This window comes from Cupressus sempervirens, chromosome 6 (assembly GCF_028749045.1).
Source record: "Cupressus sempervirens isolate cs-2001-9-10 chromosome 6, ASM2874904v1, whole genome shotgun sequence".
NCBI classification, from domain to species: domain Eukaryota; kingdom Viridiplantae; phylum Streptophyta; class Pinopsida; order Cupressales; family Cupressaceae; genus Cupressus; species Cupressus sempervirens.
Window position 1 is genome coordinate 20,430,159 of NC_143123.1, and position 72,089 is coordinate 20,502,247.

A 72,089-nucleotide genomic window follows, 5' to 3' on the forward strand; every position below is an offset into this window, starting at 1 on the left:
GGACACCTTGGTTTTAATGGAGCCCAAACCACATCCTTTAGGATAACTATTAGCCTCAAGGGGTTGTTTGATTCTATCTTCTTTAGGCCCAAGGCTAGTACCATGATATCCCTTGTTTTTAATGATTGGAGGAGCCTTAACATATTTATCTTTAGGGAATTCCACAAGTTCATCTTTTCCATCAAAATATAGCCAATCTTGGATATTAGATTCCATATGTTCATCACTAAGTGAACCCCAATGTTCAAATGTTGTCTTGTTAACATGCATAGTATCCTTATTTGTAGAAGGTGGTATTTGGGAAGGTTTTCCAAAGGAGTGGGGGGAGAGTGGTAGTTGTCCAACACACAAAGCATTTTCAAACCTATACTCTCCCATTCCTAGGTCAGTAAAAGTAACCTTCTTCCCTGTAGTATTGACCTTAATATCTTCGGCCTTCTCTTTTCCTTTATGGGAACTGGAATCATTATTGGATAACTCTGGCATTATGGTGGAAGGTGATTCCATTATGGTGAGATATTTAGGTATACCCTTACCAAACTCACTAATTGGACAAAAATTTGTTGGTGCACCTTCCAATCTCTTACAAAAAGAAAAAGGCAAAGGATCGCTTGGAATTGTGACCTCTCTTCCTTGGTAGGGAAATTTCAAGCATTGATGATATGTAGATGGGACTGCCTTGAGAGTGTGTATCTGAGGTCGACAAAGCAAGATGTTATATGGCAAATCCAAATCTAGGACATGGCATTCAGTGTTTATGATAGGTGGCCCAACCTTTAGCGATAGCATGATAACTCCTTTTGATTCTTTTTCTCTTTCATCATATTCTTTGATTGTTATCCTTTTATTGATATCTAGGAAGTCTTCTAGAAGCCCCAAGAAATGGATCATCTTCAATGTACAAAGGTTCAAACTAGATCCATTATCTATAAGGACTCTTTTTATCTTATGTCGTTGTATAAGGACTTCAATTTGGAGCGACAAATTGTGTTGTTGGTTAGGACCTTGGAAATCTTTGTCTATGAAGACAAGGTGTTGTTGTGCAGCAAGATTTCCAATCATGGTGGTAAATTGGGATGCATTAATGTTTTCAAGAACACAAGACTCTAAAAGAGTAGTCTCCAAAATCTCTGTGTGGATAGGTGAGGTGATGAGGAGCTCTAGAATGGATATTTGTGCAGGAGTCTTCCCTAAATAGGATAATACATCATAGCAAGAAGCGGGTCTTTGTGAAATGGATGGTGCAGCAGGTGCATGTGGAACTGATGGATTAGTGGGGTTGGGAGTGGTGGCTTGCAAAGTGATTCTTCCATGTCGAGTGGTTGCATCACAATCAGCTGCTTGTAGGACATGGGTATTCACATGAGTGTCTACCTCTTCAATGTGACCACACATGGATTTAAAACCACATATATCATTTGTTTATATTTTACCATACAAGCAGTCAAATCCTAATATGTGGTTAGTAGAATAGTCATAGTGCAATGCATTTGATGTGGAAGCTTGATTTACGTTGTTCATATTTTTGTTTCCATTGTTGTTATTATCATTGTTGTGGTCAGGAAATGGCTTTTGAAATATCTTCAGTTTAGCATTTTTAGAGGGTGGTCCCCCTTCTACCTCAATTTCTCCATCGTCAACAAGATTTTGAATGAAGACCTTGAGTTTTATACACTTGTTTGTTTCATGTCCTTTGATGCAATGGTATTTGCAATATTCATTTTCCCTATACCACTTTAATTTGGGTTGATTTTCATCAAAGGGTCGTGTGATCAAATTGTGATCCACTAGTTTTTGGAATATGGCATCCAAGGGTTCACGAAAGTTAGTGAACTTCCTATTTCGATCATAGTCACAGTTATAATTGTTGTTGGTATTGTTGTTGTTGCGAGGAAAAAATTGTGTTTGATTACGAGATTGTTGATTGTTTTGATTCTGATTGTCATGGTTTGAATTGTTGTTGTTCTGGTTACAATAGTTGTTGTTGTTGTTCCCACCTTGGAGGTTTTGTACACTTTTAACATCAGTGACACCATCATGGGTAACACCTTTGTTTTTGGACCAAAATAAGGGTGTGCTTGTTGTTTGTGTTATTGTTCGAGGATGAAGAGCTATAATGTTTAATGGAACCCTTGTCTAGGAATCCATTTTCAATGTTCTTTCCTTTCTTGTCCAAGGTGGAAATGTCTTCAAGACCAGCCATCTTCATGTGGAAAGACATCTCTGGTATCAATTTTTTGATAAATATATCCACAAGGCGGGAATCTTTTGTTGTTTGTGTTATTGTTCAAGGATGAAGAGCTATAATGTTTAATGGAACCCTTGTCTAGGAATCCATTTTCAATGTTCTTTCCTTTCTTGTCCAAGGTGGAAAAGTCTTCAAGACCAGCCATCTTCATGTGGAAAGACATCTCTGGTATCAAGTTTTTGATAAATATATCCACAAGGCGGGAATCCTCAATTTTGTATGGCATGCAATTAGCAAGATGCCTCCACTATTGTAGAAAGTTGGCAAACGTTTCACCGTTTCATTGTTTTGTGTTGCACAAATCACTTAATGAGGCATGATGTTCAATGTTGTAAGAGGATTTGCTACAAACTCCCCTGTTAAATCATTGAACGAAGTAATGGAACCCTTGGGTAAGTTCATTAGTGACTCTAGTGTGAAGCCTCCAAGACTTTGTGTGAAGAGCCTCTTAAGATAATCCTCACTGTAGGCTACTTCCTGACATAAAATGGAAAATTCCTTGAGATGTGTGATAGGACATGTTTCTCCTGTGTATTTTTCAAATTTAGGAATGTCAAAGTTTGGTGGAAATGGTATCATGTTAATGGATCTGTCAAATAGAAAGGGGCAAATTTCTTCAAAAGAAAAATCATTTACCCCTTTGTTGCTCATGGTATGGACCAAATTTTGAAGTTCATGCAACTATTGGGCTAGATCTTGGTTTGGTTGCATCTGTGCTTGTTGGGAATTGATAAACCCACCTCCCAAGTTGTATGGAGTACCAAATGCATTATGAAGCAATGGAAGTGCTCCACTTTGGCCAATGTATTGATATGCAATTGTTGGAATTGGCACAGATGTTTTCACCATACTTGTTTGCATTTGTAAATAAGAGGAATATATTGGTTGTGTTGGAATTGCCATTTGTTGTGTAGGTACTTGCCCAATATTTAAGCATCCTACAGTTGGACCTGTCAAGGTTGACTGCGGAATACTAGCATTAGCAGTGTTGGGCATAGCACTAATGATTTGTTGGATATGTTTCACACTTAATAGAACTAGTTCTCGCTACAAGTTCTTCTCTTTACCAGATGTTTGGGCTATGTTTGAAGTTGGTAATACAGGAGAACCACCCTTGGTAATCTATCTAAACAAAGTGCTCTTATCAAAACTCGTAGGGACATTAACACCATCTTTAACCAAGTTTAGGAAGATCTCGGTCTTGTTTTCCCTAATAGACTTTTCCATCATTTCCAAGTTGTATGGATTTGCAAGAAATGTTTGGACATCACTAGGGATATTGTTGTTGTCAATAGGATCTTCATCTTGGTATACTTTTTAGTCATCATGTGAATTACTTCTCATAGTTGCATTGTGTAAAGGATCCCTTGGTTCTTGTGTGGGTGTTGAGCTAGGCATGCCAAAGTTTGTACTTGGGGAAATGTGCTCCACAATGAGGCTGATTGTGGAGGAAAAGGATCCTCCATCTCTTGTTTCCTTAATGATTCCAACAAAGGAGACATGGGATTAAATATGAATTTGTTAGATCGTGTATGTACCATACAATAGTGACCAAACCGATGGGTGGAAGGTTGTGGAAGAAAGAGAAGAACGTGCAGGAGAGCAATTGAACCTTATGTGATAAAAAGGGCCAACAACCTAAATGTAAACAAATGACCTTGCTGATTTAGCAAACCAAGTGTGATATAGGATAAAAGTATCTTTCTCCTACCAAAGATGGACAAGTGATCTTTAGGCAAGATAGGACACCGAATTGATTACCCGCTATTTGGAGATGGACTTGTGATCCCAAATGAGTGAGTGTAACTATGATAAATGTTTGCTTATGGATAAAGGTCTAGTGTTGTAATCTTGAAAGTTTTGTAACTAAGATGTCCTTATGCCCAAAAGATTAAGGTTCAAATGATCAAGCTCTCTAGAGGAAATTTTGCAAGTGGAAGACTAGAAATTTGGAAATGGAGTTGATGTCAAAAATGAAGTTGTTATGGTCACTATGCGGTTAACTCAATCTTCTCTCACTGGGAACAAAAACCTTGGGTTCACTCTAGGGAAAGCAAACCAATTTTGAAGTTTAGCATTGTATTTGATTCTATCATAACAGTCATGTTCAGCCTCTTCTTTCTTGATGTCTTTGATAGCGTATTGGAATTGTTTATCACTGTGTGCTAGGTTTTTCCTTTCCTTGTAAGCAAATGGTTTGGACAATTTCACCTTCTTATTTTTGACTTTATCAGTCATGGTAGGAACAAAATATACCCAAGTTCAAAAAAAATTACAAATAAACTTGTGACTAAAAGATCTAATGACTTCCAAATGGTAGACCAAATATAAGAACTCCTAAAAAATAACCATAGGTCAAGAGGACCCACCTACAACTATTTCACTCACTGAAAATTTAGCTCACCATTTTACTCATTTTTTAACGTGTTTGATGTTTGGTATTGGTTGTGGATGTTTAAACAATCAAGCAAGCTGAACACATCAACAATCCTAATAAGGTTGCCACTAAGATGTACAAAGATTACCTAAAGGGAGTCATCAATAAATGCAAGGTACATGAGGCCCAAATCTGTAGATGAAAAAAAATAGTGCCACACAGCTGGGGGAGACGGTAACCCAAATCTCTACCTTCAATTCCCAAAGGTATAAAGTTCTTTGGGGCTTAGCCAAGAGTGACAAAAAATTTCTTCCAAGAGAGGTGTATTTCGATTCACCTCCCGATTCTTATACTCCTCCAGAACACTAGAGTTGAGGTCATCCAAAGGAGTGATGAAATCCCCAAGCAAGCCTCCTAAAAAAATATAAACAAGACCACTTATTTCTTGTGCACTCAAGATCACCCGAAGGTGCAAGAGGAGAGAATACATAAGTGGCCTCGGCATTAAAAGGCACTTGTTCTTTCTCAATGGAGCTTTAGGTTTTGTAATCTACTCTTAAAGACACTCGTGTTTAAGCATGCATTGTTCTTTCCAACTTGACAATGTCGTCAACATAATAAAAAGCAAGGATTCATTAACATAAAGTAAATCAATCATCTTCAACATAAGAAAAATGCTGAAAATAAACCAATTCCCTTAAGTCATTCAAGATTGAGTGAGTTCATTTTAAGCACCAAATCCAAATATTTCATAGCGAACTTCATTGACCTTAGGCATTCAAGAGTGTATTTACTATCTAAACATTCATTCCAATGAAAGCATGTCAATTTCCTTAAGGCACTCAAGATTGGGTTTGGCTAGTCTACACATGCATTCCAGTGGAAAACTTATTCATTTACCATTTGCATCCCACAAGTGATTAAAATCACTACAAATTCCCAAGTGGTTAAAACCACTATAAAGTCCCTAAGTGATAAAAATCACTACAAATTTTTAAGTGATTAAAATCAGTAAAAGGAAGTTTTCTGAAGCTTGTCTCCTGCAACAAAAATTGATTAGAAATCTATGTCAATTAATCAATGAGTTAAGTGTTAAAAAAAATGATTCAATCTACCAAAACCCAGAGATGACAGACACCAGGCACAGATGACAGAACTGCACAGACGCTAAAAAATGCAAATGAAAAAGTACTAGGATGTACGATAAACTTTTCACTAATAAATTGTTAGTCGCAAACAATAGAACAAGGTCACAAACACTGAAACTCAGAGACTCAAGAATACGTAGACGAAAAAGCACTGACAATACAAATTTTTGTGGCACACAACACAGACGACAGTCTAGGGATCAGAGATGACAAAACTTAGTAAAAAATCATAGATGAGAACATAGTTAGATAGCTAGTTTTAATGGTCACCTGCAATGCAAATGACAAGATAAATTTGCAGAGATGACTAAAAAAAATTTTGAGACGCTAAAACTCAAATGGAGGTGACAAAAATCAGATTTAATGCAATATCAAGTTGAGTTGAAAAAGTAGCAGTGGTGGAGACGCCAATCTATAGAGACACTGATCTACGAAGACGATAGAGTGTCTTTGTAGATGACACTGTACAGGTTTCAACAACAAGTTAATGGTTTTTTTATGATTCTTAAAGGTGGAATAGGGATGTGGGTCACACCGGGCATGCCAAAATGTATATGTGAAAACCTAACTTGTCGGGAGCACATATAAACAAGTAAACATTAGTAGCATGTGCATTCAAGATAACAAATAAGATTGAAAAACCACTAATTCTACTTTATTTTTTAACAACTATGCAACCAACATATTAAATTCCTCACACAACCTCAAAGTAGCTAAACAAGGGCACCCATAAGAGGCCTTGTTGGTGTGCTTAAGTGTGAGTGATGTAGATGTGCTCTCCCAAAACACAACTATTGAATCCCTTGATGATGAAAATGCAATATGAAATGAATCTATGCTAAGAATGTGTGTGAAATACCTTCAAGCAATGGCTATGAGTAAGCCACCCTCAAAGGATTCCATGGACATGGAGGTGAATGGAATGCAATGAAGAAAGAAACCTACAATATCATACTACCATGAAACTAATGCAAAATCTAGAAATCTAAGTAATGCCAACAAGTACCAAAGGTTAGTTCTAAGCATAAAATCTCTAAAAAGCTCTAGAACTATACTAGCATGATAACAATGCATATGGAGGAGATGGAGAAATGCTTGAGACAAGTGCTCTGTTTATTGGTTTGAGAGAGGCCTTGGGGAGGTGGCATCTATGTGGCATCCACATAGGTGCCACAAGGGAGACACATGGGCTAAAGGACAAGTCATGCAAAAGTCAAAAAGAGTCTTTATGGTTGAGAGGCTCAAGGTGTGCTCACACATGTGTGAGCAACCTTGGGGAAAGGAGTGGGGCGAAAAAGGTGTAAGAAGTGTAAGAGGTATAAATGAAGTGGAAGGTTTATTAGATCAAGAGCTTCTCACACATGTGTGAGAAAACACTTAGGAGCTAAAAGGTGTTTTAAAAAAGTGTTTTTAAGGTAAATAAATGAGATTAAGTAGTGGGTAGGCTTAGAAGGATGAAAGTGATGGATATAAAATAGGTTTTAGGATAGGGTTAGGATTAAATTAAATAAGATTTGACTTAATTATAAGAGTAAAGAATTTAGTAAAGTGAAGGGACTTAAATAAATTAGAATTTATTTAAAAGGGGATTTATGGAGCACTATGTATTAAATAAATTTAATACATTAGAGGGGTTGTATTCAGATTAAATTTAAATACATCAGAGAAATGGACCTATTTAATTAAATAAGTAGAAGAATATGACAAAATATAATTAATTATAATGTCACAAGAAATATTAAATTAATTAATATAGCGTTTGGGAAAATTTTAAGTGTCTGCAAGGTGATCTTAGGCATCATGTCTTCTTTGTCTTTTTTCGTATTCATTCTCTTTGAATTCTTGCTTGCACTAACATCTACCATCCTAAACACTTATTTATGCCCCTTCATTCTAAATGATATGGACTACACTTATCAATCTCCAATCTTCTTTCTATCAATGGAATCTAGCTTATTTCTATCTTGCCAAGTCTTATCTGTACACTTATCAATCTCCAACCTTCAACCTAAGGGTGGGACTACCACTTATTTCTACCTCTTCATTACCTTAGGATGGACTACACTTATATCTCCCAACTTCAACCTAGGGTGGTCTAGCTTATTTATGCCTCGCCAAGTGTCCTATCATGAAATCTACACTTATCTCTCCAAACTTCGACCTATCAATGGAATGATGAAGTGGTGGATGATGAATGCAAGAAGAATGTAAGGTAAATGAACCAAGCAAGAACAAGGAATAGAATATGCCTTTAAGCCAATCTTCACCTCTAAAATGAATAGAATTTTACTTTAAATTTGTCTTTACCAATAACTAGGTCTTCTTCAAATTCGGATCAGGTTTCAAAAATTTCAAGCCTCCTCGCAAATAATGATGCCTTAGCAAAAATCAAAATTTTGACCTCCTTGAAATTGCCCACATTTGCCAAAATCGAACCCTTGGATCACATGGCCTCCTCACCAACAAAATCACCCAAATCTAGAAGTTGAAATCGCAACCTTTAGAAAGAAAATTAGACCTCAACAAAATCATCCAAGCAAGAAAAATCCAGATCTACCCTCAAAAAATCACCTAAGGGAGAAATTTGCCCAAGATGGAAGAAGAAAAATGCCACCAAGCAAGGAAAAATCTGCCTAAAAAATTGCTTAAATCTGCAAGCTGCCCTTCTAGAGAAAAATCGCTCAACACATGAGGAGGAAGATGGAATGAAGAGATGAGAGAGGGGGGAGCCCCTCTTATACCAAAATTTCCATGTCCCTCCAAGCTGGCCGACTTGCCCTGGAGAAAAATAAAATAAAATTAGTGCCTTCATTAATGGCCCAGATTTAAATGCCATGCTAAAATTACTTAGCTCAAAGTGAAATTAGCCTATTTAATTGCCAATTGTGATCAAAAATTGAAAAAATAAAACAAAGAAAACCTAGAAGATGCCAAAATTTTCATTTAGCAATGTTTTGGCAATTAAAATATCATTAAAATCAAATTTAGCAAGCTAAAATTGATTTTCAATTTCAATTTACCAAATTCCTTTCAACATTTAAAAATCTCTTAAGCAATATTTCAACCAATTTAATGAAATTTTGCAATTTAATCCACTTTCAATTTTGCAATGCAATTTTAATCTTTTAACCAAACTAAATCCTTTCTCTAGCATTCAAAATCAATTTTGCTATCAAATTTTCCTTTTTCACCGAAAAAATTTCAAGATTTTCCAAAACAATTAAATCTAAAAAAAATCATTTTGAAAATGCTTAAGCTTATACAATTATATCAAATTTCCAAAATCCATCAAAGTCCAAAATTTTCCAAGTTTATCCTTCTGAATATTGCTCTAAACATTGAAAAAAAAAGGTTGTTTTTGAAATTTGTTTGGCCTAAGGATAAAATTATATTTTTTAGAAAATCAAGTTTCATACCTGGTGAAAAAGACAAATCACATCCCTCTTGGCCCGAAGGCATCCAAAGTGTAAAATTTTTGAATCGAAAACTTTTGGACAACTCCAAAAAACTTGCTAAGGCAACCGAGAAAAGGGGGGCCCCCAATATTTTGAGGCGATGATGTGAAAACCTCACAACAGGATCTTTCTTCAATATCCAGGGACCTGAAACCTCCGATGACTATTCTCCACCCTATGGTTTTGAATGATGATCAAGATCAGCTTGTTTGGGAGAACACTTCAAATGGTATCTATTTGGTGGCTTCGGGATACCAAGCTATTATGAGGCAGGATTCGAGACCAGATTGGGCTAAAGCCTAGTTCCCTGGTCTTATACCTAAAATCAATATTTTCTTCTAGCTTTTACTCCAGAACAGGATCATGACAATAGACAATCTGAGTAAAAAGGGTCTTCCTAGTCCTAATAGATGTGTCCTCTGCAAAAACCATGCTAAGTATATGGATCACATGTTCATACATTGCTCCTTGACTACAAATATGTGGTCTATTTTAGTCAAGCTTTTGGGTTGAGTTAGTGTACTTCTATCTCGACTATTGAATTCTTTAGGTAATGAAAAAACTCTTGGCAAGGATTAGGGCTTCAAGCTATAAGTAAATAGGCTCTACCTCATTTTGGATGGGGTATTTGGAAGGAACACAATAATCGTATCTTCAGGGATGCTAGCCTTTGTACTAAAATTGTGTCTGGTAAAATTCAAAATGCCCTTTTGGGAAATTATATGTTTATTAAAGGATCTAACCCATTTGCAGGTGAAATTGGAAGCAGTAATGATACTCAGACAAGAAGAAAGGAGTATCACTAGTCTTTACCCCCAGAGGATTGGCACAAAACCAAATTTGATGGAGCGACCAAAGGTAACCCAAGAGCTACGAGAAGTGGAGGGGTGATTAGAAATAGTCATGGGAATGGAATAGCGGTTGTTACTTTCCCCCTGGGACACCAAACTAATCATTATGCAGAGGCTTGTGCTACCCTCCAAACAACTAAACTGGAAAAAGAGGTAGGGATCAAAAGCCTATGGCTTGAGGGGGATTCAAATAATATTATTAAATGCCTAAGGGAAGAACACCCTCTATCATGGAGTATTAAGAATATGATGGAGGAAACAAAAGAAATTTTACTTTCCTTTGAAAGGGTCTATGTGTCTCATGTTTACTGTGAGGATAATGTGGTTGCTGACTGGATGGCTAATGAGGTGGTCAGGAGGGACACGTCACACAAATGGCCAAGTGGTGAGGGGATTTCGGCAATCGCTATAAGTTTAATAGAGATTGAGAGAATCTAGGGGAGGATGGGAAACATAAAGTGTAATTATGGAAGTTAATGTTGTCAATCAAACTTTTAAAGTGATGAAAGCTTAGCATGAGACAAATCAGAGGTATCATAATTGGGGGGCTTTGTGAGGCAAGTACATTTTTTGTAAGAAAAATCAATGTTCAGCTCACAATGCTTGGAGAACATAGAGGTTTTGTTCTTCTTTCTACAACATAATGGTAGGGGAGAGGCATCATAGAAAGCTGGAGGGTGAAGCGGAGAAGTGGAAGAGGAGATCGAAGGTGTGGGAGAAGTTGAGGGAAGGAAACATCTTGACCTTCATTGAAAAACTTCATGGTTGGGATCCTAAGATAACTGACCTTATGGTTAAGTCATGGAAAGATGGGAAGGTGAAACTGAAGATTGATGGTATCGACTTCCAAGTCAATGGAGGGGTCATAGTAGAGGTCATTGATTCTCCTAATCAGGGCATAAGATTCTATAGAGATAAGAAAATATCATTGAATGTAGTGAAAGACTTTGCATATGATGCCAAGGAGATGAAGAAATTAGTGAAGACTGGTGCCTACTATGAACTTGCATCAATTAAGAAACTGTGGAGGTTTGTCCTAAGGGCAATTATAGCCTACATAACGCTTGACACTAGGTTTGATTGGATCCATATCCACCATTTCATTATCCTAAACCACTTTGGGTATGGAACAAAAATCTCCATCTCCTTCTACCTTTTTTCTCTACAAACAAGAGTATCATGGGTTTTAAGAAGAAAGTGTACATTAATCCTACCTTCAATGAGGGTATGTTATTACTCATATATGAGCATTTTAAAGCTCAAACTTGTAGAAGGGTTGTTGCCCATAAGGCGGAATCCTCAGAGGAAATGGAGAGCTCTTACCTCCCTTTGGATACAAAGGATAGTGCAGGTCTACATTCAGATGATGCAGAGGAGGTGGCCAAAATTATGAAGGACATGGGTAGGAAGAAGAAAAATAAGTCTAGGAAAGGAATGAAGAGAAGGATAAAGTAAGAGGTCAACTTAGAGTAGGTTTACAATGATGAGGAAGAGAGGATGGAAACAAATCAGGAGGGCAATGTGAAAGAGGTGGGCACTAATAAGGCTTAGGTAAGTAGGAAGGATAATAGCCTAGTCAAAAGGAGAAGGTGTGGAGAGAAGGAAGTAGAGAAGCAACTTGGTAAGGGTAAGGAGATCAATCTTGAAGCTCAGGAAGAGAGTAAAGAGGAATATGGTTCGGCTAAAATCATTGTTACTCTTAGCGCAAAGGGCAAGAAAACTACATGGAGGAACTTTCATTCTAGCACTACGAAAATGGGTTTGGTTAGAGAGCATATCCATTCGAAGGTTTTGGGAGGAAGGGATGCCAAAATTTAGTTGGAGGAGCTCATCAACCCGACTTTGGTGATTCTAAGCAATAACGCGAGGGAAATGGGGATGAATCTCCTAAACAATGCCTGCAACAGTATGGTGGACAATTTCCTGTCCATTAAATAGATTTTCCATGAAATTGAAGAGATTAAGTTCAAGATGCAGGGGAAAGAAAGGACAAAAGGGGGGATGAGAATGTCAGAATTAGCAAGCTAGATGTGAGGGTTCCTAATATTGAAAAAAGAGTGGAAAGGATGGAGAACTCTCTCCATAGCTCAGCTAACTAGAGCCTCAACATTATCAAAGGTGTAAATGATAATATCATTCAACTACACTCGATGATGGAGGAAAGCAAAAGGGGGAAGGAGGAAAAGGACAAAGAGGAAACCAAGGTTGTTGATGAATATGATTCCTTGCAAGTTAAGAGCCCGAGCAAAGGAAGAAGATCATAAAATAGGAAGAGGAAAGAGGAGGTATCTCTGGGTGATAGTCAATTGAAGACTAACGAGGCTGAGACCATGGGAGAGCTAGAGCTCAAGAATGCGGAGCTGGTCAAAGAAATGGTGTCTTGATCTGTGCTCCTAGTGTTTTTTCTGTACCCTGGCTTTTGGTTATTTTTATTTTGTCTAGTTATGGTGGTCAGGTATGGCCTATTGTTTTTTGATGCTTTGATGCTAGATTTGGACTTATAGTAGTATTTTGATGTTAACTGGTGGGTTTTAGGAACCCCTATAAAAAAAACTTGTTTTACTTAATCAAAAACAAGGGTTTTCAAAAAAGTTTTAAATACTTAATTGGTGTTGTCTTAACATTTGCATATTCATATGTCATTTTGTCAACCTTTTCTCTAATCATCTCTCTCTTATGAATATAAGTAGCAATACAGACTACTTCTTTCCAAAAAGTATCTCTCGCCTTGGACTCATTCATCATGATTTGACCAATTTCTTGGACTAATCTATTTTTCCTCTCAATAATACCATTTTGTTGAGTTGTTCTAGTAGTTGAATATTGTCTCTTAATTCCATTTTTCTCACAAAAAATTTAGTCATTTGTAGTAAACTATCCTCCATGCCTGAATGCAAACATTTGATTGTTAGACCTCTCTCATTTTTAACCAAACATTTTCAAAGCCTTTAATTTCTTGTTCAAAAAGGTAACTCAAGTTATACATGAATAATCACCAATTGAAAGCTTAAAATATTTTTCACTTTGCATGCATGTGGTTCTTGTGGGACCCCACAAACCAATGTGTATCATCTCTAGTGATTATGTGCTTGAATATTCTTTTGATTTGAAGCTCCTTCAAGTTTGTTTACTTGGTATTCTATATATACAGTATTAGAAGGTTTAGTGAGATAAGGCATATCTCTAACAACTTCTTTCTTGCTAATAGGAATAAGTTTATCAAAGTAAATGTGTCCAAACCTCTTGTACAATAGCCAAGCTTCATCCAGGTGACTCAAACAACACGTCTATTTATCTAACGGTCTTTCTTTATTTGTCGATCATTCTTAACATCATCAAGAATATAAAAATTATTAGTTTCCTTACTATCATTAGAAATATAAACACCATTTTTACTAATTTCACAACAATCCAAAGTGACAAACCAAGTAATTCCCTTCATCGTGTAACTTTCTCAATAAGTTGTGGTTTAAATGTTGTACATACAAAGAATTCTCAATTTTTGTCCTACCAACATTAAAACAAGTGTATCATTACCTCTTATTCAATTTTTGTCTCACCATCATCTAAAAACAAGTATATCTTTACCTCTTATGTTTGCATATGAATTGCCATTAAATCTAAATTTACCTCATCCACCTTCTTAAGAGTCGAAAACTTACTTTTATCTCCATCGATATGTTTGGAGCAACTACTGTCAATGTACCAAATGTCCTTCTCATTTTGTGCAAGGAAGGTTGTTTATTGAATCAATGACTCTTAAGTAAATTTTTTTTGTTACAAGTTTGGTTGTCATTACACCAAAAGATCAACTTGTCAATGCATGACACAACCACTACACTTATAGAATCCACATGAGGAGGTTAGTCCCTTATCATGAATCCGGATGGGAGACTTGATCATTTTGCCAACAAACACCTCCTCTGCATTACTTGAGGGGATTCGGACTTGTGATCAAGCTTTGATATCACTTATTACAAGTGTGGTTTCCATTACACTAGAAGATCAACTTGTCAATGCCTAATACAACCACTAGACTTAAAGAATCTACAAGAGGAGGTTTGTCCCTTTTCATGGATCCTAAGGGGAGCATTGCATTTGCCAATAGTTCATGCTTCTTTCTCCAAATTTTAGTTCTTCCATTCATCATGTCCTTTTTCTCAACCCTCTTATGAGAAACATATGCAATACCGCTTTTATAAAAAAAAAATCTGTATGACCAAGGTTATTGCATTTATAACATAGTGTTGCAGTTGCTCAAAGAGGTAAATGAATACCGATTCACAAATTTGAAATCTCTTCTAGCAACCACACTGCAATTTATGGCTTTCTAACTATAGAAGTTACAAGTAAAACAATCACCATAAAAGTAAGAATTGTTAAACCTAGTCATATGAGCTTGTTTGGAAATAGAACTTTTGAACCTACTACTTCTATTTTTTATGACAAAATTCTTGTACTATTTGCACTAGTCTTATGTTGTTCTTCTTTAAGAGATCTAAAACATTGACCTCCATCAAAACCAACTCCATTCTTATTAGAGAATTATTTTTAGCACTTAAAATATCATCTAGAGATCTATAGAGTTTGTCTGATTCATCTTTTCATTAACTAACAATGCTTAAAATTCGTTTAAATTTTTTAAGGAAACTTTTTTTGATTCTTCAATTTGCTCCTTCAAGTCTATATAAGTCTTTTGCATCTTCTAAAGCTTGAGTTTTCTTGGATTTCTCTTCAGTCTCTTCTTGTAGTGACACTTTTAAATTTTGATTTTTCTTCTTAAGCCTCTTGATTTCACTCAAAAAACCTGTCAATTCTTGTTTAAGATATACTTCTCCTTCATCAAAATAGTCTTCATTTTATTGATGTTGTATTAGCTTCATTTAGAGCCATGAATAATATCTCATCATTTAAGGACTCATTGTCACTACCATTTGATGAACAACTCTCTTCCTTAGAAAGAAGACTCTTTTTGAGTTTTTGAAAAAAAAAAATCTTAACCCTTGCACTTCTTTTTATTCAACTTAGATTTCTTTTCAAAGTTGTTATCTTCATTCATCTCATATGGACATTAACTACAAAATGCCTTATTTCGCCATAATTGAATCTCTTGAGAGGTAGCTTGTCTTTTTATTTTCCAAAACCCCTTTCAATTTTTTTACAAGATGTGTCATTTCACCATCAGGATATTATTTCAAAATTTCACTACACTTTTATTCTTTACTTTTCTTTGAAGGTTGTCTCATGTTGGATTTGGACAAGGTGTTCTCATCTCGTAGGTTGTTAAAATAGCATGGAGCTTGTCAACATTCATCATTTCAAGGTTTACTATCTCTTCAATTGCATAAACTTTTGCATTAATCTTAGAGGTAGAGTCCTTAGAATTTTTAAAACTAAACGATTGCCCCCAACCTTCTCTCTTAAACACTTCAAAGCATTTAGAGCTCTATCGACTCTCAAAGTGGAGGCAACAATATTACCATCTTCTTACATTTTAAGACTCTCAAATTGTATTCCACGCACTTAAGTTTGGCCTTTTTTAACCTTATCATCTCTTTCATAAGTCTTTTGAAGTTTATCCCATATTTCTCAAGTTGTATCAAAGTGCACAACCTTCACATACTTTGTCGCTAATAATTCACACAAAATTGGGTTCATAGCTTTGATATTGCTTTCAAAAGCCTTTTTCCATCAAAGTACGTTGCGTTCTTTTTAAGAAATGTTTGACCATTCACTATGCTCATTCAAACTTTAAAACCAAGGGACATCAAATAAGTCTCCATACACGGTCCAAAATGCATAATTAGAGTCATTGGATAATGGTGCTCTATTTGTAGCTAGACCTTCAAGATCATTCAATATATGTTGATAGACCTTTTAAGCTCTATTTCTAGAGGTACTAGCTTTGATACCAATTGAAAAGTACATACGCAATATTGAGAGGGGGAGAGTGAACCAGTATTGCAAATAGAAAACATGGAATGAGCAATCATAGGAACATAAACACCAATTTCTCGTGGAAAATTTGTTCAGGTAAAAAATAATGGCATACAAAACTTAAATTATAAAAAATGAGCACCAACCCAAAATACAAATAAGGGCAACAACCCTCTCAAAGTTGTGGCAGGAAGTGGTAGGGTGGAGGTAGATCTTTTCCAGTTTGTCAGGTCATTTCTATCATGTTGGAAGAGGATATTGTGGTAGACATTAATCAAGTGCTCTTTGACCTAACATCTCAGGTGATTTTTTGTAGATTTAGGGGTTCTCGGCCCTCTCTTCTTGGCCTTCATCAATGGATTATCAAACATTGGGAGCCTCTCATTACATATATGGTACACATGTTTCCTCTAGCCAGGGGTTTTTCGTCAAATTTTAAGATGCTTCAGATAGATAGACTATTCTTTGCAAGCATTTTTTACCTAGGAAAATTGTTTCCCTTTGATGACAAAGCCCTAACATGAGGATTTCAACCCCTCTTTGGAATCCTTCTGCAAGATGTCTTTTTGGGAATTTTATTATGTTAGATGAGGAGTCCTCTTATATCCTCTACTCTACCTTTTCTCGTGTTTTAGTTAACATTAATGCTTCTAGGGGACTATCGACAAAAATCAGCTCAAGTCTACAAAAGGTTCTTGAATCCAAACTTTCGATGAGGGGATTCCTCTAGATGTAGAAATTATTTCTTGACAGAGCATGTTGTGGCTAAATGTGGGGTTGACAAAGTTAAACATATTTAGTCTTCCTCGTGGTGGAAGGGTGTCTCTACTCATCATTATACAATTTATAAGGGCTCTCTTCATTCAGATGGATAAGTTCAACCCAATGGCTTAGACCTGGTCATAGATAGTGTGTCTCCCCCTAAAACTAACGTCGGTTCTTCCTCTTTAAGCTTGTTGTTGGTTTTATTTTTATAGGTGTTGCGGTAGAAAGGGTTGTCCTTGATATGTGCAACCTAGTTGATATTGTTGTTGGACCTATAGTGCATGATGTTTCTTCCTCTTTTATTTAAGAGGTTGTTCATGGTAGTGTTGGTGTTATAGATGATACGCATGTTATTAATGTACCTAAAATGCCTATTGTTCCTGCTAGTATGGGAGGCATTTTTTCTTCTAGTGTCTTCTCTTTTGTTCCTTCTCTTCTAATGCCTTTGCAGAGCTCAATGGTCCTTTCATGGTTGGTTTTGTTAGTTCAATGGACCCAAGTTCTTGGCAAGTTGAGGTTGCAAAGGTTGAAGAAGGATGGATTACTATTAAAGGAAAACACTTAACAAAATCATCTCCTTTCAACATGACCCTTAGATCCTATGAGAAGGGATCAAAAGGGAGCTCGTAAGTTTTGTTGGTTCCTTTTTTGGGCAGATTGTAGAAATTTGTTACATCTTTCTTGTCTACCATTTTTGTTTTGGGGGAGAAAGTGTGTTACTTGGATCCCTCTTTCTTGGTTGTGTCATGTTTTGTGTGTGCCTCTCCTCTTTTTGGGGAGCTTATTGCTTATCTTTTGATATTGGGCTTCAAGTCCCTTTATTAAAAACCTTCTTTGCATTTGGGTTTCAAGGTCCCTTCAAACCTGTTTTACCTTAATAAAAAGTGACCCTCCTCAAAGCACCAACTCTAGTTAGAGCATCAACTCAAAATAAAATTGTGAGTAATATAGCACATCTTTTCATCCACACAACTTCAAAGAATGATATCAAACAATCTCAAAGCTACAATGACCTAGTGTATGTAATTCTCCTCATACAGAACCAATGATTCACTATCAATAGCAACAAATTTCACCAAATTGTTTTAAAAATTGTCTTCAAGGTATTTTCATCAATTCGCATACACTACTATAATTCAAAATCCCATACTCAAAGTCAATTTGAATATCTAGTTGTTGTACTCAAAGAAACAACCCACTCTCAAAACATTACCACAAACTTCTCATGCCCATGTTCCATAATTGCACGAAAACACTATTTTTCTTGGATTATTAACTATAGTGCTCAATTTATTTGAAAAACTTTCATTTTAGAATATGTTTGTTCATCTTGTCAAAACAAGGATACACCAATGGTTTTAACACCACACCTTGAAAAACCAAAAACCAAAAAAAAAACATAAACCTCTAACTTGACACCAAGAAAAGCATGTCTCAATTTCTCAAACAAAAAGCATGTCCATTTTCAACTTCACTCCAACTTTCATCATATAGTGACTACCTTGGATTCATCTTCTTTAGATAGCTTACAACTAGTAACCATCGGTACTGACAAGTTTAAACTCTTCCATTCCAAATATTTTCAATATTTCTTTTATGTATTTTGACTGGGTGATGTAAATACCATTTTCCATCTAATGTACTTAAAATCCAATTTAAAAACTTTATTTCTCCAATCATAAACATTTCAAATTCATTCCTCAATATCTTTCATGACAACTCATTGTCCCAATATACTTCCAGACCCTTGCATCATGAACAAACAAACACCCAATCTATGCCAAAAATGGTACTTTCTAGTTCCGAAGAGATTCAAAAATTAATAATGCTTATCAAGTTTTTAATACCACACTCGTCTTCAAAATCACGTCATATGTCATATATATAATGTATACAAGTAGGCACTTGATGAAGATATTGAACACCCTGTCAGATTTATATGTAATGTATATTAAAACCATTCACCTCATATAGACTCATAGAAGCTGCTATTTTGAAAATTCAAACGATGACAAAGCAAGAAATCTGATATAGCAACTTGACTTCACATATAAATCTAACTCGGCAATTTAAAGCACACAAGCAAGTAGTTGACAATCAGCTCAAGTATGTCAAACAATGGAAGGTAGCATTTGAACCAATTTTCTAAAATTTATAGAACTTCGCTCAAAAACCTTTGACATCAATGCTAACATATTCAACACGATTCAACAATCAAAGGACAAAACATTTTTCATTGATTAAAGGATCTCATCCAAGGGTTGCTTTTAAGCTTTAAAAAATCTCACATCTGAAAATTAGCAATATTTTCAAATAAATTTAATTCGTACTTATAATATCAATTTTAATAGTCTTGTAACTTATGTGTCATCAACATTTTGCTGTATTTACTAACGAAATATGACAACTTCAAACTTTTGGTGAATTTCAAATTTCATTTTTGCAGAATATTGTTCAATCAAGCAAAAATGCATACAATTCTGTATAGTTAAATTGAGTACTTCCCGTTCCATGCTCTCACTTCACCCTTCGATCTTGGTGATCAAAAAGTTGTAACAATAATTTCTAAATGATGATGTATGTTTCATGAAAAATTCATTTTATTTTATTTTTTAATCTTAATTAAGATTGATTGATTGTGGATAATAATACATGTTTAAATTGAGTGAATTTGAATGGAGATTGCTTTAAATATTATTCAAAAATTCAGCAGATTTCACTTACTGCTGTTAAACAGATATTTTAATGTTTCAATTTCACATATGTTGTAATGAAATTTTGATTGAGGTCCCTTCCTTTGGAGTGTATTGCCCATTGGGTTCCTACAATATAGCAATTGAAAACAAATATCCATTAATGAATACATTACCAACTATATCTCGAGCCTTACCAAGATGTGAGAAAATTGCAATCAAACCTTTGAATCATACAATATAGCAATTGAAAACAAATATCCATTAATGAATACATTACCATTTCTTGAGCCTTACCAAGATGTGAGAAAATTGCAATCAAACCTTTGAAATTACATTTAATGGAAATGTCCACTAGTAAGATATTGTTGAGCTAGATTTGGAGCCTTTGTACTGCCAAAATAGGCTGAAATTGTAATCAGAACACAGAGAAATATTCCACCAACCCATTAGGCTTTTAAAACTTGCCTCGATCTCATGATCATCGTGAGATACTAGGACATTTCACAATGAAGTTAATTATGGTGCACTTTTGCTTGACTAGACAATGTTGTCTATTTGTCCTTTCAATGTTTAGGTTCAAAAAATGAAACAAAGCTTTCATGATGATAGTTAAAGATTCAGCTAATCGAAAAGTGATGTACTCCCAAGGCTGCCCTTGAGCTCATACCATTTGCTCCAACAACTAACATCCAGGCAATCAAACACAAATTGAATGAAGTACGTATCACCAAGACACTAGAGAGAGTTCAGAAAAGTTTGGAAGGCTTGGAGGTTGCGATAAGATATAGTAACTAAGAAAGATGCATTACTCTCTAGTTTTCTTATTAATATTTAATTTATATTTCAAGCATGGAGTCCATAGGGACTCATCCACTCGTTTTGAGTTTGGTCTAAACTAGCTTGGACAACCACAAAATCTTTGGGTTGAACCCAAGCTTTCGTCTTGGTAACATAGACAACCATGCCACAAATAAAAATTTTAAATCAACTTTAGAATTCCTTTTAACAAACATATATAAGAGCCTCCTGTGATATCTGTTATACAATGGACAGCAACCATCTAAAGAGCCATCGACAAGCTGGTTGGATCATTGTTTTAGTCCATGAGAAGCTAGACAATTTAAGGAAAGATGCCATGTTTCTACAATACAGTTTTTATATTCACAGTTCGTTTGACTCAAGACACTCATCAACGAGTTGCAGAAGATTGGGGTTCTCCAAGGCAGCAGCCACTCGTTCTTTGTCATTCAATTGCTTGTTAACTGCACAAAACAAAAATTAAAAGTAAATTTCTTTGGAATGTGTGTGATATATAATAGCAAATGAGATGCAATGCAAATTCAAGTTAGAAAATCTAATATCACAAATTAAAGTTTATGAAACTTCTAGTTTTCGATTAACATATCGATCAATTTAAGCAAAGAAACATCTGATCATATGGACAACGTGGAAAGCTACAAAACAAATACATTTAATAGCATCATAAAGAACTTCAATGCTTGAATTCACTAATAGATGTAAGAAACAAATGTGTGTGCCCACCCATGTTCAGCTTAACAAAAAAGATGTGGCTAGGTATGTTACTTGTCAAACAACTATATGTACTGTCTAGGACAGATTAGCTTAAATTTGCGATACAATTCTATGTGGTATTATGGCATTCCTTGACCAGAACAATTGTATCTAGTTTATACAAAATATTGCTTGACAGTAATACAGGAAAACATGAATCCTCTAAGACCAAATTAAAAACACTACTTGGTTCAACTTTAATTTGTTTACAGATGCCTCCCTAAGTCGGGAGCAAAAATCTCACATTTGAGATATATCCCTAAAATATCTAGCTTTTGAGGACAAAGAAATAAGCTTAAACAATGCACTAATTGGATGGCAACCAACTGCTGACAATCATGTACTAGCACAACCTAAGTTGTTCAAACAGCCACTACTAGAGCAATGATTAGCTTGCAAACAATGCAATTTGTTGCCCTAGCAATGAACAAAATAAAAACCTTTCCACACAATAGCATCCTTTTTACTTTGCATAACAACTAACAATGGCTGCCCAGCAACTGAGGTTGATTATCAACTATGCTACTTTGCACAACTAGGTTACTAAGTAGCAGATGAGACCTCTCCTGTAGCAACTGAGCAACCAATTTTGCCTTAATTTTCAAATTACACCTTACAATTTAGAAAGCATTTGGTTACCCAAAAGTTCATTAACAATGGCAACAAACTGTGGAACACCCAGCACAAGAATCCTCCTCAATAAGGCTTGGCAATGTCCAAGTCGCTCATCCTCCAAACAACAATAAACCAAAACAAGGTGACCTGCTCACCTTGACTGAGCCAAGCATCATTTGAGCAAAACTGAACTGACACTAAAGCATTATTGAACCCATAGTTTGCAGACTCAGACACAGAGTACTTGGGAAGCTCACAATTTTCAACTCTGCAAATACTCTGACAACAACTCACCAAAAACTCAGCAACTTTGGAAGTACTAAAATTTAATCTTTTACAGAAATATATTTATTCTTGCAAAATAATAATAAATTAAAATTTGACATCTCAAAAGAGAAAATGCATAGTTCTATAGCAAAATATGATTTTGGGGGTTCATCACAGTGTGAAGGTTCACTGGTTGCATTGCTAATGGAGCAACCAGGGTTTTAACAAAAAGTTTTCTTGCACCATATTTGTAACAAAAACTGAGATATAATAAACCTAACAAATGAGATATTATGACATTTGGAAATCAACTATATAAAAATGAAGGTTTGAGATGGGTAGTTCTTCACCAATGCCTGCCAAGTCAAACTAAATGTGAATCTTTCATATTTGTCTCCTTAAACGTTCAATACAACAAATGAAACTGCTGATCGTGTCAAAGGGTGTTTTCAAAAGTAACAACAGACAAACATGTAACCATGAAAGCAATTATGTCAGTAAACATTGGTCCTAAAATTGATCCAGTAATCTCACAAGCACCAGGGCTGGTTTGAAAATGACAGGTAGTCGTTTGGGTCAAAACCAACAATTTTGTCACTTCAAACCAGAAAGAAATGGGAACCAAACAACGTGGCTTTTGAGATGTTCAAAATGGTTGGGCTACTCCATTGCACAGGAGTTAAGCCTGGCATTCAATAAAAGTAAAACAGGAAGTCAAGAACTGGCTACCACAAAAATGATGCACATTGCACTTAGCGCAGATATAGAACAAAGTCTAAGCTTGATTCATAAGGCAGACAAGAATGATAGAAACAGTATTAGAATTGTGTAATCTTCTTGTATGATTACGAATACATAAGACAGGACTGTTATTTGGCCCCTATGAAGCTGAATTTTTCTTCCCAAATTGGAAGTTTCCAAAATGGAGATGTATATTGTATTTGATTTGTGTTTGTTTTAATTCTTACCGGTTGTTTGTAAGCATAGTTTCATTTCAGATTCGTTAGAAGTATCTTAATAATAAATCTCATCTTTTGTAGCAAGTATTTTAAGGGACATTTATTGCTTTCTTATACTACAAAATCATGTATTTTCAGCTCTCGTGGCTGTTAGCAAATATCTTTGAATCTTGAGCTCAGATCTGTGAGAAACTGATTTGGTTCAATGTTCAATGTAAATCAGAGACCATAGCAGGGTGACTTGTATACAATACATTGGCAGACTACCACAGCATTTGACCTTTTTTTTATTCACTGCTAGCTATTTTAATATCTGTGACCTTGGTTGGTCTACCCTTATCACACCTTTGTGTGTTCAACTTTCATTCTGTATTGCACAGGCCCTGTTTCTTATTCTCACCCTTCTAATTAGTGATAGATTATAGAAAGAAAATTGAGAGAAACAAAAGATACTTTATTAACAGCATGTTCAATGTCCCATACATTATTTCAATGCATAATGCATTTTGTAAGATGAAATCAGACCTAACCGGCTACTAAAGAAATGTTACTACCATTTAGATTTTAATATTTCCATGATCATTCTTAAACCAATAGTTTGTTTGATAACTACAATCATAAATAAGTAATTGAAGATATTTTAGACTATCTCCATTATCAGGATGTCTCATTGCATTTGATTTAATATAAAAGTCTAGTTCTTTTCTTTGTATTTAATTCCAGCCTTCCAGTACAATCCACAAAATAGGTCAATAATCAGAAGAGGAACTTGGAAAATATTTGGTTTTCCATTCAAAGAATCAGTCACTGTTCCAATATTCTGCAAAGCAAGAAATGATCTTCTGCATTTCTAGATAGCCTATTCCTTGATACACGGGTTGAAATGGTTTCTATTCAGACCTTAAAGCAAATTACTGCAGACATTATATACATTCTGCCATAAAAATATTTTAACACAATCCACGAGTTTCTAACTCCTTGACCTATAATAGTATATTTTTACTGTTGGGAAGGAATTCAAATTTTAATGTAGTTGGCCCTTACAGCAGATAGGCAATCTTTTGGACTTTGTAAAGCACATTTTCAGTGATGTTGAAGAAACAAAAAAAACTTAGTAGTACTGTTAAAAGAAATATATGATTTCTCCAGCTTACCCGAATCTTCAAATGCGTGGGATCCGGGAGAAACATTAATGTCTACCTGCATTGACATTCAAATATAATTATTGCTTAGTAACAAATGGATATCGAATGTTAACATTGTTTATTGTAAGTATTGGGACCCTCTATCCACAGAAAGCCTTGTTATTGATTTCAAAACATTAGACTGTCCATTATTTGGCAATAACATAAGGGGAAAGAAAGCCAATTTCTCTAGAAATATATGGACTTCTCTGTGATTTTGCATATAGAAGAAACCGCAGTGGAACTCTAGACAAACATCTTAAAACCAATGTAGCAACTAAAAAAGCAAAAATAGTTATGGAATGCCAGCTTGGCATTGATAAAAAAATTCAAATACAGCACACAAAAAATACAGAAAAAACTTGTGACACATTCCCAACTCAACGTGAAGATTAAAATATTCTGCATAGACAGTAATTCTTTTTGAGTACATCATACTTCAAATAGACTGTTGTATTTAGTACTTAAGAACTTTGTCTTAAGTCCAATGCACTCAATCAGTTCAACATCAAACTTTTCCTTGGGTGCACCATGATAAACTTCCCACAATTTAAGCTTGGTCTCTTGTGCGCCTAAGAAATTTGTCACTCTTTTATCTTTCTGCTATGTGAGCAATGCAATTTTATATACGATTTGTCTCCTGCATTGCAGATTTATTGAGTTAACATGAATCCTCTTCAGCCATTTTAACAGATCTACATAGGTCTCTATTGGTGTGAAACTATGGTGGTCTGTATTGCAGCAATTTTATCATAGCTCAGACTGTTTTTTCAAAATATCTTGAGAGGTTTGGATATGTGGCTCTCTAACGAATATCACCAGTCTACAAGATCCATGTAGTTTGGATGTTGTACAGGTACCACTGTAACTGCCATGGATCAAAGGACCATTCACTCTATCATGTAGTTATAATTCTTCATTCTAAACCACACTCCTAGCCTGTGGCCTTCTTTTCATACAATAGTTAAGCAGCTACTTACTAGTTACCATTATAGACATGCACTACATTGCCTTGTTCTATTATATTCTTTTACAAAAGATGTTTATGCACTCCATTTATCAGTTGTTCAGAGCATATTTATCATTTCCATCATTCTTTCACCCTGTAGTGTATATGAATACAAATTATGTATTCTCAACAGTGAATTTTCTAAGCAGAAACTCTGCAACATATGGAGTCCTTACATTTTCTCCTGTGTTGATTCAAAGATCATTTATCAGTTGTTCAGAGCATATTTATCATTTCCATCATTCTTTCACCCTGTAGTGTATATGAATACAAATTATGTATTCTCAACAGTGAATTTTCTAAGCAGAAACTCTGCAACATATGGAGTCCTTACATTTTCTCCTGTGTTGATTCAAAGATCATTTATAAATATTATCAAATATTTCTTTAATATGAAATTTCTATGCGGAAACTCTTCAACAATTGAAGACATTAATACTTTCTCCTGCTTTGACTCAAAAATCCTCCTCCTGCAAGCTCGTTAAAAAAGTTTAAGCCTCCTGCTAGGATAAATTGTTTGAATTTGTATACATAAATATTATTAAATGATGCAAGCAAATATTATTTCACAAAATACATGGTTTGTTTTTTGCTTCTATTTGGAAAGTGCATTAAAAATAATCAGAAGAATATAAATATACACATGCCACTAAGCATATAAACATGATGCGCCCTATTTTTACAATTAACAAAATTAATGAGGGAATAATGGTCTCTGACCTTGTAATGTGGAGGAAAACTCCGCATCAATTTAACACGCAAACACAAACCAATAACTGCTGCCATACTACAGTGTTGTACAGTTGGTGTGAATGTTATCCTGCAGTCATTATGCCAGAGGGTCATAGAATCGTAGAATACTAAAACCCTTACAGCTAATCATTAGTCAGAACTTCTAGTTTTGGAGCCTCCGAAATGTGAATCTTTTTTTCACATAATTCAATACAAGTAAACCATACTTCAACAGAGAAAAAATTACTATTTTGGACCTATGGTGTCACTGTCTACAAAGGATCTGAGGAACCATTGAAGTTGACTAGTGTGACCAATTCCAATACATAACATTAAACAACAATAATTTTCCAACAGTTATGTTGTCCAGCATCTTTGCACAAACACAGTTAGAGACTATAGAAGCCTCCCACTTTTAGGTCAAACACAAATGAAAATAAAATATGATTTGCCGTTGCCTATAAGGTTCACTAAAATAAAACCAAAATGAAATTATTATAAATTAAACTTTAAAACCACAAACTAAAAGAAATAACAAAAAGACCAATGTATCAAACACAAATCTTGATCTTAGCAATACAGAAATGAAGTAGACTAAAATGTAAGAGCATTCAATTCACTAATTTGATTATAAACTGCTCAAAATACAAATTACAGAAATCAATATTTATTAAAGGATAAGGAATGCGATATATGTTAAAGACTAGATTACTATACTATCAAATACAAAAAAATTCAAATAGTGAACATAATCAAACTCTCCAAGGGAATTTAGTAAATGCAATAGTTTCTACTATGTGATCACAGAGATAGTTTCAAGGCCTTCCTTATTTTCCCTGTGGTAAATCTTTTAAAAGTTTGTTTTTATCCTTCAATTGAATAACAGGTTCTCTGATCATAACCACTTCAATATTTTCGACTTTCTATTTCTCCACTTGACAATATGCTTGCCAGACTATTGCTAGGCCTTATAAACTGTGTATTTTGAAAAACACAATGCAAAGACATGCCCAAGCATGTCAATTCAGACTTGTACCAGAGAGATATTTTGGAAAGCCAGGAGAAAGAATGGAGATGAGGTGAACATACCAAAGAGTTAACATGCAGCCTGATAAATATGATGTAAATGTTGATTAAGAGTTCTAGACTGAGTTGATGTCTCTGTGACAACATGTACCTACCCAATTGTATGGGCTACTTTCCTCTCAAGTGCAAATATGTGTAATAGTTGGATTCCCTAGAACACTAGAAACAGTAAGGGAGTATTTTTTATTGTTGGCACTTTTACTGGCATACTTGAGGATCTTTTATTTTCAGTACTTTTACAGGTATACTTCCTGATTGTGTAGAAATAACTGAAGGTTTAACAAATGTATCAAGTTGAGATCCTCTTGAAACAAACCAGTTGCACTTAACAATACAAAGAGTGGTAGAGGATCTTCTACTGTGGATACTTCTATAAACATATTTCTTGATTATGTAGCTCTAAGTGAAGTTGCAAAAAATGTATCCAGTTGAGGATCCCCTTGAATGCAGATCGCATTCATCTTTCTTCAGATATATGGATCAGCGGTGTCTTGCACTTTATCTCCAGGAGGCCCTTCCGTTCCACAATCACATCCTACAGCTTCAGCTACCTTCGGTGCAGTCGTCTGACCAGCTCATCAACCCCTTCTTCACCCCTATGTCCCCGGCCTGGGGGATGAAGCGGCCCCTTTGCCACTCTTTGGGTCACATCAGGTCTGTGAGACCTCCCAGAGGGTACACTCGGCAGCATCACACTATCTCTAGCAGCTCCTCAAGACGGTCCAGGGCTCACCCTCTCCCAGGGCAGTACCCCTCATTTCTTGAGTACTTCTCACCTATGAGGAGTAGTTAGTTGGTGTGTCCTCTTCTGTTTTATGTTCCCTGGCTTTCTTGTCTTGTTCTTTCTGTGGACAACGTTGGTGCTCCCTCTGCTGGCAATTGTCTCTTTGTACACCTTTCAGTCCCTTAGACCCTCATGGTCTCTTATTGGACACTAATATATTTAGCAGCTAGCTAATATAATCCTATCTTATGTGAAGCAGACCTGCTGTACTAGATCTAGCAGTTATAGCTACACTATCCTGAGCATCCTTGTAATCTGTGAACTGGTAACTATTGATGTTGATATTCAAGATTCTAGACCGTGAGGATGATGATTATCAGTTTATTTCTCCTGGGAGCCAACCTCATTTATCCACCTTTACTGAATGATAACCATTGGTTCCATTTCCCTTAGCTCAGTGGCTAAGAATGTATGGAAACTATATCCTCTAATGATCATAGCAAGCTATGGAAAAATGAAAATCCATACTGCTCTGTCATATTGTACAAGCTAAACCTGTTAAAATTTGATCACACACATGCAGTACCCCTAGCTTTTTGGGACATACAACAAAAGTTTGTGAGATGCTCCTAAAGTACCTGAAATTCTTTAAAAGATCCCGCAAGATATAAATATTATAAACCAACTCCATAGGATTAAGTTACCCATTTATCTTGCAATCCTATCTATAATTCATATGTCTGCAACTCTTTTGGAAAGTGTGCTTGGATTCCCCTAGAATCTTGCAATTAGTTGCATTAGATTTTATTATTGTATTTTGAGAGAAATGTAGTAACCATGCACTTAATGCAGATTTTGGCTCTTGCACAATGGCAACTTTTTAGAAAATCCTGTTGTATGTATTATGCTCAATATTCAAATTATGGTCAATCTACAGATATGCCATTACTAGCTATATTATTAATTATTTATTTTTTAACTATTAACTTCTAACCAGTTATAGAATGCTCATGATCTAGTCGAGAAGGTAAGCATTATATGTCTCTCAGTCCTTTTTGTTTGATCTCTTGAAGACATGTATAAACATTGCTACTGTATCTCAGGAGGGATTTACACATAAATAACCTTGGATTACAACCAACTATGGTAAGGTTGTGACTTAATGAAAATAGAGTGGCACCGAATGCAGTAGAAATATGATAAGGTTGTGACATATTGAAGATGGGGTGCATAGCTTATGATGCGATCCAGGTTTAACATCTTAAGCATGTAGTGCAAGATTTACCCTGCAGTAAAATAAAGCCTCTAATCACACCCAAGATAGGGTATGGTAAGAAAAGCTCCTGGCACACAAAGATCTTTTGAAGACAGATAATTTTTTGAATTTAGAAGATCTTAACAATCAGAGCATTTCATTAAACAGGGACAGCAACAAACTCTTTTCCAATGATGACAAACCAAAGACATCAACACACACTTTGAAAGTCTCTTTTTGATTGAATTATAAGGATTTTGTAAGAAATAAATGAGCACATAGAAAGAGTGTTTACAGCCATACAATAGTTTCTTAAGATACTTGACAATATTTCCAACTTTAGTTTTAATAAATAAATCTCCAAGTGGTAAATGATAATATAAGATACCGACATTAAATGGGTTAATCAAGGAAAAATTCAGTTGAACAGGTGCATAGGATTGCTCCACAATCTGAGAATGTTAAGATAAATTATAATGGTGCTGCCACGGGCAACCCAGGCCCCACTTGCATGGTGATTGTTTTAAAAGTAATGGATCGCAGTTTTTCCAAAGATGGCTTAGTTTTTCTTGACTGCAAAACAAATACTACTGCTGAAGCATTGGCAATGATGAATGGAACCAAACTGATGGTTGCTTCTATTTTCAAGTTGTTGCCTATGTTTCAGCCTCTTGCACGAAACTTAAAGGCTATTTTTCTCTGTCTTTTAGCTCCTTTGTCAAGTTATGAAAATTTGAGTTAAGTTCCAAAATAGACTTCAAAATCCGACAACTTGTCCAGAACAAGTGTGTGTCTTCTGCTCCTGGCATCTCTGTTTCTTAAGTGTCATTTGTGTTTCATTTCCCCTAATGAATCCCGATGCCCCATTTGTTACTTAAATTGGTTGCCTTTCCTTAACTTTTCACTTAGAAACCCTTTGCGTCCATAATCTTAAGTTCTTCCTAAGTGTTAAGTCCAAGTTCAAAGTTGCATGTCGTATCCCAACGCTAGTTCCAAAACTCAAAGCGGAACCCTATGTCAAAAGTGGAACTTTGATATAAGTGAAGGTAAGGTAAAGCGGAAGAAAGACAAATTCAAAGTACATAGGCAAAGCCCAAAAAAGTTTTTTGAACCTTACGAGTGTTTCAGGCCCAACAAGCAGATTCCAGAACCCTTATCGAAACCCAATGCTTAGAATAGAGCCACATTTTAAGTAGAGATACAAAGTAAAGTAAGAAGGGGTTTGTGTCTAAAGATGTCAGGGAAACCTGACGGATGACATTGAGCTTTTTATAAAGCATTTTGAGTCTGTCGAATGCTTCCAGAACTAATTGTACTATCCGACATGTTATGAAGGATAAGATTTGCAAAGTCACAAATGAAAGAATTGAGGCATCATCTTAAGAGGTAGTTCCAATTCAAATGATGAAGTTGAACAAGTCAAAAAGAGACCGACTTTACTTGAAAGGGTCGACATAATGTCATCAACTAAAGTGGCAGTAGTGGCAAGAAAAAGCATTGAATACTCGAATCACTGGTGTGAATGGAAAACCTTTAATAGTTTGAATTCATCAATTTTGCAATTCGTTGTGACAAAAGTAGACAGAAAAGAAAAAAAAGAGCTAGGGCATCAAAATTCTCTACATATATGGCACTATTGGACCAGTAAGTTTTCAACAGCTCCAAGCTTATTTCAATTTGTGGTTTGAGGTAGTTTTAAATTAAAGTCTACATACGACTGAAATTTGAATATATAGACCGAAGTCATGAATTTCAAGCATCTAGGGTACAATCACCTAAATGGTCTAGAGTGCTCAAGATCTGAGGTAGGGGAATACAAAGTTAAAATATGTTGATTTAAATGGTTTTTGGAGAAGAATAAGAGATCCTAATAGACACCCCATCACTAAAAACTTAGTGGAACGTGGGTTAATTCAAGTCGTGGGGCATCTAGTAGTCATGCAGTGTGTTGATTTAGTCTTGGAATGCATCAATATGTATGACCCCCTATTAGAACAATCAAAACACACAACTAACAGATTTTAGTGTCTCTTGATAGAGCAATGCTTCAAAAAATAATTGACAGCAGAATAGAGATGTATATACTCACTCGAATTTCACTTCATTGCAATGTGGGTTTAATCTTAAATAGGTGGTTTACAGGAACATGAACAAGGAAGCGACAATCAAAGTGGCATAGTACAATTTATAACACCTCTAAGGGGAGATTACAGACATAATTGTTGCATAGACTCTGAGGTGACAAGAATGCCCTTAATTTGGATGAATGGATGTTTTTCTTTATCGGACTTATTTGTTTGGGGTCAAGCTACATAGATTGGGTCGGAATAATTAGTGACAAATTGCACCAATTGATCATTGTGTTTCCATTGAATAGATTCTTTTATGTGTTCTCACTTATTGTATCCCTTGGCGTATACTCAACATTGGCCCAAATTAGATAATGTCGAGGATTTTGAAGACATCCAAATATATGATTTCTACCCTAGCTTGCAATTGTAGAACAATTATACAGACTTCAAAAGGATTAATGATGTATTTAACATGAAGTTGGTGAGAGAATTACAAGGGTATCCTTAATAGACAATCTCCCCTAAAGTTGCAACCTTGATACAAACTTGTAGCAGCTATTTCTTGCAATTCCCTACTTTCACTTACATCATAATCAGTGCTTTTTGATGATTTTCCTTGGAAACTCACCAAGTATGCAGATGACAAAATTATTGTGGTGGAATTGTGTAGATAGATCTACAAAGTGAATAAGGGGCATGTTGAAAGGCATAAAGTGGGCATCTCGTTGCCTATCATCTTGGGTGTATATAGTTGTCAATCATCATCCAATGCTATAAATATTGTTAAAGCAATGGAAAAGGTATCGATACATATGATACTTTGAAGGGCTAATTTGACACAAAAGATTTTGATAAGAACACATTCCTAAAACCCTCATATCACCACATTAAACATTTGGCAGATTTATGGGCAGATTGGATTGTTGAGTTCAAAGTAAGGAAGAGGGATTAGTTGAGGCTAACATTAAAACAAATAAAAGATCTTTTTCCACAGCAAGTCAAGTTGTGATATTGCTATCAGGATTTAACTGTGTAGTTTTTGAGTCAAACTCATTGACCCATGTTTCATGAGCAGTGATTCACATGAATCCATCCCTCATGAGAATAAATGGAACACTTAGCTCTCATTGGATATAGGTGATGCTCACAGAGATGAAGCACAGGGACTTCCCGAGAGGTCACCCATCCCAGTGCTACTCCAGCTTGAGTGTGCTTAACTACTTATATCTCCTACTTATCAATTGATGAGCTTAAGGGGGTTTCTAATGAATGGTTCACAAGGTACAACACTTTGTGAAGGTTTTGCAAATGGGGTTGCAAGCAGGGTGGGTTTAACCATGGAGGGAACTCTATAGTTAAGCACACTCAAACTGGAGTAGTACTGGAATTGGTGACCTCTTGGGAAATCTCAGTGCTTCACCTCTATGAACATCACCTAGATCCAATGAGTAATAAGTGTTCCATTTATTCTCATGAAGGATGGATTCATGTGAATTGCTACTCATGAAACATAGGTCAATAAGTTTGACTCAAAAACTACACAGTTAAATCCTAATAGCAATATCACAATTTAACTTGCTATGGAAAATATCTCCTACTTATCAATTGATGAGCTTAAGGGGCTTTCTAATGAATGCTTCATAAGGCACAACACTTATTGAAGGTTTTGCAAATGGGGTTGCAAGCAAAGTGGATTTAACCATGGAGGGAAATTCGTAGTTAAGTGCACTCAAGATGTAGTGCTAGGATGGGTGACCTTTCGGTAAGTCTCGGTGCTTCACCTCTATGAGCATCACCTAGATCCAATGAGTGCTAAGTGTTCCATTTATTCTCATTAGGTATGGATTCATGTGAATCACCATTCATGAAACATGGCACAATGAGTTTGACTCAAAAACTACACGATTAAATCTTGATAGCAATATCACAAAAAAAAATATCATCGCCCCATGTTGGATGTCATTGGTATCATGTATAATGAGTTTGATGTGGATAGCCCCTATTTCATAGGTGCGGGCCCAACCCTTAGATTCTATTGATTAGAGTATTGTTGAGCAAGATAATCCAGACAACAAAATGGTTTTAATGATCAAAAGGACCAGAAATGCTACACCTATGGGAAATAAGCAATCTCAATAGCAACGGAGCTGAACTCAGCATAGTTAAAGCCTTGATGTTGTTATTCCACAAAATGCAATTTGCTACAAATCTGACGAGGGGTGGGGATGAGAAACCCCTTGAGAAGGGTACAATCCCAAAACCTGCTTGTGGAGAAGGCATATTGCCTAATACTAGGGAAAGTCCATCTATCAAAGTGTTAAGTTTTGAACCAGAATATAAAGGACTACAAAGAGCTGAAAATGTAACACATAAAAATAAAGGGCACAAGAAACTTATCTTGGGAAAACCCTCTCTTGAGGGTGAAAAACCCAGCGTACAAAAATGACCCTTTATTGAGTTCTTCAAAACAAATACAATAACCACTTGCCTATGATTGAATACAATAATTTAAACACTAGACTTTTCTCATATCATTTTATCTTTCATTTCTTACTTTTAGCACTAAACAAAGTCTTTGCGATAATAGTCTCTACAAATCTCACCAATAATTCTCAACTGCTTTGCTAAAACAATTGAGAGAAACAAATGAGCCATGTCAAACTTTTTATATTTCCCACCACCTAATACAAAGAAAAGATGTTGTTACAATGAAGGCTCCGGCAAAATGCCAAGTGGTGGCAATTACAAGCACTTATGACAATTCAAAAATTGAAGGCCGTAGAATGATATTTCAAAAGGAGATTTGTTGAAACAACGACAATAATAGTGCAAAGTCATCCATCTCATAGCCAAGTCATTCTATCTCGGTGAACACGAAGGTAGACAATGAAATAAGAGAAACGATGCCAACCAATAGAAATCCCAACAGCCATAACTTGAAGACAACTCACAACACCAAAAAGGACCATCCTCATTGCCCAGACAAATCACAAGAATGAAGTAACATAAACAGCTCAATGCCAATAACAAGAGCCATATGATGCCATTAGAAAATTGACATAGCACCCTCTAGTTCGGATGCAGATTTACATAATTGGCAGGTTTTAAGCAATAGGGTTATGGAGAGGGTAGAGAAGACTAAGCCTGATGAGAATAGCTTTAAAAACTTGGTGAAGTGTTATCTAAATGTTAAAAGTCCTTGAGTATCCCTCTCTTAACTCAAGCTTCTAGTGCCTCCGAAACAATTCTTGACCCAAAGCCCATTGAGAATGGAGAGTTAATTTTGACATTGCATATGGATAGCCAATTTGGTAGAATTACCCACGAAAGGATTCGGGATCTAAAGACCATTTTTCTGTTATGTCAAATGACACAAATTTGTTTCAAAAACCTCTCGACTTAGGGAAAGAAATCTTCAGGTACAGTTTTGTCACTATGTCCAACAACAATTAATTGTAATGAAGAGGAATTGATAGTAAATAGGATCGATTCTTTCTAGCAAGTTTTCATATTGGTTAGAAGCAATCGAGCCCCTTTAGATAGTAGGGGCCCCAACACATGAAGCCGGTCTTGTATCTACGTAATAGGGGCTTACCATTCATTGACAACTTGAACAAGTCTTACGATGAATTTGTGGTAGCCAAAAATACATTATCATCTAAAATCAGAGATGAAAAAATGGAAGTTGTAGCACATAAAGATACAATAAAGTTACTGCAAGAGTTCATTTACATGGGACTCAATGTTGCTACAACCGAAGGTATATTATCTTTAGAAAATACTCCTCTCAGGACGTGGATGTAGTGCCTTACCATATACCTACTACAACACAAGGTGAGGCATGCTAAGATAAGATAAGATCATTTTATTAATGTCCACTAAGAGACCACAATGAGGGTCAAACTGTAATGACCCCTACTCGGAGACTGGCAATTGCCAACATCTAACACCCATTACTTCGTGAAAAACTAATTCAAATTTAGGGAAATAGTATATAATTTGTAATGTATTTGGTAGTTATTATGTTTGACTCCTTACTCCCCTACTAAACTCACCCTAAGGAGAGAGTGGATTTACATGTCGTAGGGCACTTAACACTACTATACTCTTTGGATTTACTCTACCTTTCCCTGCACAACACCAACTATCAACTCTTGGGATTATAGTGAGAGAATAAGGAATTTGACTATAAACACTCTGATTTCCTTTGCACTACAAATTTTATATATGTATGTATGTATGTGTGTGTGTGTGTGTGTGTGTGTATAAGATTTATTTATGTACATCTTCTTATTAGTACATCAGCTATTTTCTATATATACTAGATTATATTGTGTAAACTTACATACATTTAAATCAACGCCTATATATATAAATTCCAATTTCACAACCATCCATAATAAATCTTATAATCATGTATAAATGTAATTATATAATTATGATCATATTTGTATTAGTCCACATCACATTCCTTATTTCTAAAATATGATTTATTAACATTTTTCAAATTACTAAGATTTTGACACATTTAGTTTACTATATAACTTTAATGAAATCTAACCCCATCCAAATATATATTACTATATTTCTATCTCACTAAGAAGGACGTACCTTAGTAATGCCTGCTTGGTTTATTTTCCTTGTCTTATTCTCCCATATGTCTTGGTTGTTGCTGATATTTTTGCCTTTTTTTTTATTTGGGTGTATTCCTTCTAACACGGCTGCCCAAAACTTACTTATTTACCATTTGAATGTTCCTTTGTGTTTTGGCTTTTTTCTATTTTCCTTATCTTCTCCCAAAGTGGAGGTATTGCCTTTATTCTCTTGGTATTACTTTAAATGCCCAATTGGCTTAAATCAATACCCACGGTTTGACCTTAATATTCTTAGCCTATATGTCCATCATTCTTTTTTTTTATACTTTTCATGTAGTGTATATGATATCCATATAGGATACCTTTCATTATATATTTATAATCTAGCAAATAGGTGAGACTATTTGCCTAATCGGTTGATAGAGGTGCCGACTCTAAACATTTTCTATGTATGGATTTATTACTTTGTTTATTTTGACTATATTGGTAGTAGATTATATGTATTTGTTAGTATACTCTAGCAATCATTTAATCAATAGAACTTTCAATGATTAATAACAAATATTGAATATTAGAGTGACAATAAAATGATATTATTTATTTTTATTTGTATAGTGGTTGTACTCAAATAATTGAATATTATTGAGTGGTTATATTAATCTTATAGGGGATTAGTTAATTCATATTATTATCATGGCTCATGACGAAAAGGGACTATCAAAACACAACAAGAGAAGCCAACCAATAGCAGGAACACCAAATGGTGCTCAAGGAAAAGCAAAAACAACAACAAAAAAGAACCAAGGACCAAAGGCAGCCAATAGCCAAAAGCTAGGTGTGCTCTCCCATGGAGAAGAAATCCCGAACTAAAGGGTAAAGGCTAGGATGAGAGGAAACTCTAGGTAGCCACTAAGAACAGCTAGAAGTGGAAAGTTGCTACTGTGCGTAGCTCCTACGAGGCCTCATGGACCTAGAGTACTAAGGGGTAGGGATACCAAGCGACCTCTTGGTACTTCAAGCAGAAGACACCGCCAGAAGGTTGATGAGTTGATCTGTGGTCAGTCTTGAGGGAGACTGGATCTACATGGCATGGTCCCAAAGCCTCGTGGTCTCCTGAAGATAAAGGGTCAGGCATCGTTGATCAGTGTATTCGAAGGAAGAGAAAGACCAACACACCCTGAAAGACAATAAAATCTCCCTCTGATCTTGTAGTAAATGGGGCAACGGAAGATAAAAAGCAACTCTTTCTCGAGCTCCTACATGTTACAAAGTCAGCAATTTCAATCCTCCCTATCAATTAAGTGATCTATCTGGATACGAAGTCGGTGAGAGCCCACCCTGAAAGACGCTAAGGAGATGTGCAACACGTGTCCAGCAACAGCAGAGGTATAAAGGTTGCACAACCACCCCATCCTATTGAATCTTCCTAAAATGGAAGCATCCATCATTTAAGACCTTCTAGCTCCCGCCATTTATTGATTTTATGGACCATGAATGCATTTGTGCTCAATTTGCTCTTTTTCCCGCTCAGTTTCTTCTTTTCCAATCCTGTCTATGCAATTTCCGAGACCTCAGGGTCACCCCTTCTCAAGATAATCCTAATATAAGTCGACCTAGTCGACCTATACCGATTAAGGTCACCCAAGTTGACCTATACTTGTATAGATTGCCCAAGTCGACATGTACCCAAAGCACTTTTGGCCCTGGAGCCAGTTTTGTCTCGAGGACTTAAATTTGAAAATCGTGTGACCTAGTAGGCTTGCTTTGTTTATTAGCCCGAAAACTAGTGTAAAAGGAAGCTTTGACACCTCATTTTAACATCCACAAGACATAAAGAAGCAACCACAAGAACACCTAAGGACATTCAAGCTAGCAGATTTCATAAGGGATTCAAGCATCCATCAAGCATTCAAGAAGTTCTCAAAATTCAAGGAACCTTTCTAAGTGCTTCCTCTTCAAAATCTAGCATTTTGTTGGCCATCAAGTGAGGAGATCTACATTGTGGCATTCATCTTCTTCTTCCTTTGTGTACATCTACATCCATGGCTCCATTGTTTGGTATTGTTTAAATTTATAGCATTTGTGGAGATTTTCTACATCCTTCATTGAAGATTCAACACCAACAACATTCAAGCATTGCAAGATCCTTATTGACAAGGGTTTCATCAAGTAAGGTGAATATTTAAATTTGTCTTACTTCTTTACATTTTTTTTCATACTTTTCTCCTTCAAGATTAATTCCTAAATGAGGGCTTGGCCAAAGCAAGCCCCTCCCTACCCAAAAAAAAACTACTTTTTCTTGTGCACAGGTACAAATAATCAGAATTGCGATTTCAGATCTGAAAACTATCAGTCAAGGGCTTCAAGGAAATTCTAGGTCAACTTTGTTTCTATGCTCCAGGAACATGTCCCTCATCCCGTAAACCTACTAGTAGACATCGCAAAATCAACTTGTACCTAGAGATCTGAGTTTTTTAGGATTTTCTAGATTTTTATTCTGATGACAGATCTACGGTCAGATTTTCTGTACCAATTGCAAATCTGGAGTTCTCAGAGCAAAAAGACACTTTCCATTACACATTCAGAGGTCAATTTTCTCTCTCCTATTTCATTTCATATCATAGATATGATTTTCTATTTTAATTGGACTGATTGCATACATATAGCTTCTAGATCTATTTCATCGTTGTCATCTAATCAACTGGTCCAATTTATATTCATAGTGCACATGTAAAGTTAATGAACATTCGGTGAAAGAGGACTTGCTTGCACACTTCCTTAGAATAATTTGTGTTTAGTATTGGCATCCCTTCATCCTGTTTTGGTTTTGTTAATCTAACTTGGTTATAGTGAGAGTTATGTTTGGAAGCCCCTCTTTCTCTTGTATTGAATGGCTTCAGGGGAAATTGTTTACCTCATCTAGTTTACATTATTAAATTCATTGGTGTCATTTTCCCCTTAAACACATGTAAATCAAGAAATTGCTCTATGTAGAAGGCCATCCTCAACTACAATCCCCCCGGAGAGTCAAACCAAGTCATACGGATATACTGTTTGTAAAAGTCCATCCTGAGGTGCCCATTCAACTCCTGACAGGAAGGGAGGAGGTGAGCAGGCGCATCCAAGGAGTACTAGAAAGAAGGAAGGAAGTCCAACTCAATCCCCACCAACCTCAATAAAGTAGAAACCTGGGCAAACCAACACCGAACCTGACCAATGGAGTCAGCGCCCGTAATTGCCTTCGAGGAGCGAAAGGCCAAGTAAGAGTATCTATGTCGCCCCATGGCAAAATTTGCAACCAAAGATGATGCAGGAACCAAACCAGGTCGAAGATAGCACTACGTATGAGAGAGCGTGCTTCAAACTCGGCCAAAATAATAGTGTGAGTAGACTGGTGACATCTAATTATGCGTCTGAGAAGAAGGGTTTGGACCCTCACCACCGATGCCCAACCAGATTCTAAGAGAGAGGGGCCCTAGACCATAGAACCATAAAGCACCATCGGTATGATCAGAGCATCCAAGAGAGCCATCTTGGACGCGGTGTCTTGAAAATGATGCAGAAAGCACTTGCGCTCAAGCAAGGCGAGAATCCATACCCCTTGTTGATGCAGGTTGCATGGCAGGTCTCATGCTAAAACACGATCCATAAAACTTAACCCCCAGATATGTGTAGGAAGAAGACATCTCAACCTCCAAACCCTCGAAGAAGTGGGATGAGAGGTCTTCAAGCAATTGAAGAACATCACCCAAGTCTTGCCCACGTTAACCACTAGTTTCCTCAACCCTTGTTTCCGCTTCTTTCCATCATGCAAGAATCCCAATGGAGAGATAATGGAGGTCTTCAATGAATGCATGCAAAGGATGGTACCTGACAATAACATGAGAGACCTCATTGTAGCCAAGATAGAAGTGTATCAAAATGCAACAGGAAAGCTATTCTCCTCAAACATGGCAAAGAGAGGCAGACACACTCAAACCCCAAGTATAATATTTGGAATTTGGAGTCTTTCACATGCATGATAAGTAGATAAATACTAAGCTATAAAAACTTATCCTCACCTTGCTTTTGAACTCTTTGATATTTATCTTGCAAATGCTTGGTGGCAAAATTGGGATGGAAATGTCCCAAATCTACAAAAATATGTTAGCCATATAGCTCATCTAGTTGTGAGAGTAATTGAAGCTTATTTGAAGCCATTCACATGAGCCACTTGCTCTAGATGACATAGATCCTTTTGGTGATTGGACAGCACAGAATCAACCTCCATTGTCCACAGAGGATGACATATATGATTTGGAGAGGTGGGATATGGAGGAGGAGGATTTTGCACTGGCACTAGATGACATTTAGGAGGAGGGCAGTCAAAGTGAAGACAATGACAGTAAGGATAGTAACAGTAAGGATTCAGATGATGAGGAGTCATTTTCAGTGCATCTACATCACAGAGGACTGCTAGGCCTACAGTAACTAGACCCCCTCCCTCTCCCATAGATTTCACTAGAACTACTAGGAAGGGGAAGAGGATGATGTAGACTAGTTTCATATTGTACTTGACATTTGTATTTGTTTATCTTTTTACAAAGACAATTTGCTATTTGTAGTTTGCTTCAGAGTTCAAAGTCTTTGATTACATCGGCATTCCACATGAGGATGCGATTTTGTTACTTATTGCATTTATATATATCTACATCAGCTTGCTTGATTTGTTTACTCATTTATTGATTCATTAGATGCATATACTCATTGAATTTTGCCAAAAAAATGCAATTTTAATAAAATTTAAATCATTTTTAAAATTCTCGATATTTTCTCGAGAAGTTACCCGATTTATGTCCCATCTTTGCAGCGAAAACTTTTCTTTCCCTCACAGATAAGTGGCAGAGAACAAGATTTTGAACTATGCTTACACCCATTTCAATTAACTTTGCATCGAGTCACAGTTCAAGTATCATTAGGAACAGCTATTGGTCCTTCAAATCTCGGTTCCTAATTGAACAAATTGCACAAAGTTTCTCAAAAGAATCTACCCATGTTTAGAGGAGATGAAAAGGTTTTGAACAAATGAGCGCTTGGATGCATTATTCATTGCGTATGGTGACCTTGGAGTACAGCATTGGATGTAGCAATAAGATCATTTGTGGAAACTTTTACAGAGGCAATTGCAAAATGGTTCTATCATTTCAAACGACATTAATCAATAGACAGAATGTTATTGAATACACAGTTTGAGGTTAGATTTAAGAATGCAGATGATGGGCATGCATTACTAGCACAATTGACAGAAATCAAGAAAAAAGTATATTAGCCTATAAGGGAGTAAATAAATTTCCTACAAATAAGAGGCCCATGACGGATAATCAAGTGTTTCTTCATTAACTCCATGCCACCTGATATCAATTTTCAATTGCAGAGAGCCAAGGTGGCAAATTTGGTTGATGCTCAAACTAATGCAACAGAACTAGAGGACGATTTCATGACTGTTGGAAAATGGAAGATAGGGCTACAATCTAGTAATCCCCGTCCATCTACATCCTTGGGCCCTATAATTCAAAGGTTGACTAATGATATTATTGCATTGAAGAGACAATTGCCCAAGGTCAATCAATTCTTCCAACGACCATATCATAATATTTCGAGGAAGAATCCTAGCATGGTGTCTAGTAGCAAAAATTATTTATTACTTCATCTCAATAGAGGTGGCAATAGAAGCACCCCCAGGGACAAGAAAGGGTAATATGTGGACATTTCACCTAACCATAGATTGCGACAACATGGGTAATATGTGGACATTTCACCTAACCATAGATTGTGACAACACCTACAACACCTACCCAAAGATAAATAGGTATATAAAGATGACTGCAACTAATGAGACGATAGAAGAGGTTGCAGATGAAGAAGGTATTCCAGGTGTTAATTTTAGAACTAGAATGAATAATAATGCAAAGAAATGAAAATCAAAACACACAGAACAGTGGACATAAAAGACTTATCCTGGGAAAACCCTCCATTTGAGGGTGAAAAACCCAACTCATAGAAATGATGCTTCCTCTATTGAGCTCTCAAAACAAATACAATAATTTATCACTTATGAATGAAGGCTCTAAACAATCAATCAATATGCCTTATTTCTCCTTTATCTCGGATCGATTACTCTCTCTCTCTCTCTCTATATATATATATATAACAGAACAAAATAAAAACTCTAAGAGTATCTAACATATACTACAAAATCTGAAAAGGTTAACAAAATATGTATCAATCATATGCAAATCAGATACACAATCAAAGCTCCGCTATATCTCCCATAATTCAAAGTTTTGAAACATATATCTTAGACATTCAAATTTTTTGCATAACAAATCAAACAGCAAAAAATTCTAACATGGACACCCCAAGAACCATAGGCTGATCAAAGCCTTGTTATTTTCTGCCACGGGTCGAGTAGTCTTCCAAAATAGACAAATGAACTTCACCAAGGAATATGGAAGGTTTGTCATTACATTCATCACAGAAAAATAAATGCAAAGACAGTGATTATGAACTGTCGATGTACAAACCGAAACATAAGCATGATACCAAACCATCCTACTCGGTGCCAAGTCATCCTTTATCAGCAGTGAAGAAAGTGTTTACAACAAGACTGATATATGTAAGAAAAATGATTACAAATGAACTAGTCGACCATGATCATGAGTCCAAAAGATGACTCAGTTGGGCAGAACAATAATTGAAGGTTGTCCTTACCCTTTTCCAACGAGTAAGCATCTTTCACAATAAGTAACAATAGACTATTGAGAATGTTAACTTGGTGGTCAGCATCTCCTTGGAGATTTGTGTCATAAGTCTAGCCATTTGTATCAAGCAATTACAGTACGAGCTTTTAGTGCAATGGCAAATGCTACCTACAATTGGTATCAGAGCCCTTGGGTCACAAGTTCAAGTCTCTGCTCAGTTTAAGCTTAAGGTTCAGCTGGTGCTGAGGGGGAGATTGTTGAGAGTGTTGACTTGGTGGTCAGCACCTCCTTGGAAATGTGTGTTGTGGACATGGGCAAGTCTCGGCATTTGTATCGGGCATTGGCATTAACAGTTCGAGCTTTCGGTGCAACAGCAAATGCTATCTACATAGACAAAGTACAATAGCATCTCTGTAGAAGGAAGTAGCTCTTGAGAACCCATTAACAGAGAAACAGAAGTAAAGGAGAGCATCTAAGGTATGAAAAATTTCTATCGCTGCTAGCAGAACTTTAACAATCCCCCTTAGCAAGAGAGAGATTGTTCATATAACATGGCATTTATCAACATGAAAAACATAAGAGGCTGCATCCAAAAAGTGTCCATAACAAAACCTCATCACATATTTTCTCAACATGATATTGTCATCTTGGCATGACATTCACCATGGCTACTCCCAAAGGATGAAAGAGACAAAAATGCTAAGTCATGGAGTCTCTCACATGACATCCATCATGGCTACTCCTAAAGGGTGGAACAAGGGCTCTTGCCTCAAACTTCTCTTGCAGGGAAGAATGCTTTAGCAAGGGCTTGCACCTCAAACTTCTCTCGCAAAGAAGAATGCATTAACAAGGGCTTGCACCTCAAATTTCTCTTGCAGAGAAGAATGCAATACAAGGGATTTCATGTATTGTCCCCTTTTAAGCATGACCATGATAGTGGGTGTATTTAGCCTATTACAGGATCCTTATAGGCTAATACTGATGATTAAAGGACCTTATTGAGTGTTATGGCTCCATTTGGTGGGGCTTACTATTTGTAGTAAGTCAATGGATGGCTCCGATGAGCCCAAATTAGTTAGAGAAGTTAAATGATGCTCTCAATTTTTATTTTGGGCTTTTGGTTTGGGCTCCAAAAATATTGGAAGGAGCATCTGCTTTTAGCAAGTCACCTCATCAGGTTCATTCATCGTCTTTCTTCATCAAGATCACTCACATGTTATCGGATTTTAATTCTAATGGTTCTTGAGTCATTTTTGCAAAACAAGTGAATTACAATTATTATTTAATTAAATGCTCTAAGGTTGCAATTTTTGTTGGTATTATATATTGGTCACCTTAGTGTCACAGCGTGTTGGAATGGGATTGAAAAGTTTTAAATCTTGGGCACAGGAAGAAATGACCTTGTGTGTCAAAATATTACGATATTGATGAAAAGGTTGTTTTTGGAGCCGAAGGGAGTTAATAAATGAATTTATTCACTTGTGTGCCTAAGTATAAAGCAAAGGGTATTTAAGTGAAAAAGGTCTTCATGAAACTAACTATTGGAGTGATAAGAAAGATTTATTTTATTACCATATAAGCAATAGCTTGTTGCAAATGAAATCATTCTTGGATATCTTAGTTTGCATTTTGTGGAGAAGTTGGTCATAGGGGTTTGAAGAAATTTCATGGTTGGACGCCATGTCTTTGCTTGAACTTTGAGCCATTCTTGATAATGGTGAATCATGCCTACTGAATAGTGATTGAATACTAACCTGAGCGGCATTCTCTAGGAGCAGCAAATCGCCTTTAAGAGCTGTGAATTCGTGTGTGGTCTACTAGGGCTGCCTTCATTTACATTGGTCAAGCGTACATAATTTGTCAAGTTGCGTACATACTTGTGGCTCGCATTTATATATAGGGTCTGCAACCTATACTGGAAGGTAGTGTTTCATTTCTTTGAGCTGTGATTTTTGACTTAGCAACGTTTCATAAAAGCTGCATAATTTTATTTCAAGTTTGTAATTCAAATGTATCTTTCAGCATTGAGTATATTTGCAAACAAATTATAATTGTAAATGCAATCAGTATATGGCAAGAAATAAAATAGAGTTCAATTTGTGCATTTAGTTTGAGCATTTTAGATGCATTTTCATTAGTGTTGCAAACCCCAAAAGTGCATAATTGTTCACAAACACAAGGGCACTACAATTTCTAGCATTATATCAGATTTGAGGTAATATCCTAGTGTGGGATATTACAGTGATATCAGAGCGGTTTCCTGGCATCCAAAGGGTTGGGAATTTTGAATTCCCACACTTGATTTGTGAATGATCAGCACTCTCACAGGTCTTTTTAATCATGGACAAATACAGGATATCTAGTAAATATAAAAACCAATTAAGCAGCATGTCACGTTTCAGGAAACAAACAAATGCCCTAGTAAATGAAATGGAGAAAATTGAGGCAAACACCGAAAAGGCTAAATTCAAGACTTCCATATCCGGCGAAAGTTAACAAAGCAGCTAGGTTTATGGTTTACTTTTGCAATAAGTCTTTTTCACGGAGAACGCAAGAAGAGAAACTAGAGATTTTTACAAAGGACTATTACGAGGTAATTGGTAAATACTTGCTTATTAATAACAGAGACCGAAAGGTCAATTTATACAAAAGGAAGAGACGATGTTTCCTTAGGAAACGATCGTAAAGAATAGAAACATTCTATTCCAGAGAAAGCAAAAAACGAAAGCAAACTAAAGCTAAAGATATTTACAAGATAACCATTAACTAATAATAGACGTCTTATCTATTATTGTAATACCCTCCCTTAATGGTTAATCTATCTAACACACCAAGCTGTCCTCTGAATTTGACAAACTTATCAGGACCAAGAGGCTTGCTGAGAATGTCTGCAGTCTGATCTGAGGTAGGAACATACTGCAGATCTATAGTCCCGTCTTCAACCAGCTGTCATATGTAATGACAATGAACATCCACATGCTTGGTTCGTTCATGGAAGACTGGATTCCGTGCTAACTTGATAACGCCTTCGTTATCAACAAACAGAGTAGTCGGTCCTGCTGGTGACATCTGCATATCCCCAAGCATTCGACGAAGCCAGACAGCTTCACATCCTGCCTTAACAGTCCCTCTATATTCAGCCTCTGTAGAAGAGAGAGAAACTGCCTACTGCTTCTTGCTGGTCCATGTGACTGCACCGGATCCCAAACTGAACACATATCCAGATGTTGACTTTTTATCATCAACAGAGCCTGCCCAATCTGAATCTGTGAACCCACTGAGTTTAGGATTAGAACTCCGAGAATACAGAAGTCCATAATCAGAAGTGCCCTTCACATAACGAAGCACACGCTTTGCTGCCATCCAATGATCAGCCTTAGGAGCTGTCATAAAGCGTGAAATATAGCTGACTGCGAAGCTGATATCAGGCCTAGTAGCAGATAGGTAGATGAGGCTGCCTACTAGTTGCCTATACATAGTATCATCAACGGAAGGAGAATCAGACTTGGCTGATAACTTGAGACCTTTCTCCATAGGTGTAGACGCAGGTTTGCAATCCTGCATTCGGAATTTGTCTAACAAGGCTCTAGCATATTTGGACTGAGAGATGAATATACCAGAAGACTGTTGCCAAACTTCAACACCTAAGCAATAATGCAAGAGCCCAAGGTCATTCATATCAAAAGACTGGCATAAGTGTTGTTTGATTCCCTGAATCAAAGATGTCGAACTGCCAGTGATGATCAGATCATCCACATAGATAACCAGAAGGATGATGTCACTGTCAGTAGTCTTGATGTACAGATTTGAGTCTGAAGAACTCCTCTTGAAGCCTTGATCACTGAGGTACGTATCAATCTTGATGTACCATGCCCGAGGGGCCTGCTTCAAACCATAGAGAGCTTTTACCAATCTGAGAACCTGATGGTCTTTACCAGCAACCTTGAAACCAGGAGGCTGCGTCATGTAGACCTCTTCATGGAGATCACCATTCAAGAAAGCACTCTTTACGTCCATCTGATGGACCTTCCAGCCAAACTGTGCTGCCATAGCTAAGACTAATCTGATGGTGCTCATCTTTGCAGTAGGAGCAAAGGTCTCCTCATAATCAATGCCCTAACGCTAAGAAAAGCCCTTTGCCACTAAACGAGCTTTGTACTTATCCAAAGTACCATCTGATTTGTATTTGATTTTGTAGACCCATTTGCAGCTAATGGGTTTCTTCCCTAGGGGAAGATCAGAAAGGACCCAAGTGTTGTTCTTCAGCAGGCTCTGGTATTCAGATTGCATGGCCTGTTCCCACTCTGGAATTCCTTTAGCCTCGAAATATGTTTGAGGTTCAAACACACTGTGAATGTTGGCCATAAGAGAAAAGTTAACAAAATCTATAGTTTTGCTCTTTTTCCGAGTAGTTCTCCCATCAATGAGCTCATCATCATGAAGATCAGCAAGTGTCTTACCCCACCACTTAGGCCGGAGAGGAGAATGACCAACAGTAGTACTAGGAGATGCTTGATCAGCAGGATCCTGATCAGAAGAATCTAGATCAAACTCAGGTGAAGCATCTTCAAAACGAGGTGATCCTGCAGGAGAAGCCGGAGGTGGCTGTACAGGTATCACTGGCAGGACTGGAGCTGTAGGAGCTACTGGAGCCCTCCCATCAGGTGGACCTAATGGAAGCCGAACTCCCAAATCATGAACCTGCATAGGCTGGTCTGCTGGATCAGGAACAGGAGAAACAGGCATGAATGGTCCTCGCTGCTCATCAAAGACTACATCGCGGCTATATATGAGACGAGATGTCTCAACATCAATAAGGCGGTAGGCTTTGTGAGGACTGCTATATCCAGCAAGCATCAGTTTTTGACTCTTGGCATCCAACTTGGTGCGTGAAGCATCAGGGATCCAAACAAAAGCAAGAGAGCCAAAAACCTTCAGGTGACTGATTCTGCGCTTGCGACCTGACCAGGCCTCTTCCGGAGTTTTACCTTTGACCGCCACTGTGGGTGACCGGTTCAACAGATAAACTGCAGTGTTAACTGCTTCTGCCCAAAAACGCTTTGGAACATGTCTGTGTTCGAGCATGGAACGAGCCATCTCGGTGATTGTCCTGTTCCGACGTTCAACTACACTGTTCTGTTGTGGCGTGTGGGGTGTGGTGAACTGGCGTTGGATGCCATGTGTATCCAAGAAGCTGGAGAAAACATTAGAACAAAATTCCCCCCCATTGTCTGATCTAAGAGTAATAATAGATTTCCCAGACTCTTTTTCAACTAAGGGTTTAAACTTTTGAAATACAATAAATGCATCGGATTTCTTTTTAAGGAAATACACCCACATTTTTCTACTGAAATCATCTACAAACAACAGAAAATACCTGTACCCAAGAACAGAAGCAGTGGCCATAGGGCCGCAGATATCAGCATGAACAAGCTGAAGTACTTGAGAAGCTCGCCAAGAATCGCCACTGGGGAAAGGTGTGCGATGTTGCTTCCCAGCCTAACATGCGTCACAAACTCCAAGGTGTTGGGTTTGAATCTCTAGCAAACCAAGAACAAGCTCATCCCGAGCAAGTTGTGAGAGATAATGCACATTTAAGTGCCCATATCGTTGATGCCAAAGTGTGCTGATGGAAGATCGCCGAGCAACCATAGCTAAGTCCTGAGAATCACCAGAATCAGTAAGTCTGAAAAGACCATGATCCTCAAGACCAACTGCAATAGTAGACTTAGTCGCCCGATCAGTGATGGTGCACTGATGTGAACTAAAGGTGACTGCCAAGTGTGGAGAATGTCGCAGCAACTGACTGAACGAGAGTAGATTTAGTTCCATCCCTGGAACGTAGTACACATCAAGGAATATGAGATTCCTCCCAACAGACTGAATTTGAATGTTGCCTTTACCAACAACCGTGTACTCTTCTCCACCACCAAAGATAACAGAATCTGAATAAGGCTAGTAGTCAGTAAACCAGTCTCTGCGGTGAGTGAAATGTCGAGAGGCACCTGAATCAATGTACCAGGCAGATGACTGTACATGATCTGCGGGTCTTTTAGCCATGAAGGCATAAAAGGCAGATTCCGCCTGCTCAGTGTGCTCTGCACTGTTCGCTTTGGGTTGCGAACCTGATTGCTTAGACTGGGCAGCTAAGCGTTTCCGACATGCAAACTTCATGTGACCATACTTGTGGAATAGTTGCATTGAATGTTCTTCTTTTTGGTACCATCGGATGCTGGAGCAGAAGACTTCTGCTGAGATGGTTTGCTGAAACTTGCCCTTATCCTTCTGAAAGGATTTCGCAGCAAAGGCTTGCTCAGTGGAGGTGGAACTGGAGCTGCTACCGAACTGTTGTTTCCATCGATCTTGCTGAAGTAGCAGGGTGCAGAGATCAGTGAACTTTAGATCAACACCAGTAGATGTGATGTTGAGAGTCTCGATAAAATGCTCATAGGAATTTGGTAAACTCCGAAGAGTGATTACCACAATATCCTCTTCCTCCATCTTGCAACCGATGGCAAGTAACTGATCACGGATTTCCTGAATACGATTCAGGTGTGCCTCGAGAGAGGTGCGCTCATCCATGACAATAGAAAACAGAGTGTTTTTCAGAAAGAAGGCTCTGCTCTTGTCGGAAGTCTCATGAAGACCTTTTAGATGTGTTCAGATTTCGGCCGCTGTCTTGTCGGATGGAATTTGAGAAAGCTGGTCATCAGCTACGGATAGTTTGAGAAGCATTACTGCCTCTCGATTATTCAGATCCCATGTATCTTGATCAGGACCCGAAGAAGTCGGACGCTACGTAACACCCAGAACAAGTTGATCAGTGTTTCGGTATTCGAAGATTGCCATGATGCGTTGCTTCCAGGTTCCATAATTGTGACCATTGAATTTGGAATTATGCTCGAGTAGAATATTTGTCAGAGATGCCATGGCACGTTTTTCAATGAAAATCTGTGAAAATTTGTGAAGGCACATTCTTCGAGGCAAAAATACGAAAGACCCAAAAGAATCAAAGAATGACCCAGAAGAGAGCTCGAAAAACCCAGAAGGAATCTGCTGTCATTTTTTGAATCCGCTGGCTCGAAAATCGAGGCACCCAGAAAAAACGGACAACCCAGTTGAGCTCTCAAAAAACCCACCAAGAATCTGCAAACAAAATTTTCTTCGACCCCAAAAATTAGGGTTTCGAAAAAAAACGGCCCTAGCTGAAAAAAACTTGAAAAAAACTTCAGATTTCTTGATGAAAAATGGTCGAATCTGCTTCCCAGAGCACGATGACAGACTGAGACGGCTAAGAGCATGAAGATTTGATACAGAAACATGCAGATTTTCACCCCAAAAAACGCGAGTCTTCAAAAAATGGCCACGATTTCCACGCAATTTGCAGACCCGTAATTCGGGAATTTCTCCAAGCAGAAAAACCCTAGGTGGGTTTTGGAGAAATTAGCTGAAATAATTTTGGAAAAATTTAAACAAATAATTTCAAAAAGAAATTATAAATTTTTCCGAAAAAATTTAAGTATTTAGCTCTGATACCATATTACGAGGTAATTGGTAAATACTTGTTTATTAATAACAGAGACCGAAAGGTCAATTTATACAAAAGGAAGAGACGATGTTTCCTTAGGAAACGATCGTAAAGAATAGAAACATTCTATTCCAGAGAAAGCAAAAAACGAAAGCAAACTAAAGCTAAAGATATTTACAAGATAACCATTAACTAATAATAGACGTCTTATCTATTATTGTAATAAGGACACATCCAGTAGTCTTCCCAATAAGTTTTCAGCAACTAGTGATCATGGTGAAGATGATCTTGTGCTTAGTTGGGCAACCATTAGTGCTATCTCTAGTGATGATGTTGGAGATTCTACACAAGGACATGTGGATGTGTTTGTTTCATTAGAGGACAGCGTCATTAAGTTCCAGCAATTTGAGGATTCCAAAGCTAGTGATTTGGAAAATGATGAGGATATGCTAACTACCTTTGATGGCAATCTTACATCAATTGGTAGTAGTGGGGATATGGGTAATACAGGGTCTAATTATCAGGAGAGCAGTCCCTTACGTGAGTATGTTGATGATGTTGCGGATAGTGCGAGTGCAGAAGATGTAGTTAATACCACTGCTAGTCTAGACTTCTCTGATGAGAGTGCTGTTTTTGAGACTGCGAAGGAGGATATGAGCACTGGCAGTTCTGACTTTTATGGCAGCAATCATATTGTTGGGTCAGTGCAGGAGACAGCGGTCTACAGTCTTCTCAAGTGTAGAAGATGAGAGCATGGAGTCACTTGGTAATAAAACTCACGATTTGAGAGTTGAGGAGTGACACGATGTAGATTCATGCCATAGTGATGTTGATCTACATGTTGACATTGAGTCATGTATACAACAATAGGAGATAGTAAAGGAGTCTTAATTAGACGATGCAAGTGCTATTGTTATGGGCACCTCTAACGATTTGTATGAGGATGTTTCATGCTACAGAGAGTTTTGATTATCAATTCAAACATTGAGTGATGACTTAGAGCTGTCATGGGATGATGATATGTCCTAGGATCATGTTTTACAAGGACTTACAGTTGAAGAGGAAGTAGATATTTGCAAAGAGTTGGACATAGCAGTGACTTCCACTTCAGAGGAGTTGTTCGCAGAGATACCTAGGAGCAAGACCTCATCGATGGACATGTGTGAGGTTGCTAGCGCACACAATGTTAGTGATCATGTGGTGAGCAGTAAGGATACATTTTCCTACAACTATGCAGTTCGTGAGTCAAGGAGCTTATGTAGGAGCCAAGGTATACAAGGACATCATGTGACTAGACCGCAGAAGGTGAGTGATAGTGATTTTTTTCCAGCTCATGAGCATTATGATGTTATCCGGCAAATATCAGTGTATTTGGTTGGGGTGCTCCTATGTCAGATGAGCGTGGTGGTAGTTGCCTTTCCCTAGAAGAGATTCATTCACTTTGAGAAGTTGTCAAAATCTGGGAGCATAATTATTTACAGTTGGCAGCTATCAGGGATTACCTTCTTGAGTTGGTTAGCACTTTTTATGAGGCATTGTTAGGGAAAGAGGAGGAGGTGGTTGAGCTCACCAATGAGCTTAAGGTGACTTCTGGGGTGTTGGAGAACACCTAATTGGCTCACTAGGAGTTGCAATTAAGAGAGGCAATCGTGGAGTTGGAGCATGTACAGTCTACATCGGCCCCAGATCCAATTCAGCTACATATAGTGGTGGTTGGTGGTGAATTGACTTCCATGAATAGGGATGATGGATGTGTTGAGGATGCAGTCAAGTGTTATATTCATCCTTGATATGAGTGCAATAGCTACAGATGAGAGGAGTGCATCAATGGAGGACTACAACGAGCTTCTTGTCGTACTTGGTTCCCCAATAGTTAGGACACTGGCAAATGATGCAAAACAAGACTAAGGTAGGGTATCATCTTATTTGGAGATGTGCTCTAATGGGGATTTGTTTCCTTCCATCAAAAGTAAATCTATTACTTCATCTCATACAGCCGATAGCAATGGATAATTGTTAGTGCCACATTTTTAGAAAAATCAATTATGGGATTACAAGGGAGCAGCTTAATGCATCTTCATATAATTTCTACTACACAAAGTCATTCATGGAGTACCTACTTGAGAGTTTGAAATTACAAGAGGGACCATTTGGGGCTTCTAAGGGTACTCTCATTCGGGGTTCTCGCGGTATTTTGGTTTTGATGGGAAAGATTGTAGAGACTTTGACTATAATGATTCCCCATAGAGAATTTTTGGTTGGATTCATGAGGGGGTAACCTAGGATCCTATCCAACCAGTTGTTTGAAGATAGAGATTGGAGCCATCACTTGGTTCTCAGTTTGATGATGCTGAGCCTCTGATGGGGACCGGAGCATTTTATTGTAGCTACACGGTGAGAAGTGCTCATCATTTCTCTTTTGACCCACAAGTAGAAGAATTGGTTTGGTGCAAGTGTGGGTTGGCTCCTAGTTCATAACATCTTTTATGGGATGGGTTTACACCATTTGCAGTTTATGGGGTTAGTTGTTGCAAGATAGCAGGATGCTACTTGTAGAGTCCGCATGTCCGTGACGATTTTGCAAAGGATGGATATTTGGGTCATGGTACAAATGCTTTTGGGAGTTCTAGTTCATGTTGCACAAATAGACTTCATACTCATGGCAGACCCAAACTAGTAGGGTCTGCAACGAGTTTTGATCTAGCAGATGATATTTGATATCCATTTTTCCTTGTTATGGATGGATGTGAATTTCGTCCCTACTAGGATCGAGATGGAGATAGGATTGGCACTGCAGATTGGATGAGTCACCATTGTTGGTATGGTTAGTATGTTCAGGATAGCTTTGTGGATAGTGTTATCATCACATGAGTTTGCAAGTCACGCTAAGAGCATTATACATATTTATTCTTGGGATCTAAGTCAATCCATATGTTTCTTTGATTCTTGTGATTGCTTGAGGAAAAGAAATCTTGGGGAGGAAGGATTGTAATGTCTCCTTTTTAGCATGAGCATGATAGTTTGTGGATTTTGCCCATCGTTGAGTCCTTATAGACTAATACTAGTGATTAGAGTACCCTGTTGAGGGATATGGCTTTGTTGGTATGACTTACTATTTGTGGTAAGTTAATGGATGGTTCTGAAGAGCTCATACGAGTTAGAGGAGTTGAATGATGCTCTCAATATTTATTTTTGGCTTCTAGTTTGGGTTCCAAGAATCTTGGAGGGAGCGTTTATTTTCAGTTAGTCACCTCGTCAAGTTCATTCATCAAGATCACTCACGTGCTGTCAAGTTTTGATTTTGATTGTTTTTGAGTCATTTTTGCAAGACGAGTGAATTATGATTATTATTTAATTAAATACGCTAAGGTTGTGATTTTTGTTGGTATTTTATATTGGTCACCTTACTGTTGGTATTTTATATTGGCACACATAATTTGCCGAGCTGTGTACATACTTGCGGCTTGCAGTCTACATATAGTGTCTGCGACCTATACTGGAAGGAAGCATTTCATTTCTTTGAGCTGCAATTTGTCTTTGCAGCATTTCATGAAAGGTGTATCATTCTGGATCAATTTTTGTAATTCACATGTATCTTTCACCATTGAGTATATTTGCAAGTAAATTATAATTGTAAATGCAATCAGTTGTATTTAGCAAGAAATAAAATAGAGTTAAATTTGTGCATTTAGTTTGAGAGTTCTAGATGCATTTGTATTATTGTTGCAAACCCCAAAAGTGCATAACTGTTCACAAACACAAGGGAACTACAATTTCTAGCATTGTATCAAATTGGAGGCAATATCCTAGTGTATTTTCTAGGCAATATTCAAGCAAGTCTACTTTGAATTCAAATGATTTTGTATCCATTATCCATTTGATCAAATATTGAATCGATCATTTGATCATGTCATTTTGTCTCTCTTATTTGTGCTATCAATCGAGCTTCTAGATCTTGGCATTTTCATTCTTTTTCTTATGCAAACTCTTATTATCTATCCTATTCATCATTGTATATAGGTGACCAACATTGTCCCTGTCTGCAAAAAGAATGGAGAGACAGGGCTCTACATAGATTTCAGAAATCTGAATCAATCTTCCTTTAATAACAATTACCCTATCCTCCCATATGGACCATGTATTGCAAACAGTAGCTGGTCCAGAAATGATGTCAATATTGTACAGTTTTCAGGTTATAATCAAATCGAGGTGGATATAATCGAAGTCAACCTTGAGTATATTGAGTTTCATTCAATGCAATCTTGTGGATATACTGGCAAATAACTACAAACTTGAAATATGGATCAATGCCTTTACAAACTTAAATCACAAAAAGAATATAGTACATGAAGCGCTGCATGAATGCAACTGAAAATAAAATAATATTTGAATTATATGTAAAATCTTTTTATTAAACATATAGGGATTTATGGCGATTGTAACTTTTTGTCCAACCTAATGTACATTTTGATTTAATATAAAATCAAGGGATGAAAATTTAATATTTTGCAAATATAATACTTGAATTTTTTTTAACATATGCAATCTAACATGAAAAATATGATGAAGTAGATTACTCACAATATACGCCCAAGTTTTTCATCCACTGTTACAGATTCTTCAGATAGAACACTTAACTGCTCCAGTGAATAAGGGTGCTCCGGATCCCTTATATCTCTCACTGAATCTGCTATTGGAGTCAAGAAACAAATCCACACAAAATAGGTAGACTTTTAACCTTGCAAAACCTTAACCACATATCACCAAAATATCACAAATACAACTGCTATGCTTTCACGAAGAAAAATACCAGAGGTTTGAACTTTACTATCCAGCCAAACATCTGCTGTCTCTAACACAAATCCAACAATAAGATTTGTCAAAACTAGAAAATAAAAGCTTAAACTGCAACTCGGCAGCTATGCACTAAATATGATCATCACCCTACCAAAAACACTTACAACTGAAAGCCAAAACTTGAGTGTTGCAACAAAGGTTGATACTGACCAAAATAAATGAAAAGCATGTAGTCAGTCATAATGAATATGTGCCAAAGTTATAATATGGAAGGAAATCTTTGAAGGTGACCCCAGCATAGCTTTATTGAACACTAAAAAATGGGGCCCAAGCTAACCCTCACACAATCAAAGATGATCAGTAACCCAACCCATTGTTTACGAAGGGGTGAAAAAGTGAAGAATGAAAACTGGAAGACCTAAAGCAATGTAACTACTACTAACCAGAAAGAAAAAAAGATTGAATAGATACAACCTACTCTAAACTGAAGAGCATAGAAAAACATAAACTTGTTACAGCACAAATCAATCTTAAAACAAATTTTAAAGAAAAGATTTTAATTCTTCAGCCTAACAGAGGTATAACCATGATGATGAGAAATAATAAGTTCTAAGCAAGCTGTGACTTCAAAATGCTTAAAATGAAAGGTTCACCTGGCATCTAACACAAGTTTGAATTTATGTTTTTATATAAAATTTGAAACAACATATCCAGTCCAGCAGAATTTAGAACTTGAAGATGGAATATTACAATTCCACTGTAACAGAGTTTCTAGGCTGTCTGTTTCCAAAGATGGGATTAAATTCATATAAAAATATTGGCATTGAAAGCTAAAATCCCATTTCAACCAAAAAAACACCTTCATTCTAACCGAAATTTGAACAACAATACCTATTCCTGATTCACTTAACCTGACTGCAATATCATGTTGAAACAGCAGATCAATTAATACTTACAAGCCTAGCGTATAAATTGGCCTTCCACATCACATCTTGATTTGAGCTCACCTAGATTGACTCTATCACCATATTGAGAAAGCATTGCCCAATTAAAACATACCTAAAAACCTATAGAGTATGTTTTGATCTGAGCTCACCTAAATAAAATACCACATTGAAAGAGCATCAATTGATTAAGACTTATCCAAAACCCTAGCACGTCAATTGGGCTTGTAAAGCATGTTCTGAATTGAATTCACTTGACTAAATTACCACACTGAAAAAGCATCAACAAATTTAGACTTGTCCAAAACCTTAATGTGCGTGAATTTAGCTTTTGCATCACATTCCAACTTGAACTCACCTGACTGATTTAAATTCAACATTGAAAAAGCTCACCTTATAAGTTCAAGCATGTAAAGTGACATTCCAATTTGCATTGAAGCTCAAGCTTAGCTAGACAAACTATGGTACCCCATTGAAAGCTCCAACCAATTCAGATTCTCGAACTAACCTTACACATTACACTAGCTAGAGCTCACCTACCTTGACTTTCACATCACATTGAAAAACTTCAGCCAAGACTCATCTAGAACTTTTGCATTTATATTCAACTTCCACTACATTCAACAGCTTCAATTCACATAGCTTATCTCTAGCATTGACCAATTCAGATTCACCTAGAATCCTTTTGAGAATTGACTTTCTCCATCTCTATCTTGTTGCATGTCACCTGCCTCTTGATAAATTATTAAATTGTCATATTGATGGCATGATGCTTTGATGCAGGGTTTGAAGATCAAAGATTCTGGAATTTGGTTGTGCAAAGATTGATGTCTGGGTAGTTTGAAGTCATATGACTATGCGATTTACTGATGTCCATGACAAGCAACCATAAAGGCCAACATATACACATTCTAAGAATTCCTTAGCAAATACACAGAAATCAGTTGACATCCTTAGCAAATACTCACCAATTATAAAGCAAAATCAGATTCTTATAAAGCAATCCAAGACAAAGATAAATAAAAGGAAGTCTAAAATTGATCAACTAAAAATTAAGAATAAATAGAGCAGCATTTTTTCATAAATAAAGCAGCGATGGAAAAGAATAAACAAAGAAGAAAGCTTTACAGCAATCTCATTATTAATAGCAATTATAGGTGTAATACATTTTGTAAAGGCAGCGATCTTACTTAGGTTTAGTAGTGATTATTAGAGGTAGCACTTTGGTTACTTGTGAAAGGTATCACTTTAATTAGAAGCAATTAAGAAGATAAATATATGCAGCAGTAAACTTAGGGCAGCAATTAAGGTATAGGGTGCGATTAAGGAAAAGGTGGCAATCATTAATAAAGGTTATGTCCATTCAAAAGGGATGTCTTTCTACATGGACATGAAGGTACAAATGATAATACTGAATCATAAAAGTGTGTGTTAGGTGTGAAGACTATAATATATCATTTACACAGGCAAATGAAAACCAAAGTTGACGAAGATGATTTGTAGGTTATATAAGGAGAGTGTGAAAAGTTTTACAGAACATTTATAATAAGTTTTATGAGGAAATTGTAATCGATTTTGTGGAAGATTTATGATCAGCATTACAGCAGCTTGGAGAAGAAAATAATAGCAGAATTTTATTGAGGTTGGTGCCTCAAGGAGGAGTTGGTGTATTCCTCTATTAGATTGGTGCCTACAGATTGGAGAAATTGGAGTTCCTTAGGTGTTGGTGCCTCTACCAGGTTGGCACCTATAAAATTTGTATAAAGAAGACTAATACAAGCAATATCTTTAGCATGGTTTTCTCCCACAAGAGCTTACGCATAAATTTTGTTGTCATTGTGTTGTTCATTATTTGATTTTACAAATGTCCTACATTTTGATTAAATATTGAAGTGAATAAAAAAGTTTGAAAAGGTAAAAGTAATTGATTACATTGATTCACCACCCCCCACCCCAACAAGATGACGGCACACTCATCATAACTAGAAATCCACAGCTTACCAAATAAGACTCACCCTTATGCTTAGTTGAACCTTCCACGTCACACTCTAGCTTGAGCTCATCAAGCTAACTTCAACAACATATTGACAACCCATCAACTAATCCAATGCAACAACTTTAACCCCACAAGTATTGACCTTGAAGATCACATCCCTCCATCTCACCAAGCCTAGCTAGATAGCCATTGCAAAAGTATCAACAAACCAAGACTCAACTAGGACACTAATGAGTAAATTGAATGTCCACAAGCATTTATGTGTAACCTTATCTAGCCTAATTTTGATACAAACAACAAAAAAGAATCATCAAAGTAAAAACCTTCCACACATGTTGTTACTTGAAATTTGTGATTTACCAAAAAAACTTGCTTGAACTCTGATGTGGATTTTGACTATGAACTCACCTTTCTAATTGCAATTGCTACCAATTAAGACTTACTTCCAACCTTCCAATACATTCTAACTTGAGCTCATCTATCCTAACTTTAATATGATATTGCAAGAGTGACTTTCCTAGAACCCCCAATGTGTGAACAGACAATCCAAATCATATATTGCAATGTCAAGCTCACCTATCCAAACTTCGATATATATATATATATATATATAAACTTGCCTAGAACCCCAATGGAATTCATCAAATAAACTCAGTATTCTAACTTTGTGCTCACCTAGCCTAACTCCGACACTCTATTGAAAAGGCATATATAAACGCATACATTGAAAAAGTGTTGTTGGCTTGTTATAACTCAGCTCACCCGACCTAATTTGACCTCAATGTCATGTTGAAGATCAGAATGGTGTTGAAACATGAAATAAGACTGACCAAGAAGTAAGAACCCCTAGCGCATAAATTGATCTTCCACAACACGTTCGTGCTTGAACTCACCTAGCCAAACTTTAATGCATACTTTAAGCATCGTCCAATTAAGGCTCACCTCAAAGATTTATGTTATTGCTCCCCCAACCTGAAAGGCGGCTTAGAAAAAGTACGATCAATTATGACTCGCCTCAAACTTTCAGCTTGATCTCACTTTGCGCACTTTGAAAAAGCATTGGCAGGACTTACTCTGCAAACCTTCAATCGGCCCACTTGTACTGCACCCGATACATGCCTTCAAAAAGCATTGACCAAATAAGACTCGCATCAGCTTGAGCTCACCTGGCCTAAATCCAATACATCCTTTGAAAAACAATAAAAATTGTCTAATGTGTCTCACCTCTAACCTTCGTCTGATCACCTAAGCAGAAAAAGATTCATATATTGATAAGGCGGAGGCCAACTAGGACTCAGCTTATACCCTCTAGCCTAAGCTCGCATAGCCTAAGTCTGGAACGTACTATAAAAAAAGCACCAATCAATTAAGACTTGCCTCGGACTTTTACCTTAAGCTTACCTAGTCTGTCTTAGATACAAACATTGAAAAAACAAAAACCAACTATGGCTCACCTGCAGCATACTTTTAAAAAGCATCAATCAATTAAGACTTGCCTCTAACTGTTGTCTTAAAGTATCCCTAGCCTGTCTTTGGTACAAACCTTGAAAAAGCAGATTCACCTTGAACCTTCTGCTTGAGCTCAAATCTTATACGTAATGACCAATTAAGACTCGCTTTGAATCTTGGACTTGAGCTCACCTAGTCTGACTCCCACAATACATAGTTGATATAGCACAGACAGTCACAAACAAAAACAGCAAAATCAAACAAATGCGATGAATAGACCGAGAATGATAAATCAAAGGATATCATAAATGTCGAGGGCATCAAAGGCATCGTTAGGGTTTGTATTGTCGTCGATCCTCACTAACCTCTCCTTCTTCGTTTTCACCACAGGGTTCGCATTTATCAGCCCCGGCGTCATTCTGATCGGAGAACAAACCTCTGTGAGATAGAAAAGGAAAACAAAACCAGATATGTTTGGACCCCTTTCCTTCGCTTGTATCTTCTCTGGTATATAGTCCCGTGGCTACCACGCGTCTCGCGTATATTATATTGTCAACATCGTGTGTATATATCCCAATTTTGCAATTGGATTCATTTGGGCAGATGCAATGTTCGATCCTGTTCTACGCCAGGGAGAGAGAATGCCAAGTTGTCTGAATTTTTCCGTGTTTGAGGCGTTTTCGCGACGTTTTCTTTGTGTACGACTTTTTGTTCACGAGAGACGATACAAAATCCCACATGACTTGTTCGTGAATGCTGCAGATCGTAACTTTGATGGCTGTATGGTTGTATTTAATGAAACATTTTTTCAAGTATGTTTATTTGTGATATTGCTATAAGGATTTAACTCTCTTGATTTTGAGTCAAACTCATTGACCCATGTTTCATGAGTAGTGATTCAACATGAATCCATCTTTCATGAGAATAAATGGAGCACTTAGTACTCATTGGATTTAGGCGATGCTCACTAGGGTGAAGCACCGGGACTTCTCGGGAGGTCACCCATCCCAGTACTACTCTAGCCTGAGCGCGCTTTCAGGCTTATCTAGGTGATGCTCACAGGGGTGAACTGGGATGGGTGACCTCCCGGGAAGTCCCGGTGCTTCACCCCTGTGAGCATCACCTAGATCCAATGAGTACTAAGTGTTCCATTTATTCTCATGAGAGATGGATTCATGTTGAATCACTACTCATGAAACATGGGTCAATGAGTTTGACTCAAAATCAGACAGTTAAATCTTGATAGCAATATCACAATTTGACTTACTATGGAAATTATCTCCTACTTATCAAGTATGTTTATTCTCAATTTTTTCTAAGATTCTTTCCCTTTTTCTTCCATGAGATAGACATTGAAATCTGAAATGTTAGATGAATTAAAAAATCAGACTTTTCATTTTGTAGGCAGTTTTTGTTTTAGTTTTGAGATAGTGAGTGGTGCTAAGTATTTGGAAATCATGGAGAGAAAACTGAGAGTGTGGAAAGTAATATAAACTTCATACAATAAATTTACCAATGTAGAATGGAGAGATGTGAAATTTATTTTTTAGTTTATTGTTCATTTTAATAATACTTTAAAAATGTGATATTTAAGGAATCTTTATGTTAGATAAGAAAGGGAAGTCAATAGAAAGAATTTAAAAACATCTAATCACCATTAACCTCAATATCAAACTTATTGTCTCTCATAGTATTATATTGGTAGAAATAAAAAGTACACATAGGAGCATAAATCAAATGGAGAGCATAATGATCATAGCTCAACTCATGACTAGTTCTCACCATTTGCAAAACAAAAAAATAGATGATACCCAAGAAAGAATGGGAAAAAAGGATTTGTCTATTATGAAAAAATAGTGTACTAGAAATACAATAACATTTTACTAGGCGGGTTTTTTGAGATAGTGAATGGTGCTAAGTATTTGGAAATCATGGAGAGGAAAAAAGTTGGGAGTGAAAAGTATTATATACTTTACAAAATAAATTTACCAATGCAAAATGGAAAATGGGGAGATATAAAATTTATTTTTTAGTTTATTGGTCACCTTAATACTACTTTGAAAATGTGAGATTTAACGAATCTTCATGTTAGATAAGAAGCAGAAGTCAATAGAAAGAATTTTAAAACATCTAATCACCACAAACCTCTGTAGATTTTGCCATCACACCAAAAGCACGTACTGATAGTGGAGAGGGATCTCATTGGGGATATAGTCACTACGCCAACACCCCCCCACATGATGGAGTTGGATACAACCATTTATCATGTGGGATTTGCACCCACTACATACCATGTTGATAATCCAAGCCTATGCAAACGAAGGGTCAAAGGGCTCGAGGGACTCGAACTGGTGACCTACGCTCTGATACCATGTATATTTTGCCATCACACCAAAAGCACATATTGATAGTGGAGAGGGATCTAATTGGGGATATAGTCACTATGCCAAAAACCTCAACATCAAAACTATTGTCCCTTATAATATTATATTGGTAGAAATAAAAAGTACACATATGAGCAAAAATCAAATGGAGAGCATAATGATCATGGCTCAACTCATGACTAGTTCTCACCATTTGCAAAATAGAAAGATAGATGATACCCAAGAAAGAATGGGAAAAAAGGATTTGCTTACTATGCAACACTAGTGTAGTGGAGATATAATAACATTTTATCATAGAGTGTCCAACTTACAATGACATTTTTTCCAACTATGTGGATATTTTAGAAGCAGGAATTTTAAGTACTCTAATTAAAGATTTACATGCATTTCAAGACCCATTTAGTAGTGTTGACTTGGATGGCTTCATCTCTACGAAGTCATCTCCTATATCTTCTAACCCAACCCTTTGCCAAGATTGAGCAACATGATACATGTCACTACTTACAAGATTGAATATGAATAAACCATGACTATTGTGCATCTTCATCCGAATCAATTTCCACATTTGTGCACAAATAAGGCATAGTTTGGACAATTTTCTCTACTATCGTTATAGCTTATGTAATATAGACTAGTGTAATGTTCTCGTTATAAAATAAATAATAAATTAAACTCTTGTAACGGGCCGATTGATTTAATGTGCCTCGGACCCATTTTTATTTTGTTTCTGTAGTTTGTGTCGTCGTCAGCTATCTTTATACACCCTCGAAAAGGTTTCTCGACGGGTATTTAAGCACGGCCTATAGGAAGTCTATAGGTATGCATTCTTTATCTCTTGTACTGTGAACTCCTGTTTAGGGTTCTTTATTGTTTGCCATTTCGGAAGTGAAAGATCTTCCCTATTTGGCTTATTACAATTTCGGTGGGATTCAACCCTCACCCTATTTCGTTGTTGCATGTAATACTCCGCTCAGATCTGGCAAATTAGCGCACCATCTTTTCAACAATTATTATTTGCATTATGTGGTTCTCTCATCAAGATATATTGTGTTTGTGTATGAGTGAAGTTATATTCTGTTTTGGTTTTTAGATACCTATCTATGTGGCTCTCCCCCCCCTTCTTGTCATTTCTCCTGCTGGTCATAACCTATAACATACAACTTTGTTATCATTTTTGTACGGCCTTGGTTCTTGCAACGTACGGCCTTATTGTCCTCACCGTACAATCTACTTGCACACATCATTCAAGCCCTCTCCGTACAACCCATACTTGCCTTACTTCGGACCTCACCATACAGCCTGAGCACAACCTAGCGTACGGTCATTTTCTGCCACATACCAAACACAGTGAGATTGGCAAGTTGTCCTTACGAAATCATGGTTCCCACCGTATGGCCTTAGTCTCTCACCCCACAGTCATATACTGTACAGCCTTAGCTACTCACCCCACTATCGGCCTACCTATCACCTTCACCACCCATCATATAGTCCTCAAGATTCATCACATGGCCTCCACATTCTCTAGACATTGTATGGCCTTCCCTGCAACCCCTTCCATACAACTCACTTAGCATCCTGTGACTCGCCCTCAAACACCTAGGATGCTACAGTAGTATCAGAGCACTTCAATCTTGCCAGCCTATGGATAGTGAATGAGAATTTATAGCCAAAAGAGAAGGACACATTTCATTGATCGAATGGCTGACGAATGGGAACCGATCACTGTCGAACTTGTGGTACTACTAAGGGAACTTGCCAAGAATCAGGCACAGATCACTAATACGCAACGACTCATTAAAGAAACTCTCAAGAAGTTGGCGGAGAACAAAATAGTCACAATGCAAACTCGGTGTCAGGTAAATCAAACCCTCAGCCAGCACGCTCTCGACCTTCCATGCCAACTTTTCCATCACGAACGAAGGCACAACACGGAGGGAGACAACCAACCTTCGAAGAGATGAGAGAAGACTGGAAGAATGCAAACCTTGAAGAAGATATATCCTACAAAGATTACACAGATCTGAGAATGAGATACTTGGGAGGCAGAAATAGAGGATATTTTAACAATGATCTCAGAAGAAAGTTGAGCAAGGTAAATTTGTCTCCATTTGATGGATCTGGTTCCATATCTGCGCAAGCATGAGTAATGAAAGTTACCTACTTCTAGTTGAATCCCATGCCAGAAGAAGAAGCAATCAAATTTGTCACGCTCCACTTGGAAGGAGTTGCGCACGAATGGTGGCACCACGACACCATCACATTAGGACATGATCAAATAAATACTTATGCGAAATTCACGAAGAGATTGATAGAACGATTTGATGGTAAAGATCTAGAGCTCAATTTCAAAGATTTGGCACAATTGAGACAAACTGGATCGGTCAATCAATTCATTACCGAATTTCAAAGACTCTGTGTTTTGCTCATGAACATTTCTGAAAGAAGACAGGTAGTGCTCTTCATGGACGAACTGACAAAACCTCTGAAAGGTTAGGTAAAGGGGTTTAATCCTACCACCTTGTCGGAAGCAATCAATAAAGCATGAAGTATGGCATTGTCATCGGCATCATCCTCTCAAAGTTACTCACATCCTAAATCGTTGACATTTCTGAGGGACAAATCTCCCCCAAGAAGTTGACGTTGGATGAAGCTACTAGACAGGAACTCCGAAGAAAGAAATTGTGTTTCAATTGCAAGGGACCTTGGGAGCCTAGCCACCGAAGCCTCGAAAAGGGGAAGATCCATTACATTGAGGTCGTGTCAAATGATGAGGACAAACAGGAAGAAATGCCAGCCAAAGATAACCAACCCCACAATGACAGGGTGAACCCACAATAGTGGGTTACACTTTTTTGGAGGAATAAATTCCTCCAAACAAGCGCGGATCCAAAAAATTACCCGTATAGTTTCGATAGAAACTCTTTTTCAAAGTTTTGATCGAAACTAGTTACTTTCGATAGAAAGTAACTGTCGATCGAAACTAACCACGCCGAATAGTTTCGATCGAAACTTTGAACGCGGGTTTCCCCACGGTTTAAAAGTTTTGATCAAAACTTTACTTAAGTTTCGATCGAAACTATGAAACCCGCTAGAATAAATAGCGGCGTGGTCGGATTCTCTCCTCATTATTTCGATCGAAAGTTGGAGAGAGCCTAGCATCTGCTTTATCGACCGTCTGAAAAAGGTATGAAACATTTGTTTTTTCCTTTTTTCTATTGTTTTAGTTAAAATTTATATGTTTTTTCGTATATTTTATTGTTTTTTATATATGTTTCTTTGTATATTTTATTTTACTATTCATGCTTAAGCCTCTAATGTTATTATGAATCTCTAAATTAGATCTAAGTATATAATATTGTCTTTTAATTTAAAATTTATTTAAAATTTTATTATTTTAGATGTTTTGAAATGTATTTAATTTATGTATTTATTACAATGTTGAATGATTAGATTAGATGTAAATTTATTGTTTAAGTTACATGTAATTTTACAAATAAATATAATTTTGACTTAGAACCAGATAACCTTGACCTAGAACCATATAACCTTGACCTAAAACCATATAACCTCGACCTAAATTCATTATTTAAACTATAATCATGACCTAACCATATAGTTATGTACAATAAAACCCTAAACATATATAAGTAAGTACTTAATCACATAACAACTCGCCAAGGGATCCAAACAAAAAACTTCTAATACTATTTAAAATAATTTTACTTAAATTGTATTGTACTTTGTTTCATGGATCGAAAATGGATGATGTAAACTATTTTATAAATGTATATTCTTTCAGCCTTTCATACCCTGTGACATGTACAGTGGATGATTGTGCATTCCGAATTAATTTGCCAAGTGGCATTCGGAACAAATTTATATAAATTATTTAAATGGATTGAACTGAAGTCTAGTTAATATTATTTCATGTGGATGTGTTATTTATTTTACTTTTAGTACTCATAATTATTTAAAAATGAAATGTAAATGTGCTCATTAAGGAATTTGCAATCTCTTATGTTTTTTATAATTGTAAATTATTGTATGTATGTTATTGTTTGCTTAGTAAAACTTTTGATTAGTTCTTTGGATCCCTTGGCTAGGCCTCATTTAGAATTAACTATAATGTCAGTTTGTAAATTGAATTTAAAAATAATCTAAGTATATAATTAACTATATTATAATTCAATCACATGTCTTAACTTGGGTCCAGATCCTAAATTAAATACATATATAAGAATGTCAGAGATTAATTTGCATCTAGGTAAGAATATAACATACATATACATACATACTTGAAACATATATAACTTAGAATGTGTATGACCTAAAGAATACATGTTACAACCTTTAATTAATAAAAGTTAATTATAAGAACATAACTTGATTAAATAATATACAAGTTACATAAAAAAATGTACATCATATAATCTAATGTTCATGTAAAGATTAAATATATTTAACTTAAATTTTAAGTCTTAAGTTCCTTAATGCTAAACAGTAGCCCTAAATTATACTAAACCTGGTCATAATCCTAACTGCAAAACCCTTTAATCATAAATTATAACCCCTAATCTTAGATGCACACTTGAAACCATAAAACTTTTCTAAATCTCAATTTGAACCGTAGAGGTCTAAATGATAAACCCCAACATTAAATAGTAAATCATATTAATACTTGATCCTAACTTTAATTATATAAATTTATTTAAACTATGTGTTAAAACCATAATCAAATTTTTTATTGCTAATACAAATCCTAACCCTCAGAATCATACTTCTAGTTCAACATGATGTAAACCCATACCCTAACCCTCTAACCATACTTCTAGCAATGATCATGTACAAACCTATAACCTATAATTGAATAAATGTTAAACCATGACCCTAAATTATACTAAACCCTAGAATCAAGATGTATGTGTACACTAAGATCCTAAAATTTGTTAAATTTAAATGCTAAACTCTAATTTTAAAAGCTAGCTAGATATAAACTAATTTAAGTACTAAACCATTATTCTAACCCTAATCATAAATTATAATGGTAAGTTCCCTTATACTAGATGATAAGCCCCAACCCTTATCCTAAATTATAAGCCCTAATCATAATCCTAGATCCATAAATTTAAACCCTGATGTACAAACCATAACCCTAAAAATAATACTAATACCAATGTCAACCCATATCCTAACCCTATAAATAGTACTAATAGAAATGTAAACCCAATGTACCCTAACCCTAGAATCATAACTATAACCCTAAATCCTAAATGCTAACTTGCCTACTTTACTAACCCTAATTGATCTAGACTATAATTTCTACTCAGGTACTTGGGACCTCCGACCACATGATCCCAACCCTTTAATCGTGGTCTCAATCCTAAATCATAGCCCTAACCATAATTCTAACTCTAACCAGGTAAACCTAAAACTAAAATTTAATTATCCAAACCCTAACCCTAACCTCAAGATCTTAAAATTTAATTTCTAAACCCTTATATTATAAATGATAATTTACAGGCTAAATCATAAGATTATATATATATAATCCATGCATATCATATCAAAAGAATCATATAGAAATGTCATTTATGACATGTCCATCATATCAAAATATCAAAAAATGAGTGATATCATAATTTAGCATTATATCTTAATATTTAACACTAAAATAAACTAACCCCTGGGTCTTGACCTTAAACCAAATTGAATATATCAAACTAGATTGAAAGGTAACCCTAGCCCTTAACTAATTAATATTATACTTATAAACCAAATTGAATTAAACCATGATCATAAACAGGTAATTATATATCCCAAGTTAATAGTAGAAACCTTGAATTTAACCTTAAATCCTTTCCCCAACCATTAACAAAATTGAACCGTTACCCTAAGATTGAAATTAAACGTTAATTCAATTTATTAACTCTTGTCCTAATTGAAACCTAAGCATGTAAACCTAATCAAATAGCACAAACCAAAGTGAACCCTAATCCTAAAACTAATTAAACATTGATATCAAGGTCTCAAAATGATACATCAATGTTATATATATGTACACAAATAGATCTATATATGCAAATATATCTGACAAGTTTATGTGCACACATATGTCTAAAACCTTTGAACATTCAATCTAACTTAGATAGATATATAACTTGCAGAAATGTAGTTCTTAAAAGGTCCCTGAGTTACAAACATTATATATATAACAACATATGTGTTTTAAAATTTAGTTTTCTTTTAAGGTATATGTTCATTTAAGTTTTAGGACTTTTATATATATGTAGACATGTACGTGCATGTTTAATTTTATTAAAACAATTTAGATACAAGTTTTTTAATTTTGTCAAATTGTACATACATATATGTTAATATAAATTTCAAGTTTATTAAGTGTCATACATTTTAATTTTAATTTTCAGGTTTACACATTATACACGCACCTACATACATTGACATGGCTGATCAACAACCTTCTATCCCCCCCGAGCAGCCTGTCCCCCTCGAGCAGCCTATACCCAGGCCCGAGCAGCCTATCCTGGGCCCTGAGCAGCAGCCTATACCCGGGCCCGAGCAGCCTATCCCAGGCCCTGAGTAGCAGCCTGCCCCCCCTGAGCAGCATCATGTCCCCCGTGATCAACTACCTACCCCACCTTAGGAGCTCTATGATCGCACTAACCAGGAGATTCATAGACTCCAAGAATCCCTGACTAGTGGCACATGCTCCAGTGTTTATAGTGGTGCATGCCAGACTATCTTACGCAGCCTGACATTTATTCGAGATGAGATTCATGGCGCTGCCCCATATTCTGCACATACTATACAGGCTGTCCTTGACAGTAAGAGACGAGAGGTCTCCTCTGGTCTTTCTCTCCAGGAGGTGCAGGGCTTGGTGCCCAAAGATGTCCTGAAGAGGGAATGTTTCCCTCATTATCTTTCACAAAAGTATGTGAAGGGGTATTCTCCCCTTAAGTGTACAGATCCACAGATGGCTGCATTGATATACCCACGCTTCCTTGCTGCCCATGGTCGTTATCCAAATAACGACCAAATTCCACTCTATTTTGCTCGACAGGTTTATGCAGAGGTTCGTTTACGCAGGGCGGTGAACTACACAGATTTACCAGGACATTTAGGACAGGGGCGTGGTAGATTGGCTCATAGGCAGCCAGGTCGTCCCCCATTGGCACATAGATCGATTGTCGGAGAGAGGGCACTTGCTATTTCCTCTGTGTTAGGTCCATCAGTTGATGAGGCCATGCGTACCACTCAGTTACGTGGGGTCCTTGAGGGAGTTGGAGAGATTCCAACAGTTGTCAGATCTATTTCGAGTGATGAGGTTGGTCAGTATTTGATGTCTTGTCGGCATTCCAGATCATCATCCTATGCTTCATCTTCAGGAGACTTGTACAGTGCAGCAGGCATCCCTTAAGTGGCTAGCTTAGAGGGTCTCACTGGAGTGTTGGCACGAGATACTATGATTGGTTTGGTTGAGGATTTATTAGATACATATAGATTTGTATAAGAGCATCTTGGCATACCCATATGAGATGTTCGAGGTCGTGTCCATGGTAGTACTAGGACACATCCTCAGCCATATTCCTCTCATCGATCAGGTAGTGGTCATGGTGGTAGTGCACATGATGATCCATCTACTGACCACTATTTTGCTCCATAGAGACATATACATACCACAGACCCTTCAGCCAGTGTTACAGTGTAGGCTCAGAGTTCAGATGTGGGCCTTGATGATGTTGATTTGAGCTTGTCGACCACAAGGTTGATGGACTTGTTGACATGTGATGATTCTACTTCTATGCCATCTCATGTACATAGTCCACTTGGATCGTCATTATTAGGACATGTGCCAGTCACCAGCCATGGGGCCCGCGTAGATGCAGAGATTGAGCTTGATGCGACGCAACGAAATCTGGATGCATTAGTGGACACGATCAATGCTAGGCAGTCCGAGTATTATCAGATGCCACCATCTACACAGGTAAAAAAAAATTCAAGTTCATGTTAAAATTTCAATCATTTCAAACTAATTTAATTTAGACATGTGCATGTGTGCACATGTACATGTATATCATGCACGTAGATTCAAATGTAATCATGTAGAGAAATTTTAATTTGATGTGTTGCCCGTGCACGTGTACAATGTAGGGGGACGTGCCTATTTTTACTCCAGCTTTGATGCCAGATCGTGTACGTCGTCGAGACTCATTGGATGATGTCAGTAGTGGACAGGTAATGTTTATTTATGTTTTGATTAAATACATGTACATGTATTTCAATGTCACTTTCTCTTGATTAAATGTATGTATGTATTGATATCACTTTCTCTTGAATTTATATATAGGGGTCAGCACATCCTAGTGAGCACCTTGATACTAGTAAGTCTTCAGAGCGCGTTGTGAGGAGGCGTGGCGATGATAGTCCTGCACGTGATGATCTATAGTTTTTTTTATCTAGATGATTTGTTGTAGACTTTCATCCAGAGAGACATTCATATATGTTAGATAGACACTTTATATACACACATGATGCATGTTATATTTATATTTGATTTGATATAGATGTACCTGGATTTACATGTCTACATGTGTGCACACTATATTTATATTTGATATTATCTTCTGATAGATCTCTAGATAGATACATGTTTTTGTTATTTGTTCTCGAGATGATTGATACATGTTGCATTATGTTGTGGAATCTAATGTACATACTAGATCTAGATCTAGTATATTATAAATTGTTTCTATCTAAGATATGCAAGTAATTTATTTAGATATGTACGTGCATGTTTAATATATTGATTAAATATATATATATATATATATATATATATATATATATATATATATATATATATATATATATATATATATATATATATATATATATATATAGTTCATGTAATTTAAATGTTTGGTAATATATTGAACATGTATTAAATGTTAAAGTATCAGGTAATTAGTTGTACATAATTCCTAACTCGAGTAAATCTATAGAACTCATCCCTTTTATTTGTACACATATCCTAGAATTTTATCCCCTTAAGCCCAATGTTGTAAAATTCAAGTCCAACTTAAAACATGTACATGTTCAAAATTTAGTTTAAACAAATTGCAATTTGAACATGAAAGCTCACATGTCAAGTAATTAGTTAAATTGAAAGCTCACATGTCCTAAAATTGAAAGCACATGTCCTAATTAGTTAAATTGAAAGTGTACATGTGTTCTAAAATTGACAAGTTAAATGAAATAGAAAGTTCAATATAATTTAGAAAGTTAAATGAATTCTTGCATTGAGTTAAAAATGAAAGAGTAAACGTTCAATTTAGAAAATTAGTTATTGGACACCAAATTTCAAAATTTTCAACACAATTTGAAATAGTTTGAACCAAATTTCAAATTGTTCTTGAGTTACATTTCAAATTTTAATCATAGTGAAATTTTAATTCAAGTGCACACATGTATCCTAGGATTTTATCCCCTTAAGCCCAATGTTCTAATTCAAGTCCAACTTAAAACATGTACATGTTCAAAATTTAGTTAAACAAATCGCAATTTGAACTTGAAAGCTCACATGTCCTAAAATTGAAAGCTCACATGTCAGGTAATTAGTTAAATTGAAAGCTCACATGTCCTGAAATTGAAAGCACATGTCCTAATTAGTTAAATTGAAAGCGTACATGTGTCCAAAAATTGACAAGTTAAGTGAAATAGAAAGTTCAATATAATTAATTTTACAAACTCCTAATTTCATCCTCTTAAGACAAGTGGTGTTCGAATTTCTTTCCCTCAAGGTGCACATGTCAGGTAATTAGTGTACACACATGTACATATAAGTTCATAATTTATATAATTAGTTACTTTAGAAAATTCAAAATGAAAGAGTAAAAGTTCAATTTAGAAAATTAGTTATTCCACGAAATTTCAAATTGATCAAATGATTGTTCAACCAAATTTCAAATAGTTTGAACCAAATTTCAAATTGTTCTTGAGTTACATTTCAAATTAGGAGTTGTTTCTATCTCATATCAAGTGGATCAACTCGTTCTTGGATAACATTTAATATTTTCTCATGATCATCAATATGGAGCCTCCACTTACGTATTCCAGGTCCTTTGACTGGATGAAGAGTTAGACCAGTGGCAATAACATGGTTACTATATTGATACACCTTATTGTTAGGTTGATAATCGGTGAAATGAATACCACTTTTAAGTACTTTTATTTGCTTCAAATATGTTCCTTGTACAACAACAGAACCTGCACATGTACACATTTAAAAAATACATCAATCTTGAATTTAAGTCAAAGAATTTGAATTCATTAAAAATATAGATACTTGACATACATATATACATAATTCAACTATATACTAACCTATGGGAAAAACAATTTCATCACTTATTTCAGTCTTTGTTAGCTTCTCTCTTTCCATGGTGCAACATAATAAATAATAGCTAGCACCTTCTACATTTTCCGATTCTGCTATGACTGCAAAAACATTTCCTACACAAACTTATATATGTCAAAATTCTGGATACACGTCATTTACATAAGTACATATATATAATAAAAATTAACCAAAATTATGAAAAATATATACATGTACATGATCCAGGTATATATATAGTTCATACATACCAACTCTGATCAATCCTGAAATATGGTTATAATCACTAG

The 72,089-nt window shown here is 36.4% G+C and overlaps 1 protein-coding gene across 1 annotated transcript; it reads right to left on the reverse strand.

Annotated features, from left to right (window-relative positions):
* Positions 1-20,262: 20,262 nt before the first annotated feature.
* LOC149550857 (MIP18 family protein (DUF59)) lies at positions 20,263-59,558 on the reverse strand. Its single transcript, XM_089786440.1, has 5 exons — positions 59,303-59,558; positions 54,397-54,500; positions 25,804-25,903; positions 24,045-24,090; positions 20,263-20,739 (listed from the first exon to the last, which is right to left on the reverse strand). Exons 1-5 carry the CDS (start codon positions 59,417-59,419, stop codon positions 20,639-20,641), a joined length of 468 nt encoding a protein of 155 aa, XP_089642566.1. The 5' UTR covers positions 59,420-59,558; the 3' UTR covers positions 20,263-20,638.
* Between the last annotated feature and the right edge of the window lie 12,531 nt (positions 59,559-72,089).

What these genes read in the sequence shown, in the direction of transcription:
- LOC149550857 (XM_089786440.1), bottom strand. Translation starts at nt 59,419, where the DNA reads ATGACGCCGGGGCTGATAAATGCGAACCCTGTGGTGAAAACGAAGAAG. An exon ending in GTTTTCCTCCACATTACAAG is followed by an intron (nt 24,091 to 25,803) that starts GTCAGAGACCAT and finishes ATGTCAATGCAG; the next exon opens with GTAGACATTAATGTTTCTCC. An exon ending in CCACGCATTTGAAGATTCGG is followed by an intron (nt 20,740 to 24,044) that starts GTAAGCTGGAGA and finishes TGTTTTGTGCAG; the next exon opens with TTAACAAGCAATTGAATGAC.